Raw genomic sequence first — 72,089 nt, forward strand, 5'->3', positions numbered from 1 at the left:
GGGTTCTTTACATACACACAGTGCCCTTGAAATAGTAACTAGATGTTAAAGAACAGAGCTCTCAAACTATGATGAACATGATTGAAATCCATTGACGCTTCTCCTGAAGGAACCAGCAAGCAGATCAACTACAAAGTGCCCCTGTATGACATGGTGGACAGCAATGTCAGTACAGGAAATATGGGACAAATACATGGGAAATGGATCTGGACATGGGACATTTACGTGCTTGATGTGCTTTTTTTGTCTTTTTCAGTGCAAGTGAGCATTCCAAAGGAAAATACAGTCGTTATCAGATCATTTTCTTAGAGGTATAAGCTAATTCGGAGCCATGGACTACATCTATCACATAAAGAAGATTATTTATTCCTATTCCATTACTTTGCACTGATCTACAGTTAATTTTCATATCCAATTTGCTTGCACAGTCATTCAGTATCACAAGAGTCTTTGCAGACACCTTTCAGTTTGACTGTTTGAACCATAAAGGCAAACATTATTATCTTGTTATTCCCACTCTGACACACATTTTCAATAGTGCACATAGTCAGGCCATTCTACAAGTCCCCTTTACCTTTAGAAAAGGTGACTGTTTTAACATTCTGGAAGTTTCAAAGAAGAGAAAGAAAATTAGGACTGCCATATATTTACATCCTGAGTAGGAAGATGATGTTAATGAATAACTCACTGTTAGTGAACATGTGGCTTTCTTGAGTACAGTACATGTTCTAGCACTTTTAAAATCAGCCGTGAACATTACTGAGTTTAGAATAAAATTAGTGCTTGAGGGGAGAATAGTTTTTTTGTGGGTGAATTTGAAGTATATTGTTTCTGATTACTTTATGGCATGTACTTATAAAAGTTTTTTATCAGTATTTTGTACCATTTTATCATGTTTGTGACTTCCTTTTTTTATGGTACTAATATAATTGTAAATTGAGTAATTTTTCAGGTGGGAAGACAAATCTTAATGCAGTACACAAAAATATCATGTATCAAATATAGCAAGAAAATATAACACTGCAGTGAGTTAAAACACAGAGATTATGATGACTGTAATAACCTGCAGTGAATAAAAATCCAGAGATTTAATGTTAAACTGCTATCAGCCTGAACTTAAGGCCAGATTCTGATCGCCTGCTTTACGTACCTAAGCCTGATGCACTGACTCTACACCAGAGGTGTCCAGTTCAGCAAGCAGATTTTGGGCATCAAAAATGTTCCCTGATGTTCCCTGATGTTCCCTGTATAGCCAGAATAAAGCAATGGAGCAGGGCAGTCAGCTTTGGAAGATTTCAACTGCCTGAATGAGCTGCTAACTTTGCTATTGTCTGTCTACAGAACAATAGCAGAAAATTAATAGTAGAAAATAAAACATGCCAACAAAAAAAATGGGGCTTTTGCGAGTGAACTGCCTCCTGGGAATGATTCTTGGAGCATTTTGACTCCCAAGCTCTGCCTGGGAATCATTTGAGGAAGAGCTTGGAATTGGGCCCTGTTAGACCATGTCTGGGGAGCTATTCAGTGCTCCTGCACACCATCCAACTTGTTGGAGAAGCACCATCTTTTCATGGAAGTAAAAAGAAGTATATGAAGAAAAAAGGATTAAATGCTGTTTTGAAGCAAGTGTAGGGAAATATTCTATCAGCATCAAATACACTTTTTTTGTAATATATTGTATTATTCTACATAATATTTAGCTTTGAAATATTTCCCTTTCATTTGAAATGAATTAATAAAACACTCTAAATGTGGGATTTAAGTTAGCTTTAGTCTGAGAATCTAGAAAGATCACTTTTTAAATGATTTCTCAATTATGTCTGAAGAGAAGTTTTTTCTCAGGACTCTATTTGAAATAGAAATTGGTATAAGGTATTACAGAAAAGTTGAGAAATTGAGGGATTTTCAGATTGAGTATTGGGCTACTTCCTAAAAGAAAAAAAAAAAATTAAAAATCACTGAATCCCTGTAGGCTGAATATTCCCCAGCTAAATATTTCACAAATAAAAATTAATCAACAGTGTTCTCTCTACAGTTCTATTATGTGCTCTTCCTGAAGAACTGGGGAGGGTCAGAGAGACTGTATGTCTAACTTTGTTGAAATCAAATTTTAAGGTCAGGTATTTGAGAGGTTAATAACTATCAAAACTAGAAATTCGTTTCTATTAAAAATCTTTTGCTGTGATGAGCTTTAATGTAACAGTTACCCATATGACCAAATAAATTGTTATTCACACTTTCCTGTTATTTAGCTTTTCATTAATATATTGTTATGAATTTCAACATCTCCAGTACATGCAGGTGTATGATTCTATAATTAACAACATAGCAATTATGAAGTAAATATAAACTCTTTTTTAAATACATAAAAATAACATCTAATAGCTGGAAAATGTTTTTAAGTTTCTTTCAATTGCAGGTTAAAAGAACATGCCTCTGCATTTCCATGTATTCATTGTTGACAAAATGTCTCCATTAGTTCTTTTTTCACTTGAAAAAGCGTTGATTCAAACCTTTTGTTACAACATTCAAGATTAAGTGATCACATCTGTTGAGTAGCTTTTGAAGGATGTAGTATAGATTTCAGTAATTAGCTAGAAGCTCTTTTTTTCCCATTAACTTGTAGGCAGAGTACTGTTTCCAAAGTGAATAAGTAGACTTATCAGACCTAAAAGTTATAAATTATGTTATCAAAGTTCAAGCCACTTGATTATAGCACACATGTAACATTCTCAAATACTACCAATACAGTTTCCTTGCTGTCTAAAATAATCAAGCAGATAATGGATTTCACATTTTACAGTAATGGAAAACTGTCAGGAACATTTTGAGGCATTAATGGCTGTAGGCTTAATATGCCCTTTAACTGTTTTCATCTGAAGGAGAAACATGTAGCTTTTGCCCTGAGCAGTTCCATCTTTGGAATGAATGTTGCAAACAATAGCAGTTAATTTGGTGATGCGCTGATGTGGTTTATGTGAATGTCTATACAGAATGGATTTATTTGGGTGCTTCTGCAGAAGCTGTCTTTGAATTTATTCACAACAGAAAAAGGTTTCTCTTTTGCTACTCAGATCTTATTATGCTAGATTATTATTTTTATTATCTGCTATGATGCAAACTATCTTGTATATGACAGTCCTTTGCAAACAAGAAACAATTTCTGCATCTACTACAGGAAGAATTGCGGCAGCTCTTGCAGTTTGTACTGATCTGTGCAAATAATTTTCTTACTTGTTATCACCTCTGTGGCGTAAAGTAGGCTGCAGTCCAGATCTTTTGTTCCTGAAGGTCAGTACATAATGTGAAGTTTCTTAAATGTTAATAATGGTCATTGGTTTTGCTCTTCTTTTCTGTACCAGTTGGTAACATCATCTGTTATTGATGAACATTAAATGCTTATAAAACTATAAAGGGGTAATTTCTAAACAATGATTTGTGTGACTCAAAGATAGTGATGACAAACAAGGTATTTTACACACTTTATTGGTAATGAAAATATTCCTCAAAGGCGTGGATCCACTTAAAACTTGCTTAGCTCCATAAAGAAGGAAATAAAGCTCCTCACTTTCTTCCTGCTTGTTCAGTAGGTGGAATGTTTACCTGATGTCTATGACAAATTATTTGTCAATAGAATTGCCTTATTAAAGTTTAGGGTTTGACATGCTTCAAAGACCACAGACCCAGAGGGGTAACAAAATTTGGGAGGAAGGGTGTGCTACTGCAGGATGTCCAAGATAAGAAGAAACTAACAAAGCCAGCTCAGCACAGCTCAGTAATAATAGAATAGTAAACACTGAAGACCACCAGGTCACCCAAGATAAGAAGCCAGCTCAGCAATAGTAGACTAGTAAACACTGAATATATATTAGATAAGTGGAATATATCAAGATTAACAGTATATAAATAGTGGTCATCTTTTCTCCTTGGTGTGCTAACTTTGTGGCTTTGCCACGTAGCACCCATTTGCACAAATATAAAATAAACAAATACATCAGCTCTGTGTGTGATTGGCTTACTGCACGCCAGGTGATGAACCCTGATTTTTGGTACAACATATGCACTAAGTAAGAAGTTAAAATTATGTCACCAGAAGTAGCAACATCCTCCTAAATACTGCTTTATGAAATAGAAGACTTAAGAATAGAGAAGAACTTTAAGAAATAAAAGCATGTAGAATTTGTAAAAAGGTTAGACAAATAATACTTTAAAAACCCTGACCTTGAATTATAAAATACAGTAGTGTTACACTCAAAGCATGTATTAGAATGACTCATAAAAAAGTGTACTCTGCACCTTGCATTTTTCTGTTTGCATTGTTACATTAAGATCAAGGCACAGTTTTATAGTTTTGGTTTGTTTTTTTATATAAAGAAAAGGATACAAAAATACACTACTGAAAAGGCAAATATGAAAAATAAGATTAAATCTGGTATACTCAAATGTCCATTGTCAGGTGTCTTCTGGGCATAGACCAGAAATTAGTATAACATTGTCCACTCCAATTTCTCCAGTTTTTCCCTTCCCACGTTCTGATTCAAAAGTGACCTGTCACAAAAAAAGACATGTATTAGCAGGGAAAATATAGATTATCCAAACATTTAGCAACTCTTAATGTTAATTAATTATGAGTCTGTATCTGAGGAATATTTTTCGCAATACAGGACTTAATTACTTAAATCCTTGCCGTTTTTAGAGCTTCCATGTATTATTGGAACTATATTTAAAATCCTCTGTGCAGATTTACAATACCAAATGGATTACTTTAATAAGATTATTTATTTTCATTGTACAAAGAAAATGCAAATTGAGTGAAATCCTCTTATAATAATGTAGTTTTATCACAGTATGCAATGTTAATGCACTTCATTTATTGAAGACATTGCAACTGTTCATTTTCAATCTATTTGGATCCTCGGGTTTTTTGTGTATATACTATATATATTTACTCTCATGTGTATTCAGTGTAGTATGTATACAATATAGAGAGAGGAGGTTCATTTTTATTAATAGAATGCCTGGGGTTTTATTTTATAGCCTGTTTCTGATTTATGTGAGGGCTTTTCTATGTCATTCCAGCTATGCGAAGGACCTTGAAAGGGCTCGCATTTCCTTTATACTCACAGTAATCAATTATACAGTAGAAGCCTTTGCACAGCACTGAAAACATTCAGTCACATAAATGGAAAGCAGGCCCCAGAATTTCAAGGAGAAACTTTCTTAAGTCCTGAGTGAGACAGTTTTCAGGCATACACCAGTGCACAGTATTCCCTGTTGGTTCGTATGTCCTGCTTCTGAGGTGATTGCCCACCCTTAATTATACATGATGTCTCCTTTTGCTCTAATGGTTTAGCTTAGTGTGGTTTGAGAGCATCCTCTTCTATGAAAGAGAAATTTTCATTTTTCCAGGCATGTGTGTATGCTTCTGTTGCATGAGATGTTAAGGAGAGATTTTGGTAACTTGTATTAATTTACGATGTGATGCAGTTTTTTTACAAAATGACAGAATTACTGGCATCAGTGTTCTAATCAACTGTGGTAATTCAGTTCTGAAATTACAACCAGGTGATAACTTCTGTGCCTCCTAAAATGTGGGCTTCTGTTTCCCATTTCAGATAAGCCTTTCAGTTGCTGATGCCTGTAAAACAGTTGGTGGAACACTTGAGGATTAAGACATTAAACTGTTGTGTTGATTATGGCAATTGGCTTATAAATTCTGTTATACTTACACTGTTAGTTGTCTCAGCTCCCTGAAATATCTCTATTTTTCCAGTTCTCCACCTTTCATCTTTTCCTGTGTTCTGCTCCCAGACAGGAGCAGTTTTTTTGTTTGCCAGGAACACTCGAAGTTTCCCCACTTTCTCACCAGCAAGCCGGTAACTGAAAGTCAAGCAGTAGCTACTCTTTGGTTTCAGGTCAGTTAGAAGAAGTTTTAGACGCCCCATATCCTTCTTGTGCCCCACAAAAGCTGGAACTGCCATGTAGTACCCATCACCTTGTAACAAAAAAAAAAAAAAAAAAAAAAGAAAAAAAAAGCTGTTTTAATGGATTTGTGTTATTTATGAGCAAATTGAATACATCTCTGCTAAGAAGATAAGGGGAAGCTAGTTTGCTTGAGTAATTTAAACTCAGACTGGAGAAAAGCAGCAGGGAGTGTACTTTGCAAGGAACAAGCTTGTACAGTTGAAAGTCAGATCAGTTTACAGAGGAGATGAGTTCATATTTCACTGATAATTACAGTCATTCTTCCTCGCACTATCTTTCTAAGGCAACACCATCTGTTTTTCAAATGCAACAGCCTGAAACATGCTGCTGTGCCTCTGTGGTCAGATAATTTCAGTACTTGAGCTAGCTCAATACTCTCTCCACTGTCCTCTGTGAACTGATAGCTTATTCCCCAAGTCCTGTAGGACCAATGAAGTGACAGACACACACACAAAGTGACAAAGGAATAAGACATCTGAGCCCATAAATAAAGTCATAATCAGCAGATGTTAGTTCAGGGAGACAGAGTAAGGCCAGGATAAGGTCTTCCTGGAAGTGACAGTACAGAGAAGGGATTTTGGGAATCATGTGGAGCAGGATAGAAAGGATTAGTGAAGAAAGACTGGGATGGAAGGACTGTGAGGGAAGAGGGAGAGAATGTACATGTAGGAACTGGAGCAAGTGGCCTGCATGATCTGTAGGATCTGCTGGCCCCTACTGCAGCAACTTCTGCAACATTTCCTGGGTCACAGGGGAAGAGACATCCTTTCGAACAAATTCTTCCAGCCGCACCCATGGAGCAGTCACATATTGCACCCGTGGAGCTCTCTCAGGTTCAAGCAGGCCTCCTCTTGGTGCCTGGTCAGGTATTGGTTGTTCTTGAATAGCACCTTGCCCTTGGCTCACTCTGAGGAATGCTGTCACTAGTTTGTCTTGCAGAGTTTAAGACTTCTGAGCAGTTATCCCAGTGATCTAAGCCACGTGAGTGACTACATTGCCACATCCATCTAAATTACAGATGTGTGATTGAATGACTTACCAATCTTGGAGAGACACAACATGTAGCTGATAAGGTTTCCATTGCCTTGTACCTTGAAATTATGAACAGCTATGTTCTAATAATTTTTCTTATATTTTGATCAATTTGTATTGAAATATCTTGCTGGCTACCAGCTGCCACTGCATGTTTCAAAGAAACAATATCCACTCCCAGTATCCTCCGCCTCCTTTCATCTTTTATAAAAATAACACACTGATTGAAAAGCTAATTTTTGATTCTGATTCTGATTCCCCTCCCTCCTGCATTTTTTTGAGGGGGTGAGCCATCACATCAAAGCTTAGGTAGAGGACAGATATTTAAATACCTCTATCACGATCAGCAGGATTCCAGTCAAAGTCATCATCAGCATCTTGTTTCCAGTCACAGACTCCTCGACTGAAGCTGCAATCCACTGAAAAAAAATTGTCAAAGAGGTAAGAGAAACACTATATCATGGATACTGTTAAAATGATTTGCTCATTATTCACACCACTATTAATGTAGAGGTAATTCTAAAATTATCTATAATCTGAGTTCACATAGTCTTGACCTAGATTAAATTGCAAAAAAAGTGAAACATTAGAATTCATGTAGTAATCCTTTCTTTAGCTCACAGGAAAGTCTGTTGTGTCTTTTTATTGCCAATCTCCCATCTGCACATGAGTTTATATGCTATGACTGCTGTATACTGAGTGTCTGTTGATCCTCAAGTATAGCTGCAGGTGTTAGTTTTGAACTCCAGTGTCAGAAATGGTTTGGGATCTGGCAACTTTAGAGCTCTCCTCTCCATTTGTTACACTGATGTAGTTGTAATCAGCTGAGATCAGCTCCAGTTCTATCCACTGAGAGAAGCTGGCCTCCCATGAGCAGAATTCCTTATGTCAGCACTTGATACTCCTACTACATGGAGCTGGGAATAGCCCAAATCAGTTTATCTTTAGAGGGTTCTGAAGGATGAACCGAAAAAGATTGTCACCCATAGCACATCACAGCCTTTGTGACTCTGCAGATGAAAAGCATTACATACACAAAGAAACACTCTGCAATGCAAGCATGACAGATCAGATTAAGAGTAATATGTCAGCCATCTGAGTCTCCTCAGAAAGATACATCTTTCTTGTTCTATTAATGTATTTTATCATGAGACAAAGACATTGTACATGGCATTTAGAGAGCTCTGCTGTATAAACTGACTATTTCTGAGTATTTAAATAGGAAAAAATGTCAACCAGAACATCTCTTTGGTTTGTTTAAGATTTGGAAGTATTTGTGGATTGTTTTTGGGTGAAACCCTCCTTGCCCTAAAAATAACCTCAGCTACAGCCAATCCCAGCACTTCGGCCCCTACCCACTCACTGGTGCCTCCCCAGGAGTTTGCTACTGCCCTGTAAATGCATCAGCTCAATAAGATCTCTCAGTCCCTCCTTATGGATCCTGGGTTTTTTCCATGGTTCTCAAAAGCAGGTCCTTATCATCAGCTTCATGATTCTGTCCATCACAGGGGAAACGGTTTCCCGCCAGGAAAGAGAGGGAGAGTGCCCTTTGATCATACAGTCATTAGGGTTGGAAAAGACCTCCAAGGTCATCAAGTCCAACCTTCAAATGAGCATGACCATATCAACTGGACCATAGCACCAAATGCCACATGGAGTCATTTCTTGAACACTTCCAGGGAGGGTGACTCCACCAACTCCCTGGGCAGCCTGACAACCCTTTTGGTGAAGAAATTCTTTATTCCTTTATGCTCTACTTTGACCAGAACTACACTGCAGTGTCTGTTATGGCTCCCAACAGGCAGTGAAGTTTTCTGCTTCAAGTGCATGAAGCCATTTCCTAGGGCACAGCAGAAGCTTAAATTGTGTATATAAACAGACAGGTCTTAGACCTTCTATGCTCCCCTGACTGATTTTGTAATGATTTTTTAATGTGAAAAAGAACATATCTTACTGTGATATCCACGAGACTTACTGATGAATAGGGAACTATCACAAATTCATAGCCAGGCTGTGTAAGATTCAGGGTAAATATTTATTCAGTCTTGTGCAGGGGAAACTCCTACTGACTTCTGACAGAGGACCAGGAGTAAAACCAAGATATGGCAGACAGACATTGGCATATTATTGTGTGCCATGGAACATATTCTCATTTTTTACACAATTGAAATTCTTTTATTTTTTTATGACTATGAAATTATTCAAGTGAAATTCAATTACAAGTCAAGTTCCAGTGTGGGGGAACTTTCTATACATGGCTTATAAACAATTCTGTTTGGAAAAGGACACAAACCCAGCTTCTCACATGGGAACTGGCAGAAAGGTTTAGCCAGATACTGTCTCTAACATGTTCACCAAATCTTTGGTTTGTGTTAAAGGCTTTTAAACTCATTCTGACTTGGCTGATATAGGTTGTCATGAAAACATACAATACGCAAGAAACTAAATACTGCAGAAAAAAAATAATCTACCTTCTTGCTCTGGTCTTGACACTGGAACTTTCCTCTGTGCCAGGTGAGGACTAAAGGCAGCTGCTTCTTTCACCTTTGGAACTAGGGAAAACAACTTGTCAAGTTCTGAGTCATCATGGGAACAGAAAATGGAACTTTATTTCTTTATACCAGATGCCATCATTTATTTAAATAAGTCAGTGTATGTATTTTCCACTCTACTACCAAACTCCCTAACCCCAGTTAGAAACTAACTCTGAATTTTAAAACTTAAATACCTGATCAGCTGTTGGGAAGGAAGGCTGTGGTGACTGCCCTTCCTCTTCCTCACCCTCCCTGCTACAGCTGATAAGCACAGATTGATGTTTTGATAACCAGACCCTGTGGAAAGCCCTGAACAAGTTATTTTTTAAAAATTGGTAGATGTGTCTTGTGCCAAACTGGAAGAGTCAGTACAGCCAATGAATGTTTGGTGCATTCTCCAAGGCACTGGCCTGAAGGAGGTACTTACTCAAGAAGCATTATTTTTCAGCAACAGCATCAAAGACCAAGGGAAAACCTCTCCTGTCTGGTGAGGTACAAAGTTATAGAAGCTTACATACTCTTGTTTATGCTGAATAACACTCTGAAACACTGTAAATATTTTAAAGTTTGTGATTAAGCTTCTCTTGTACTATTTTAAGTGATTAATAGAGAAGTGCACTCACTAAAAATAACGGCAGTCTCAACTTCTTTTTGCATATCCTATGTAAGTAAATAATCCCACACGAGAGAAAAGGAAGATCTGCTTTCACTGGTAGAGGATTCTATCCTTTGCAAACACATAAGCAGATGATACCTATGATATATTCATGCACACTTCTGAAAAAAGGAGGAGGTTAAATGTGTCATTTCAGAGGAGGAATGAGGGAAGATCCTCTGGATTACTGCCTACAGAAGGTGTTAGTGGAAAGTCCAAAAGACTGAAGTTCACTTTTCACCCACACCCTGTGGGCCTCTGTGCTAAGAAAAGATCAAACTGCTTCAACAGTGCCAGATAATAGAAGCTATGGAAATTACTTTTCCCTCCTCAGCATTGTATCATATATGCAAATGCCAAGTATTTTAAAAGTCATTACTTTCACATGCATGCACATTTGTTCAGAGGGGAGTTGTTTTCCCATGAGTTCAGCTGAACTAGTGCTTTCCATCTAAATACTCCAACATACAGTTGTAAACACATACTCAATTTTGAGAATATACTTGGAACCCATTGCAATCCAGAGCCTCCTAGCACCATAAAGGCTATACCATCTACTTAATCTTTCTTCTCCTTCAAAACTGTCAAAAATTGCTTTGTGTACACCAGTGAAATCACACTCTAACAAAGAAGCCCTGGAGGTATTTCCAGAGGTGCTGAATTGAGCTGAGAAAGGAGACTCATGCAGTCTTATGAGCTTTCTGATGAATTGCCAGGAGCGTGTCCTCTCTTGTTGTCCTTGCAGCCTTCCCCTCACCCAGACCATTACTTAAATCACTTGGATAATATTCTTACTTAAGGCAAGGATTAATATAGCATTCTCCAATTAATATATGTCTACATATACACATTTAGGAATAGGCACATGGAGATTAGGTGTTAAGTTTACTGTCATGCCATAAACTTGGCCTCATACTTATTGAAAGAGACTCAGGCTGTGAAAATCCTTGCCAAAATGAAGAGAGCTATTAAAATATGATCAGTTCTGGAAAAAGTGATTTAACAGAAGACAACAGCTGCCAGTATGATTTATAGGTGAAGTTATTGAATTACACTTGAATTCACTTGAGGGATATACATCCAGGTGTAGCTATGTGCTATCAAGCGAAGAACTGTCATGCACAGAAAAAGAGTCCAGTTTTGTATCCAAATCTATTTTTGTTTTCAGTCAGGCATGACAGTCAAGTTTTCCACTTACTGAAAGATATCAGCTGCTTATTGTGAGAAACTGTAAGTTTCAGCTAAGAGAAAGGCTTCCAAGAAACCTTACTGCTTGGAAAGTGTCTACATTTTACATCAAACCATCATCACACATAGCCAGGATACAAAGTTTACTCCCTCATAAGTAGTAGGCAGGAGTCAGGATTACTCTTTTTAGCTCTTCTGCTGTCAAGTGGTCTTGTAGAAAGGTAGGCCTCATCCCATGTTCCCTAAGAACATACTCTCACCAATGAAAGTGCACATAGTCCCGCTTTAGGCACAGCAGAGTCCGTCCTTCTTTCTGCACTGCTGATGCCCTCCCATCTACTTACCTGCAACACTAGCTGCTGTGAAATCTCTACATATAAACCCCTTCGTATGTTGGTGCACACATTCTTAACCATTGATGTCATCATGATACTCTTACCAGGTAAGATGGGTTGATCTTCAGAGCAGGAATTAGTGGCAATACCCATGTAACACACTACCATGAAATTCTACAGGAATTGTGTCTGTGAATGTCTGTGACAAGCTGAGTATAAATAAATTGGAGATTTTCTGGTCCTGAAAACAGCCACCTCATTGCTGACACAGGTTCTTGCATCTGCAGGAAATTCAGCGTTGCTACCTGCAACATATATTTGAGTATTGCCCTTGTTCTTAGGAGGGAGAATCTCTTCGAACCATGTCAGGTGGAGTTTGTCAAGTGTATTATATATCAGGAAGTGCAGCAGAGAAGGAGACTTTCTGCTCAGTAGAAAGCCCCAGCCAGGTCTACCTGGCTGAAGGTACTTCCCTAAAAAATGGTAAGACTTGCATAAAAAACTCTGGAACTACTGAAACTGTTTGCAATCATGGAAACACTTCTTAGCAAATAACCTAAGAAAATGAGAGAGTAGGGCTGAAAAGAAGCATTGAGACATTATTCTAGTGTAAACATGACTGAAGAGAGTGCCACAAAGGGGATTTAGAAACAAATTTATACATGAAATTAGAATTCCATTTTAAAAACACCAGACTTACAGGGAGCACTGCACATACTGAAATAAATAAGGTTTGAAGGCCACCTCCCCTGTTTGAGGACCTTAATATAGTGAAGTAAAGAAAGAGACTGCCACTAGAAGATGTAGAAAAAGAGACAGTTAGATTCAAGCACATCCTTTTATACAGTGCACAGCAGTGCCCTCCTAGAAATGCAGGCAGATACCAGTTCACTCTCCCTCTCAAACAGAATTGTTAGCACTGATCTGCCAGTTGTGCCAACTTGGAGCACAAAAGTTCTTTGGTGTTGGCTTGCATCTGGCTTGCTTGTGTGAGCTCAGGGCTGTAGAGAAAAGTGCCACATAGATAGAACTTCAAGTCAGTCTGTAAGTCAAATAAGGGCCAGTGAAATCACAAGAGCAATAGGAAGTTTCAGGAGCACATCTGGAAAAGCAGTGCTTGGAGTAAACTACAACATTTAAAGGTTCAAAGTAAAGAAAAAAAAAAAAAACAACCAAAAAAACCCCAAACCAAAATTGAACCCCGTACCACAATGAGCAGAAGCTCAGTAGAACAGGTCTGTGGAGCACTTTTTTATGGACAACCCTCAGAAAACAGTACAAAAGCACTGTTAAGCATCTGGTAAGTGACTGATGCTAAAGCAGGTTTCTGAAAAGACTGATAGATTTTCCTTTCTGTGGACTTGGTTTCACCTCTCTGCTTTGCCAAGTGCTGTATATAAAGTTACTTATAGTGCATTTGAAAATGGTATTTTAATCTGAAAAAATATGGCTTTGTTTATAGCCTGGAAGTAATTTTCTATTTGCCTGCAGTAATGCATGTGCTATCCTTAAAGCTTTGATCCCTTTTTTTTTTTTACCCCATTATTGTGACTGTAATTTTTTATAAAGCATCTGTGGCATCACATTGAACTCTTACTGAGGCAGCTATACTGGGAGAGCAGATATATAGCAGAATATAAGCACCCATGTATTTAAGTGTGCTAGTTGTGGGCAATGTGGTATATTTTTATTTCTTGTTACTACTGTTTGATTTTTCTTTCGCCTGGAAAATGCTGGTGTCTGGTTTTGCCTAGGTAGTCTAGTTAGTCTAATGTAAAAATAACACACTGAATTTGGGAAAAGTAACTAACTCTTGGTAATTCTAACACATACGATCTAAAGTGCCTGAAACTGCAGCATGTGGGAACTCTCACAAAAATGGTACTTGCTGTGTTTCTAACACTGTTCTCTAATGTTCAAAGCTCATTAAAAACAAATAAACAAAACAAAACCAAAACAAAGAAAAAAACCAACCCTCTAAACAAAAAATTGAAAACAAACAAACCCCCACACACAAACAAACAAACAAAAACAAAAGAGAAAACCAGAGTGGGCACTGTAAAAAAATCAAGCAGACTGTAAGAAGTAGTAAATTTAAGACTCACTTCCTATATATACAGTGTATCACTATGTCAGACTCAAAGGAATATACCATATCTGTGCTACCACGTCCTGCTCTGAAAGAATTACATTTGCCAGATGTCCGACATCTATAGCTCTGGACTGAGCTGTGGTCTGAGCACTGTAGCTCACAGAGTGGTGTAATTATCAGAAAAGAATAAGATTAAGAACAGGCATCATGATTAACTGAGAGAGAGCTTTTGTTCAAAATTAAGAACCCCAAAATCATAGGGAAACAGTGCACTTTTAGTATTGCCAAATAAACCAGAACCCAAAACCTCTCGGTGTTACCAAAGTAAATGTCTCTGTAATAACATGGCAGGTTACATGATACTACAGGAGTTTCAAGCATGATATGAGTTTCATAAACTGATAAAGTAGGGAATATAGAATTTAGTTGCAGTTGGCAATACCATTCCAGATTACCAATGGTACCCGAAAAGCACTGAAATGTTAGAAGCTGTCAGAATTAAGGTTGTGCTTAATTAAGTGTACACTTAATCAAGTGTAGCTTGAGTGTAGCATCTCTACAATCATTGCTTGTACAACCAAGTACTTTGGTCCAACTCTCTGTGTCTTCTTCCGTGTGCAGAAAGGACATTTCTCACAGAGTAAGGAGCTTTCCAGTACTTTGGTTTACTCTAATTTTCTATATATCTGCAAATTTTGCAATCCATAGGACATATTTATTTAACTATTTACTATTAAGAATTAATAATAAAAATAATATGGATAAATTATTAGTCTATTGAAAATAAATATTCCTATTTATTAAACTGCACCTTTCACAACAAGACAGATCCTTCCTTCACACTGAACAAGGTAAAGATCCCATGGAATATAGTAATTTGAAGTCATTACAGACTGTATCATAAGATAAAAAGATAAGGAAAAATTTTCATGAATGTCCTTAATTTTTATATTTCTTAAATGCTGGGGGCTTCGCTGTGCTATCTTTAACTATTGTAGTTTGTTTTTTTAAGTAGTGATTAGCAATTTTGATGAAGGTTCAGTATTTTGATAGCTGGCCTACTTTAATAATTTCCATCTCTGTAAAATAATTTCTTTATTTCCCTACAGTATTTTTCTGTGACTCCCTATATACTTATTATGTAGTAAAACTACATGATAAAATAATAGGTCAATTTAAAAATAAAAATTAAGATCTCTGAAAAGTGCGACCTATCTATTTTTCCTAATTAACTATTCCTCCTGGAAGACAAAGAATACCTATATTAATAATACAAGAGGCAGATGCTGTGTGAATACTTGAGAGGATTATATGGAGGAACTTAATTTTCCTCCATATAGGTAGTAAAGGAATCTGCTGAATAGACACCAGCAAAGAAGGGAAAAAACATGATGTACAAATTTCCGAGCTGTAAATTTGAGCTAACGATGTAGTCCAAAGGATCATTCAATATCATTAAAAATTAAAGTGGTTTTGAAGCCAAATGTTCAAGCAATTAAGTGCCTAAGTCATGACTGAATTTTTATTAATAACAAGGATCAATTATAGCACATGGAAATTTAAAAGGAAAGGAAACACAGTTAATAAGCTATCTATCTTGAAATGAAAATGCAAATGCCACAATGCCTGAAGCCCTAGAATCCCAGTTGGCATCAAACAAGAAATTCATAAATAATACAGAGTTCACATACTTAATGAAACTACATCTTGGACATACTTGCAATCTCTATGTCACAGAGCACACTGACTTTCTGCCAGTATCCCCTGGCAAAATAAAATCTCTTTAGCATGGCTTTAAACTGAAAGAGGGTAGGTTTAGAGTAGATATTAGGAAGAAATTCTTAACTGTGAGGGTGGTGAGACACTAGAAAAGGTTGCCTAGAGAAGTTCTGGATGGGCCATTCCTGGAAGTGTTCAAGGCCAGGTTGGATGGGGTTTTGAACATGGTCTAACAGGTGGCCCTGCCTGTGGCAGGGGGATTGTAACTAGACCATTCTATGATTCTATGATTAATTTTCTACAAGTAAATTCTGCTAAAGTGTCTATGATGTTTTGTGATGGTTTTGTTAGTGTTTATATATTTTTATATTGAAGCCAGATTTTTTTAAAAACAAATAAACTTACAAAAGACATCTCCTCTCAGGCTTCGCTCATCATCGATTTGATTCTCAAAATCTGCCTTCTCCTCTTCATCAGACTCTTCTGCTTCATCTTCTGTAGTAGCTTCAATTTCTTTCTCTTCCTCACTGTAACTCCCACCAAGATCAGTACCACCTTCATAGTCCAATAACTGCAAGTGGGTCTTAGAAGGCGGTGTCACAGCTGCTTCTGGGATCGCATTCTTGATTTTTTCATGCTTTTTCACACTATTTTTATGTGCAAGAAGTTTCTTAATTGTGTCCTTAGCTGTTCCAGGGATTCTTGTAATTTCCTTCACTGACTTTTCAGGGATAACTAGAACCGAGAAGAAAATAGTAAATATCCATCTAAGGAACCATCCAGCAATGACAGCATTTTTAAATGGGACCATGGTGTCCTTTACAATGTCTAGAGACATACAGCTAAATTCTCTACTATGAGATATAAGTTCAGCTCTGCACAGAACCAAACACACATGCTCGTGTTCAGCTCTCTTTCTGAGTTACAGTGAAAAAAACCAAAGTGATCCTCTGTCATGAGTGCTTTGGACTCCTGTGTAACACAGGCCATGCCACCCCTTACATTAATTATTTTTACACTGAAGCTTAGGTAAACGAAAAAAAGAAAAATAAATCCTACTTCAACTTGTGAACTACTGAAAATTTTATGTGCAGCTGAGATTTCCTGCACAACTGTCAGCCTACTAGTAATGAGCAATTTTCTTAGCTATCTTTTGTGAACTTTTCTGGCCTACTTTTCCTTCCATGACAGGCTGAAATCCACTGAAATGGAGCATATTTTGAGAAGACATGCATCAAGCTGCTCCATCATATTTCATTTAGCTCTAAGGGCTATTTAGATGTAAGGGGTAAACCCCAAAATTCAGAGAGGCATCCAGGAATGCCAAATTATTATCATCCTGCAATTCCAAGATGGAGTAGAACATAAATGCAAAATTTCCTCAGATTTTTACTATTTTATGATTCCTCTTGGCCATGAAATACTCTAGGTTATCCTTTTGATAATCTGGTATTATCCTTTTAATTATTCTTTAATCCTGGTATTATCATTTTGGGTAATACTAACTATCTTTTTGAATAACCATTCTTATAGTATCTTGCAGCTTTGGATCCTGCTTAAAAACACAAGGGCTGCCAGAGGTGAAAACTAAAGAGTAGGATAAAGGTCAATCAAGATTCTTCAAATCTGCAAAACAAAAGAAAATTCTGAATTTGGAGTTTTACCTATTATGAAGTATAATGAAGTCAATATAGTCTATATTCAGGCACAAACTTCAAAACATTAATTGGTAAGAGGACATTTTTACATTCACATGGCAACTCTGATTTTCTAATCATGCTTTCCTTGTCAATGTATTGAGTTTCAGGACACAAGCCATTTATTTCTTTTAGAATTCAATTTTTTTCTCTCTACAATCATTAAACTACGTTTGGATGCTTGAATGAGGGAGGTTTTTCATAGGAATGCATTTGAAGTTGAATTTTTAGGCATGTGGGGAGGCAGGATTGATTTTCCACCAGTGGTGGGACCTCGTAGCAGAACAAAGGGCTCCTTTGAGACTGTATGTTGGGCAGCTGTTCTCCATGTTCTCTTAAGATAGGAAAATTATCAGTTTACATGAAACAAGATATTTTAGTTATGTATTATGAAAAACTTGCTTACTATCCTTGCTATAGGATAGTGAAACACAGGAGCAAGCCACTTAGGTTATTTGAACTGTATCACTAGAAGTTAAAAAATTGTTAGGCTACCATCTGTCATTAATATGCTGGATATGATCTGCCTCAGAGCAAAAGAACGGTCTAACTGATCTTTTTTAGTCCCTTCCAGATGTACTCTTCTCTCATCTGACAAAGACTGATGGCTCTTTGTGCTGATGGCCAAATCACAACTGAGAGTTAAAGCGAAGACTATTTTGGATCAGTTTGTTCAAGGTATGTGTACAGTACAAATTCAAATGAGAAATTATGGCAATACTGCAGGTGTTGCCTTTTATCAGCAACATCAGTTACTGCTCAGCATCAGTCGAGAACAGCACTGTGCCAAAACAAGACCTGGAAGGCTTTGTGTGACATGTATGCAAGTTTCAGAGAAGACATTAATCTGAGGAGTTCTAGTTTATAAGATGATCACATCCCATTATAAGGTTTCCATTAGACCTAATCAAGTCCTTATTCTGTCACAGTACCAGAGCTACTAAGGAGGAACATATTCTTGGGGTTTAAGGTCCAGGGCAATGGACTTTGGGGCTCAAGACAATGAGGCTTTTGAAACAACTCAGAATAAAACAACTGCTATGACATGACCAACTCAGTCCTCTAGCACAGCCTGAATTTGAGTGGGTGAGGAAGAAGAACTGGTGAGTAGGAAAGAATTAACATGTCATAAACTACTGACAGCCTTCTGTAGTTTGAGTCCTTTATGTGAAGTACCTAGGACAAAATGAGAGTTGAGCAGTTCCTGGGTGCTGTACAAAAGCTCTTCCATAGAGAAAAACTATTTCTACCAGTGGGCCTTATATACTGCTTTCTGTCTTTAATTCTTGATCAGCATTGATGTTGCAGTACCTACAGTCTTTTTGGATTGAAAACGGGGGGGGAAGTCAGCTGTTTTTATTTCCCTCTGCTTTTGCTGTCTAGTGATTTTATTAACAGAACAAGAATATGTTCCTATTTTGCTCCTTACTGTGTAATAATGAAAACTGCATAGTAGTATTTTGGGACAGATGTACAGGACTTGTAACCTTGAGTAGTACTTTTTTTCTGTGTGTTTCTTTTCATACAAGAGATATAACAGAAGAACAAACACCAGCTAATAAAACATAACTGTGGACTAGTAGGAAAAGGGGAAAGTTCCCTGAAATTATGTTCACTCCTGGAAAATGGAATCCTATCATTGTGAATTTGTCACGTTTTATTTATGGGAAATGCAAGTACATGCTATCTAGTATGTCAGGAACAGAATCAGACTCTCTTGGTGTGCTCATTGGAGCATTCAGGGATTTTTGGAAGTTGCAGTTGGAGTAAATGGATGCCAATAAAACTAAAAATAAAGATTTTTTTTCTTTTCCTTTGGGTAAAGCTTGCAGCCTTGCTTGTTACATACTTGCAAGTAAACTCTTTACTAATACTGCACTAAGTGTCCTCTAGAGGATGATGTCATGAAGAATGTAAGGTTTTCTGGGTCTAAACTCAGAATGTAGCAATAAAAATTAACAGGAAAGCTTAATTCCAAACAAATTTCCTCTTGACAATCAGTAACAAGAAACTTCATGCTGTTAATAAAGACTATGGGGATTTTCAAGGCAGGGCTGACTGCTCAGCAGACCTGAACATCTGCATTTAATTTCTGCTTTGAAGTCTTCCTTGTGAAATTATAAATTCTTACAGCTCAACATAATAACCTCTGTGGTGTCAGAAAACCAATCTCCCTGTATGTTCAAAATTAAGAAGTGCAGAAAATCAAATGATGGGAGTGACAAAAATAGGGAGATGAAAATGTCTAAATTCCCGTGTGCTTGCAGACTCCAGTTTGCTGCTGCACTATGAAAATCTGCTCATGGGGACAAAAGGGATGAGACAAGAAGCACATTTTAGGATATAGCACTACTCCCCTTCTTATCTGCAGTCAGCTTTAGAGTAACTGGAGATGTAGTTTTAAGGTATTTTATGTCTACACGTACATTGCAGGAGGAATAATCCAGTGTAAGGATACCCCACCTTAAAGTCAGTCTGTTCTTTTAAATCCACTGCCTGTGGACTTGCCTGAATGAGCAGTTCACCTTCCCTGGCAATCAGGGGTGCTACACCTGAGGCAGTGATTCTTCAGAGCCCTTTGCCCCAGGACATGGAGATAAATGCAGAGGTGTTGGTCACAAATATTTGTGCATGTGACTGCATAGAGAATTTTGGAAAGTGAAAATAAATGTAGTGCATTTCATCCCAGCTCTTCCTGTGTACCTTCCATCAGAAAGCATGCAGATAAATGCCTCCTGCTCCTACAGTTTGTGTTTATTTACCTAATATGAAAATATCTCAATTTTCAAAGGCATTTTCTTTCTTTGAATTAGAATTAAAGCAAGAGGTAGAAAAACAGAGGCAAGTGGTGGCTGAGGGATAAAAGTAAATCTTTTCTGTCACAAGATTATAAAACCATAGAAATGGATTGGTGTAGGATGTCTAATGACCAAGTTGCGAAAGTTGAGTTGAAAAAAATAGAGAGCAGATGCTGACCCCTTGACTCTGTGCTGCACTGTATAAAGGGAAGTACTCAGGGGATGATACAGAGGAGGGACAGACAGTGATCCATTTTCCTTCCACACACCCTGTGACCACAACCAGTGCTGGCCAGGGCTCTGAGTGTACAGAGGATGCAGAAGGAGACAGCTTCCTCTGCACTCAAGCAGGCTCCCTACTGCTTCCACCTTCACACCCAGCAATATATTTAAAAATCTGATGAGAGACAAGCCTAGGAGATTAGCTTACAAATCCTTTTGTAGCTCCCGTTGTGGCTTTGGAGAGGTGGTGAGAGATACAGACAACCCTTTACCATATTTAGGCAAAGCCTATAGATGTGAGTAAAGATTAGATCAGCACGACATAGTTTCAGAAATCTTTCTAAAAGTTCTCAACCTCTTTTAGACAGTCTTAAAAGAGTCTGAAAGCTTTCACAGATAGGTTAAAACACAGACTGGGGACTATTATTCTCTTTTAAGCACCATGGAACATCATCTACATATCCCTACCCTGTTTCATGTCTTTTTTTAGGGAGGGATACTTTGAGAAATTAGGGCAAGTTCATCACACTGGACTGTGCTTAATACTTGATTATACCAGCCAGTAATGCTTCCAGTAGGAAATGTGTGATGACAAAAGCCCGTGTTATTCATTAAAGGATAGCAGCAGTATTTGACTTCATACTGAATTGAACTGTAAGAATATCACCAGTGATATGACCACAATTACTTCTTAAGCTTTGAAACTTTATTGTGTCAAACTCAATGTTTCTCAGGACTGGCAAGTTAATAAGAAAGCAAAATCATATATAGGGTTTGAGAGTTACCCTATCAGCAAAAAATGAGTGAGTAATACAAGAGGCAGAGAGAGCTGGCATGAAATTGTATTGACATTTAGATATCCAGCAAAACATAATGAAGAGTAGTAACCCCTGCCTCCAGCCCAGCAATAACAAGAGTGTCATTGTTGAGCTTCTTAGAGTGATGCCTGAAGGTTGTAGACAAAGTTAGTAATCCTTTTTCCTGTTATTTTGTTGTACCATAAAAGTGAATCAAAAATAGGTTCATTTTTTCCGCAGGAATCTTAACTGCTTATGGAACCTTGTGAGACTCTATTCTTAAATAAAAGCTGAAATACACATAGTAGTATGTGGCAGGGGAAATGTGGTTTTTCAATGCACAATAGGAAATCAGGAAACACATGAACCTGAGAAGAGCAACAGATTGCAGCAAGAGAGAGGCCAGATGTGGAAATGGCTAGGACCTTTTTAGGGATCCTTCAAAACGTTACATCTCTATGGATTCTCAAATGAAATGTGGGCTAGAGACAGTTCAGAAGCAGCCTCTAGTGTTTCATGCATATTAGGAGTGTTAAATGGCAAAAGGGTGCCTGAACAATCACAAGTCATATCCATGCCAGCAGCAGTACTTGCTGTCTGATGTTTCAGCAGCTTTCTCCTAAGTTATTATATTGACATACAAATTGAATGAAAGAATTTACCCCACCTTGTGTGCAAAAGTGAATTATATATTATCTCACTTATTTGGTTATTTGGTGGCATGAGGAAATGTAGCCATAGGCATTTCATTATAAACAATGTACTTAGCTACCCTCTTTTCATTAAAATATTTTTCCTTTGTTATAAAAAGCAAATACTGCTGCCACGGTAGCCAGTGTGTTATATACTAGAGGCAATTGCTATAAAGTATTAATGCTTCTCTATGAAAACAGGATTGCAGCCCTGTGGGGATACTTATGTGGAGTACTGAGGACATATTTAAGAAGCCTTTTGTTTAACTGCAGCACAACCCAAGGCCCATCTGTTGAGAGCTGGGGTGGGACACAGGAGCTGTAGCCACTGTCACCAAAAGAAGTGTGAAGCCCCTTAAAAATCCTTAAGCCCCTAATGTCCCAGGATCATACCCTCATCCTATTAAATCCAATAACAAAACTTTCGGCTTCAGTAAAGCCAAAGGTTTTCTACAATTGTCATATGACATGGAGAACACTCAATATTTCAGTGTACTGGTTGATACACTGGTACATCCAATTGGTGTTTGTGTTACTGTTTGAAAAACATTTTCCCCAATAGCAAGATGCATGTCCTGTCCTCATCAGTTATACTGGTCAGACTTTTTTGAGGATTGCAGTAAAAATGAACTATTGAAACATTCAAGGCTAAAAGAATCTCCTCCTCTTCCTTTTAAATAAAAGGTGTATGTGGGGGAATGACCACCAGAGAAACCAGTCTCTCTTTAGCACCACTGATTTTCAGGTTTTACCTACCACTGACTAGTATTTTTCTCCTCCTCAATTGTTTCATATATCTTTCTAGCTAGACACTCACCTTTTGATCTTCTACCTATGGCTGTGATTTCTCTCATTACTATGTGTTATTCCTCTATTCTTTCTCATAGTAAATCTCTTTTCCATTTAGTGTATTTTACTAAGTTTATGAATGCATGTCTCCTTCCTCTGCTAAGCAAATAATGGGACTTCAGTAATTGGAAATATGACATTAGGAAGTAGTCAGAGAGAGGGCAAACATCTAAGAAACATCAGTGAGAAGATAGGAATCACCTGACTTCAGGACTGATTTTTTTTACAGGGATAGACATTAAAAAACTGCCTCTCCACAAGCAAAAGTATTTCCATTGTTCATATTTAAGCAATCATGCCTGTTGAATTGTTTCTGCTTGAGGAAAGAATGTTTTATACATAGACTTAGCCAAAAAGAGATTGGAAATTGTCAGCATCTTAATAAAAAGAAAACAAACAAATGAAAAAAAAAACCAGGTAATTTTGCTTGGAGATGTATTTGTTTGACATTTCATCAGTGGTACATTTTGTTTTAACAAAACCATATCATGATGTGTCATGTCAGCTTGCTGTGGTGTTCAGTCAGGTCTCAATCCCCCTTACTGCATCCTTCAATTGCAGTAAGATGCAGTGACATACCACAAGGGATGTGGTCTAGCAACGGAACTGGCTCGTAACATTGAATTTGGGCAGAGGAACCTTCTAAACAGCTCTGCTGTGGCAATCTATGTCCAAACCAAACCTTTTGGTACCAGTCAGGTTTTTGATTGTTTATTTTTGTTCATTAGAAATCAACATTTTTTACTGGAAATAGAAATTTAACAAAATGGTTTGATACTTGGGGCTGTCCTGTGCCGGGCTGGGAGCTGGACTTTGATGATCCTAGTGGGTCCCTTCCAACTCAGAAAATTCTGTGATTCTGTGAAATACTGACTTATCAATGTGTATTGAAAGTTTCAATGACTATCATAACGGGAGTAGGAACATGGATAAAAGAGGGTCTCATAGAACATCTGCAACCATGAAATATAATCGTAATACGTATCTGATCAAGGATTACTTGAAAAAAGCCCAGGAAGGTTTATTATGTTGAGTTCATCTGCTATAGAAAAAAACTTTTTAAAAGTTTGTGCAGGGCTCAGATGTCCTCCATAGGAAAACAGTTCTAATGGTGTTGCAGGAGAAACCTCTGCTGGGTTTAATAAAGGTATAAATAAAAAGGTTCATTTTAACTAGAAAGACAAGAACAGCCCTTCTTTCTTCCTTCTTGGAGGGTCATGTTCAGTTAGAACTGGGCAATGACATCTTTATAGGAAGTCTTCAATATTCAATAGAGAAACAAAGGCAAAATTTTAAGGGAAAATAGTTTAACACAGAAGTCACAGCTTTCCTCCCTTTTCTCATTTTTTGCTAAGTTAGCCTGAAACTCTTCTGGAAGAAACTGCACAGCCCTCCAAAGGGCTACCCTTGGGAGTTCATGGAAAATTCACAGTATGTTTTTAAAGCTGTTTCTTCACGACAAATCCTCTTCTCTGTTCTACTTATGATTCCTAGAGATATATGAGACTTGGAGACTCATAGGCAAAATGAATTTGAACAACTTATAAATGTACTAACTATGCTATGACTCCTACAATTAATATATTGGTTTTTTGAGAGGTCTTGCTTGGTTGGTATTGCAGCACTGTTCAGCACGACATTTCCAAGAAAATGCCTTAGAATGATCAATTGTTGGAGAAAAACAATACAGCAGTATTCCTGACATTCAGTGGTACTCACCAGCACAATCAAATCCAGTTCCTCGGTATCCCTGTTTACATTTGCACTTGAAGGACCCCTCAGTGTTGAGACACTCTGCATGGAGGTTACACCTGTGTGTATTTGTCACACATTCATTCACATCTAGGGAGAGATACAGATGCTTTAGTGAAAACCCAAGGTTCATGTCAGCTTGTTTGTGCCAGCCATCTGTTTCCAGGTGTTGTGAGCACTAACGTTAGACCAAGACAGTCCAGCAACCATCAGGGGCAGAAGAATTCACAGTAGGAAAGAATGCTGACTGTCAGCTCCACATGCACAACTACTGGTATATGCATCCATGGAAAATGTAGAGCATCTCAGTAAAGACAAAGTGAATGTAGTGATTTTCTGACTGAGAACAGGATTCAAGCTATAGGTTGAACACACTCTTCTATTAACAGAATGCAAAAGGCACCAAGAGAATGTGTGATATCAATTAGAAGCAGCTCACCAAAACTTTCTCAATCTTTCATTCACTGTAGAAGAAAAGCAGTGGAAAGTAAACCTGAGTATGCTAAAATATTGTAAGATCTTTAATCTACCTCTCACATTCCAGCATATGTATAATGCTGTATGAAAAAAGTATAATCAGGAAAATTCAGTAGAAAGTACTACGGTCAACTCACAGCAAAATGTACAAGCACCAGGAGTATTTGATTTTGTTCTCCTTTTTCCTTATTTTTCTCCATCACAAAGATGTTTCTGATTTTTCCCACATGAGAGAGTCAAGCTGGTGCACAAATGTTTGTGCCACCAGCATTTTATCCAGATTGCATCATTTTTAGCAGCTGACTGGTCCTCTCATAATGTAAGTCAGCAAACAGACAAGTAGCAGGAAGATTGACTCAAAAATCTGGTATTTCTGAAAGTGAGATTGAGGTTTGCAGATAAAATCCTGACTACTGAGACCTCTCTAGTTATTCCCCCACCACATATATTGTATGAAAAAAAATTTTTTCCAGTTTAAGACTCTCAGGGTTTGCAGATAACAAGAAATGCAAAGTTAGGTCTCCAAATCTGCCTCACGATCTCCCTTCCTCCCCTCAGTCATTATCAATCAAATATAAACAAAACACATGAATTCTCTTTTTTATGCACTTGTAGTAGTTCTAACCCTTCCAGGCCCTTGTGTTGTCAACAGCTTGAACAATGCTCCTGTGGCACCTGCTGCAGGAACTTATACTTTGCTGTTCTTCCATCATTCAACTAATGGATTGAAACAGGAGTAAAGGTGATTTGATGTTTGTTTTGGCACCTGAGCATGTCAAGATAACTTTTTGCCATATTTATTCTTGTTAGGGAGAAACTTTGGCATGCTACAGAGACCTGAAAAGTAACTGAAACCTACTATTTTCACACATTTTTTTCCATTGTCTGTACTGTCCATCCAAACAACTTGTTTTAAAGTCATGAAGGCACTTGATTCACATTCCTCAACAATGACACACAAAAAAAGGAAAAAAAAAATTTGTTCATCACAGTTTGAAAGCCAAGACAACAAAAAATGGCTCTTTAACTAAACCTGTACCAGAAGTGTCATTTATTTTAGTCAGCTGTTGCTAGCTTACTACAAACTCTTGCACATCTTGACTTGGTACAATGAGGCCATTTTTAATTGCAAGTGCCAGTGGTTACATTTTTCATAAGGCTACAGAGAAAACTCAGAGAAAAATTCAAAGTGTCATCAAGAATATCATTAGGGTGACAACTTTTATCCATTTCTGAGGCAGTATCCTCAGGCTAGGCCATCATGCTTCAGGCAATGACAGGGAAGATGCACACTGTGGGAAAAAAAAACAACGAAGAAGGAAAATTCATGGGCTAATTCTTACCTACACAGTCATAATGGCCACTGACATATTTCAGTTCATAGCCAAGCTGGCACTTGCAGTAGTAGCTTCCAAAGGTGTTGATGCATCTGCGGTTGTAAGAGCAGAGAGCTTTGCCAGTGGAGCATTCATCAATGTCTAGAGCAGAAGGGATGCTGGTCAGATCCATGAGAAGGTAAAATGGGAAAGCAAGAACTAGTTGGGATTTGCATGGGAATGGTTTGGTCTTGGCTATCACAAGTTGTTTAATAAATAACTCCTGTAACTTCATGCTTGGTGATGGATTTTTTTTTTTTTGCATGTGTTCTTCTGAATGAAGCAGCAAAATGTGAACAAACTTCATGGAAGATTTTGAGACCTGGCATGGTAAAATCTAGGGTAACTGGCAGTGTGGGTTCTCCTCACTGGGGACAGTGATTTGCCCTAAGGTCTTGGAGTAGGCTCAGGAGGAAGTACAAAAATTCCTTTATTTCCCAGAGAATGGAAATGTCAAAGAACAGTTTAAGACAAAGTTCCAGGAACAGGAAATCGAGAGCAGCAGCAGCTCTTCTACTGAACCTCTGCACCTCCCCTTGCTGGGCTAAGGCAAGACATAACAGGGAGAGGGTTTCCAGACTGTGAGTGGTCTGTCCAGGAAGGCAGATGACAGGGACAGTGAAGAAGGAAGCCTGGTATGGGAGGAGCCTAAGAACATGATATTCAAAAACCATTGTAATTTAATGCTACTAATTTAAATTTGTTTTGTTGCAACATCAAATTTAAAATACTACCAGTTATGGTATTTGGCATTTGTCATTCCCTATCACATTTTAGCACATAGTAGTAACTTTGAATGTAATTCATCATGCCACACTGCTGCCCTTTATGGCTTAGAACTGCTGTGATGCGCTGCTGGACACCATGGTCAATCTTTTTATAATTTCTACCATTTGTTTCCATGCTTAGGTGATCAAAGGGAAGCGAACAACAATTCAAAAATATTTAAATAAACCTGGACACCTTTCTGAAGACAAAACATTGTATTTAATGGCCTCATAGCAATAGGGAGAAACTGAATCTGTTGATGACTCTAAATCATGTCAAAACATTCAATTGTTTATTGGAGATGAGACTTATCAGAAGAATTACATGGCCGATAGTACAAGAACAGTTATTAAAAAAAAAGCATGAAAACTTTACATCACACTCTGATTAACAAGAAGAATTATTCAATCCAGCAAGGAGGATTAACTACTTCCTAACCTTTCTCTTATGGTTTCAGGAATCCTACAGAAAAGAGAGTGAGCTCTCTAAGCATACCAATACATGTCCTTCCATTTGGTCCCAGCTGAAGGCCACCTGATGGACAGAGACACTGCACCTCCCCTTTGACTTCTTCACATCCATATTGGCAATTCACCATGGCACATGTCCTGGAACCTGAAAACAGTATTTCAAATAACAAAAAGAGCAAAATTCTAGGCTGGGATCACACACTTAAGTTAGATCTGGATGAACACAGAAATTAATCAGAACAACAAAATTCAATTCATTATAAATAAAACTGTCTATACATTAACACATTAACAATTCTGGAGTCCATGTTATAGATCTTACACTCCTGTCTGCTTTGTTCTTTCCTTATCAGCTCTTATTCCTCTCTTTTTTGCTGATCCCAGTTCTGTGACTTTTTAATACTACCCTTTAGACTCAGAGAGAGAAATGGAAGGAATAAATATCCATTTCTCAAGGATCTCAAGGGCCTGCAGCTGCTGTCTGCCAGTAATACACACCATGGTTAGTAACGGAGTGGCACGAGCCTGAGATGTGATGTATGGCAGGGAAACCCTCCAGAAGCTCTGGCCCCTGGGCACCTTTTGTGGCAATTTCAGTCTCCCTGCCATAAGTGAGAGAGAGTAGTAGCTCTGGTTTTCAGACCTCCTCTACAGCTGCAGACCCTGCGCTCCTGCAAGTATTTGCCAAGGCTGGGTACTTTTACAGTTATTCTGATTGACTTGCAGATGGGCACCCTACCTGATGAACGGTTTTCTCCAAGATTTGGAGATCAAAGACTTTCAGAATTTATGGTTTTCTGTCATGTTCATGGGAAAGACTGTGCTGTACCTGATACAGCCAGGTCCTTTCGTTTAGAATACAGCTCTCAAGCAGGTTGTTCCACTGCTCAGACAAACTGGCTTCCTTGTCCAACTGATGGATCTGCTCCAGTCCAGTGAACACTATAAAGGACTGTCACCATGTTACCTGGGTTTTGTGAAATTCAAAGCCAAAACACCTGTATGGAACTGCTCAGGTGAAGAAAAAAAAAGTATTTTCTACAAACGAAACTCGATCATTGGAAAACAAGATGCTTCCTCAGGTCTGAAAATTAGGTTGGCTAAAACAGTGGAATGCTTTCCATTTCATGCTAGCTTAAAGAAGATAGGTAGAAATATCTATTTTCCCCAGAAATTTAGATAACCCTTAGCTCAAGGAACAAATGTTTGCAAGAAGCTGGCAGCAGCTGTGGGAGGTATATCAATACAGATAAAATAAGTCAATCGTGGAGCACTGAAAGGTAAAGCAAGGAATAACAGCATGTAAAAAGTAGTCTGTAATGGTGCTTTGCTTGGATAGATTAATTTATCCTTACTCAGCAGATGAACTGGCAGGACTATGCACCAAGATTGTGCTAGCTGTCCTTCATCTGAAGTAAAACTATCAAAGATTTTTATTCTAGAAGGATCAAAACTCCTCTGAATACCAAAATACAAGTATGACCTAGTTTACTTTATCCAGGAACTATCAAATAGAAAAGCCTCTTTCAGCTGTGGCAGTACCAGAGAACTGGGGTAAAAACCTTATACTAAATAAGTTAAATCTGTTCATCACAAGAAGATAATCTGCTGGAATTAAATGTGATTAGATGATTTTGGTGGGCCTGTTCCATCAGCTCTATTACTTACTTGCACATGTGCCATCTGGCATAAGCATGTACCCGTTGAGACAATAGCACTTGTAGCTGCCGTGTGTATTCACACATCTGTGCTCACAAGGACGTGGCTTCAGTCCACATTCGTTCAGATCTGCAGAAGTCATTGGAATTAAGTGAGTGCTGGGTTTCTATACATATATTCATACATATAGGTGGATAATATTGCCTAATGCATTGGATTCCCCAGAGTAAAATCGTTTGGATGGAAAATGAGCCAGCCTCTTGCAAAATGAGAGTTTAGCAGACCATCTGGCTGAAAGACTGCTAGTAAAACCAACATACATAGACTTCTACACTTGAAAAACTAATGCAAACTCTGGCCACATCTGGCAGCTTGTTAGGAAGAAGTGGAGTAGTGGAGAGAGAATTTAGTTACTCTCTTTTGGGGAGTTATTTGTCTGGATTTCTCTGATTCTAGCTGGAGATTTTAGCCCTCCATCTGACCTCTGTACTAGAAAGGCAAAAATGAGACTGAGAACAGCAAGTGAGTTTAAGTGAAACAAAGACTTTTACTTTTGTTTTTCTGAGCTACACATTGGCACCAAGGTTATCAGTAGCAGAAATTAATACAATAAATAAAGACAATAAAATTAAATACAATATATGATAATAATTGTGTGACTTTAAAAATAGAAGGACCAATCTCAAAAATCTCAAAATCCTGAGAATGAAGGCATCCCAAATCTTTCTCAAAATCCAAGATGTAAAGACTTTGCAGAAACTAACTCAATTTCAATTCCAATAGCTATTCTTCACAGGGAGAAAATGAGAATTCCAAAAAGTTTAATTTGTGCAGTATAGGGTCAAAAATCTCTGTTTGTGACTTCTGTGAACTGACATCTCTACCTCTTCTAGTGATGAGGAAACAGGCAGAATGCATTAACAGAATGCACCAGCATATGCAGCCCTTTCAACATGTGCTGTGTTTAACAGAACATAGGACCAATAATATATCTTCAGTAAAGATGCAGCTCTCCAGGCAAGCACTGAGTTTGTGTAGCTCCACTTCTAATGGGAGAAGCATCTGTTCTCATGCCTATGTACCCTGCAGACCACAGGGTCAACCATTCGAAGCATAAACTTTGTGGAGGTGCAGAAGTGTTTGTTACAGCTCAGTCCAGGGAAGAAAGAGGTTTTCTATTTCTAAAAGACATTCTATTATTTAAATGTAGCGTGTGTTTGGAAAAGGGCAACCTATCTTCTTGCAAATCACCCTGGATTTTTGTGCTACTGTGGCTCCACTAAATAATCAAGACCCTCTTAACAAAGCAACTAGGAAGCAAACTGGAGAACAAAAGTTATTCTACTTAGGCCATACATTTTCAAAAGTGCTTATCTGCACCTATCTCACACAATGCACTGACAGCATACACAGCTCTAAAAAAAACCTATGGAGATAAGGCTAATTTGGCTCAGACTTGGTGGCAGACTAATACAGTCCCCTTATCTCTGTTATTTTAGTTAGCTCATGTTGAGCTTGCTCAGCAGGGCATTCTGTGTAAGGACAGACCAAAGCTACATCTCCAGTAATTTAAAAGTGGGTATAAGCATTCCTAGCTGCTGGAACATGACCACCTAAATGGCTATACTGTTGAAACAGCTCTTGGAGACTCTGGGAGACTTCTGGCCTGTGCCAGCAACCACTTTACTGAAAAAATCCTGGCTGTGCTTCAGAAGGTAGAAGAGCCCAGGGTCTAAGAGGCGATTTGCACATGTGGGTCTGTGTGGTGCTTCCACCATGCCTCAGACTCTGAATCTACTGCAAGTGGCACAGAACTGATCTGATTGCCTACAGAGGGCATTTCAAATGCAGATGGAGTTACTGCACAGAAAACACCTAAAAACTGGGGTTTCTCTGTTGCTTTTTGGTAACGTTTAAGCTGCCAAAAATTTTTGAGGTTAAACTTCTTGGTTTAAAGGCAGAAATTGTAAGTAATACCTACATATCTGTTACATATAACCACAGCTGCTGTTTCCCTTTCCTCTTTAATGGTACTGAGGAATTAACTTCTTTCCCTGTGAGAAACACCAAAAGTGCAAGAGATGGAGTTTTCTAAAATACTTAACAATATAGCTTTATGATATATTGTTTGAAATACACTGTGTAATATATGGGTTGTTTTGACTATAAAAAAAAGTGTGTTTAGCACATCAATGCAAAATTTTCAGTCAAAGGCTGCAGGAGCTTGGTAAGGTAGCAAGCACCTGCAGTTCACTCATCTGTGCTGCAGAAGGATGGACCTGCTCCTTTCATTTGATCCAACACAGGGGTCTCATATATTGGAACAGGAAAAAAAAATTGAATTCTTACCTATGTGTTAACTGAAATATTTCCATGTTGAATTGCAAGTTTATGGAGGGAAAGTGGTGCATTTAAAGTTTCTGAAAATGCAATTCTAAAGACTCCCAATTCTGGTTCTCAGAAATACCATTCAGCATCTGCAAACAGCCCAGACAGCTTGATAAATTACATGTCTAGCATATAATTGCATGTCTTTCTGATTAGAAGGTTAGTTAAAAAAGAAACATGGATTGCTAGTTAAGAAAATAACATGGGTTCTGGAATTGACTGCCATCTCTTCTGATATTTTCCTATGTAATCTCTCCATGCCTTAATCCTCTGACTATAAACATGACAGTTTGCCCTTGTCATCAGCCCATAGGACATACTCAGTATGGGTTCAAACTCTGTTTGCTGAAGGAGACTTAGGGGTTGCCTGGGATGCTGGAGATGTAAGAGCCTTAAACTCTTAAGTTCTTCTACGTAAACATGAAAATATCCTGGTTTACTATCTTGGAAGATGACACAAACTGTAGTACAAGATAAGGAGACAGAAAATCAACAGTGCTTTCTGGAGCATATGCACTAACCTTGATTACAGGTTTTCCCTGTAAATCCAGGGAAACATTTGCATTTGTTTGGTCCCATGCACTCCCCATACTTGCAACCATGTCCACAGGTAGCTGGTGGAGTCAGGCAGAGAAAGGAGAGAGAAAAAGTTAGAAATATTCTATTTGAAAACTTTTGCCCTCCTTAGTTGACTAAAAACTTTTTGCATAAGTTCAGCATCCTCCATACCTCTCCCTCTAGTCTGAGCATGGTAGCTATTGATCAGCACTTGCTTACTGCTTGAGAATAGTGATACTAACATAAAGTAAAAGAGTTTGTTTTTTTCCAGGTTTATAAAGACCTGGAAAAGAAGGGATTACTTTTGGGTCTCTCTCTCATATTTTTTCTGCCGTGTTTACAACTCACATTTAGTAGTTTTGTACTCTTGCATTTTTCCTGTTTTTAAGAAGCCTATGTGAGAAGCAGCTGGCCAGCAGCTTGACTTGCTAGGCTTGGCATCTGGAGTAGGAAAGCGGCAACAAAACTCTCCTGCAGCCAAAGGAGACACATTATCCTACAGCAGTTTTACAGTCTTGGACCTTCTGAGTTACAGCTGAGGAACGTGTCTATTCCATAGTGAAACATCCAGAGCACATCTGTCATGAGGCAACTGTCCTTACCACACATCCCAATAAGTATAATTGCATCAGTTTTACAATAATTTGAGAGGGCTATGCTTAACCTGGATGGATTAAAAAGTAAAATTTTCTAACTCTCAGCCCTCTAGATCATCAATCAGAAATTAAACTGACTTTTATAAGGCTTATAAGGCTCTTAAAGTCAATATGATTGTCAACATGGGGGTTATGCAGGAAGAGCAAACAAGACATGCATTTAAATCAGGAATAGCTCTGTAAAAACAGTGAAAGAGTATGCACCAGGATGCACACCTCAATACCTTGTGTAACTAAGCTGATCTGCAAACTATAGGAAAGTCATAGTGTTAATTACTATATAGTAAAACGAATAATTAAAATTCATACTTCTGATTTCAAGTATCTTCCCTACATTTACAGAAGCATTCAGATGTACTGATCCACTAACTCCACAGACTGAGGTATTTTTCAACACTATTTCTATCCCTGAAGGCAACATGACACACTGCAAGACCAGCTTGCTCCCCTGGGATCCCATGCATCCTTGCTTGGCATGGTCTCCCATAGGATGGACAGATTCTGCAGCTGTAACTGAGGAGATCTAAGACTGGAAAAGACCAGCTTGCAGTGTTAGCACTGAGGCAGAGAACACCGCATCTGGATTTACAACACAGAATTACATTATAGGTGGCTTAATTTGCCAAAGAAGAGTCTTCAAAGTTTATGAAAACCTATTGTTTTAAAACAAGACAACCTACTCCACTGGCTGATCAGAGCTGTATTTGTCACCTGTCCCTCTAGCTATTCATTTGCATCAAAACTAAGGTGTTATTAAGCAATGAAGAAATATGAAAATAATCCCTTTTTCCTTTTTTAAAATGATGTTATATATATGAAACAGAGACATTTTATGATTTTCAGCAGTGAATAACCCTAAGCCTCTATACAAATTCACCAGATACAAAATGCCAAACCCTCTGGGACAACAGGTGCAACATCTGAAAAAGATTTCTAAAATATATATTTTATGATTTTGTTGTGTTTTGCACAAGTACAGTTGAAGAGAAAGATTCCACATTGCCTTCTCCTTGGGATCTGTAGACCTTTTACAAATTAGAAATGTCTTAAGAGCCATTGTCTCTTCATTAACCCAATGATCCTCAGACCAGAACACTGGCTGGCTACCCAAGCTCAAGTCAGGTGCACTTATTTCTTGAGTTTTATTTATGTTTTCAGAAAGTTAAAACCTCCTGGTTCTCAGAGGCTGTGTACTCTGAAGATAAAGGATACCAACTGACAGAAAACTATTTTAGGGGTCCTTGCGTAGCATTGGAAAACACTGTGGTTTTAGCACATTCTCAACAGCTGTAAGAGTATAGGCACTGACCAGGGCTGTGCAGGAGATTGGAACAGACGGTCCCTTCTGGATCTAAGAATCTCTGAATATGCAGTTGATGGCTTTTTATTACTTACCCAAAGCTCTGATTTTTTTTAGGAGATGGTCTTTCAAATATGTTTTATTCACTCTTTCACAGAGTTAAGAAATTTCACTCCTCAGAAGGTTTCTTTCTGTAACTTCTGGCAGACATATATGAAACCCCTTTATCAGTACCAAATACGCAGCCATGGAGAGGAAACAAGCATAAAGTTAATGTTACCTTCGCAGTGGCCCTTGTTCTTTTTCCAGCCATAACAGCAATCCAACCTGGAACCATAGCGACACACCCCAGGCTGGCTCACAGCCACCAGCTGTCCACGAGCTCTCAAGCTGCATAAGGAATGACAAATAGCAGCTTCATCAGGCAAACACACTTTAGTTCATTCCTCTGTGTACTCCATTGCACATTTCCCTTATGTTTTATCCCCTGTCAGGCATTTTCATTTCTCTAGTGTTCCTAGAGAGAGATGCAAAGTCACATTTGATCAGAGAAACAGGGGAGCTGGGAATGTTTCACCTGCAATAAATTAACTGTGCAACATAAACCCTTTCTAATAAGAAACATGGCAAAGGAGGAACATACAGCCAGGTCCCCTGCTAGTATGAGTCATTTTTAATATCAGTGAAGTCAATGGGGCTGCCTCAGTTTGTGCCACATGAACAACCTGGATCGAATATACAATGCCACACCTGACAGCGCTTTTGCTTTGGATGATGAAATATTGATTCTACAGAAATGCATGTTCTGAACATCAGGCAGCCCCAAAAAAGATAGCGACTTGCAGGTTCATAGTCACTACACACATGCAAATTGATTGCATAAGTGCAGACAGTCTTGAGTGTTCTGGTTGCACGGGACTGCCTGACCATAGTGTTGATTTCACCTGCTGATAAGCCAAGGGAGTTCAAAGTCACTGCAGATCAACAACTGCAAGAGTTGGAAAACCTGCCATGTTAGTTGCCAAAATCATACATCTGATGCAATTCCACAACTGTGTAAATCTTCTAGACCTACTCTGTGCTGCAACTAGTACTGTGGATTTAGTTGTCTTCTCCCTCTGTTTACTGTTACTTAAGTTCTCCAATACCACATGCCTGTCCCCTTCATGAAATTCCTTTTCCAAAATCCTGTGTCCTCACTGCTTTCTCCAATCCATAATTTAAAATGTGCATTCTTCAAAGAGTCCAAAGTGTTGGTTTTGACACAGAATACACCTTATTGGTGGCAGCTTTATAGTAAGTGATTTGAGGTACTGAGGGGGCAATACTTGTCATGTTCTCCTGACCAGTGATCATTTGAAGTGTAAGCCCTGCCTGAACTGAGTGATTGGACAGTAGCAGCTGCAGAGGATGAGCAAGCAATTCTTCAGAAGCCTAACTTAACCAGGTAGGTAGATAACAAAGTTAGTTTGAGTTAATATAGTCCTATTAATATTGTCTTTTACTAAAGTTTTATCTAGGAAGGAGCATTTATGAGTGGGTTTTTTTGTTTGGTTTTTTTGGGTTTTTTGTTTGTTTGTTTGTTTGTTTGTTTTTTAAGTGCTGCTGAATAGATTAATGCACTGTTTCCATAAGACCTCTACAGAACACTTTTGGTCAGCTCTTGTGCACACAATAGCTGCCTGCTGCTGGCAGGGTGTGGGGGGGAAACGTCTCCATTCCATTATTGTCAGCTTCCAGTTAACTAAAGGCAGGATGTGATCCCTTTCTTTAATGTTCCTCTAAAAATATTTCTGGATATTGTTGCTAGCAAAAACTATCACAAATCTAAAATTATGATCAACTGTTCAGAAGAACAAAAAGATGATATTTCAGAAATTAGCAAATTTGAAAAAGATTCCTTAAAACTCTGAGTGTATGCAATACAGAGGTATATTTGAACACTGTGCAAAATAAAGGCATGAGGTGTTTTCTCTGTGTTGGTTGTTTTGTTGGGTTTCTGGAGTTTTGTTGGTTTGTCTGTTTTCACAAAAGTTTATTTGAGAGGTGACTTCCTTCTAGGAAAAAAGTTCACCTATATTCATATTAAATAAAATGAAAAGTGTGTCACCTAATATCTTTTAATAACTGTGTCTTAGGTAACCCTTCAGCCATTTTCAGGCACTCAACATGACAACAGTCTTGCTTCACTGTGAATCCCTCCCAAAAGAATAAATGAAGTTTAGCTTGGGCTTGCAGAATTTTCTTCTTTATGGGTTCATGTGCCCACCAAACTCATTCAAAGAAGTGCTTAGAGCAGAGAAATTAAAAGTCCAGGTATGAAAGCTACACTTCTAAGAGACATAAATAACCATAATTAAATCAGTCTTTCAAAACTGAATTTTTACTATTTCCTGTTCCTTCTTAACCATTCAGAGGCAGATAGGATCCTCTTAAATTAGGATCCCTTGTCATCCAAAGCTTCCATCAATATGTTTGAAAATCTCTTCTTTCCACTTTCTTTCAATGGAAATGGCAGAGTGACAATCTTGGTAGAACTATGAGATGCCATTACCACCCAACACCAACTTGGACAGGACAGGCTATAGAGCAATCAGTCATAGGCAGGTTGTACATTTCCCATAGGTTTCTTGACTTAACGTGAAACAACAATTTTTATCAAATATATATTTTTATCAAACTCTTGGCTTTATTTAACTCCAGGCCATACTTTCTTCTAGAAAAAGATAACATCCTTATTTTGTGGTTTTACATCTTTCTAAATACTTGGAATGCAAGTACACATCAAAAATGACCAACAAACACAAGCATTTAAACAGAGCTCTGCTTCGAGAGCAAATGTGTTTTGTCGAAGATATACAAGCAAATCTGGAGTTCATAAACTTCCAGTTAATGGGGAGTTGACCACTCGACAGCCCCACATGTTCTGGAACAGCACACTGCCACTGGCTGATGACAAACGTTCCCATTCACAGATCTGATACTAAATAAATAAACCACACAACATCTTGAAGGCTTCACCCGCAGTTGCTGTGAATTTCCCCTTTACGAGCTACTCCCTTGATGCAGCACTTGGGCTTCTGGAGAACTGGGAGGGGGAACACTAGAATGGCTTGATTAGGAGTAAGTGGTTTTATTGATCCTCTCTCAAAATCTCATTCTGTTTCCAGAGCGTACCTATCTCTGCAGAACCTAAAACCTTATGATGGCGGGATGATTGTGAAGCGCCTGTTTATCCAGGCAGATCAAGAACCGGAGCAGCTCACACCTTTCTACAGGTGTTGCAGCTGCTCCCACGTTTGGACCGTCACTGACGCTGCCGTTTGTCCCGAAGCAGAAGAGCCCCAGCTCTGGTGTGAGCTCCGGTGAGCCCCTCGGGGAAGCGGCGCACACGCCGCGGGAACGTCCGAGCCGGGCGGGTGCTGTTCAGCACCACGGCCCCGGCGACCGGCCGGGAGAGCCCAGCGGACACGGGCGAGGGACGGACTCGCCAGCACCCGCACCCACGGGCGGGCACGGCATGGACGAGGAGCGGGACCCAGCCCCAGCCTGGTCGGACTCCCGACCTCTCCCGCCCCCTCCCCGCCCGCCGTCCCCGCTCACCTGCCCACGGCGGCCAGCCCGGCGGCGAGCAGGGCGGCGAGCAGGGCGTTCCCGGGCGCCGGCACCATCGCCCGGGCGCGGGCGGCCCCCGGCGGTGTCTGTCTGTCCCTCGTTGGCCGGGCGGCAGCGCCGGAGCGCGGGCGGGCGGCGGGACGGGGCCCTATAACCGGGCGGGGCGGGGCGGACTCGCCTCCGGCCGCGCTCCCCCCCCGCGTCCCGGGACGGGGCGGGCGGGGACCCCCGGCTCGCCGGGCGCGGAGCCACGGCGGTGTCCCTCTGGGAGAGCTCTGCCTCCGCGGGCACCCGCTGTCCCCCGTGGCACCGTTGCGATGGGCTTCTGTCACCGGGAAACGGCATTTGCACTGAAAGGTTTCCAGGCTTTGCTTTTCAGTCGCAGGACCATCCCTGACCAAACTTTGTTTAAGCTGCTAAAGAAAGTGCTTGGATATTAGGAAAAAGTTCTTAACTAAAAGAGTGGACAGGAATTGGAACAGTCTGCCCAGTGGAATCGCTATCCCTGGAAGTGTTTGAGAAACGTATAGATGTGGTGCCTGGGGACATGGTTACTGGTGGACTTGGCAGTGTCAGTTTAAAGGTTGGATTCAATGACCTTGGAGTCTTTTCCAACCTAAAAGATTCTGTGATTCTAAGTTGTTATTTAAGCTGTGTATGCTCACTGGTGACATTTTTTCTTGATAGCTAGTCCTTTGGCTTTGGTGCTTCTGCCACTGCACATAAACTGCTTCACCCCTGATATATTCTTCTAGAATAATGCTTGGACTTCGGGGGTGCTGGGTTTTGTATTAGGGTTCTTCTCAAGATTAACTAATAACTCTATCTTTTTGTAGTGATGTTTAAGCTGTAACTGATGTTTGCCAGCAAACTAAAAATGTTTCAGTGCAACAGTGGTAAGATATGTTCTGCCTGTGCTGTATCCCTTGGTAACTTCCTCATACTATAAAAGGACACAGTTGGCTAACGATCTGCCTCTCTGCTTGGTTCAGCAGGTGATAACAAGCATGGCTCATCAGATGAGTCTGGGATGGTTGACAGAGCCAGTGCTGCTGTCTCTCTGCAGTCCCCTGACTGCAGAGCATTTGTATGCTGGCATATTGAATTCAGCATTTTAAGCAGAAGCCTTTGGCCAGCTTTTCTTCTCTCATTTTTGCCGTAGGAATGGGAATGTCCAGAAAACCTGGGATGGCAACTGTTTTAGTTGCTCCAACTTAATCCTCTGTTGAGCAATATCAACACCTATATTCAAGAGAGGTATATAAAGCAATAGTGTCTATTTGGGTCAGTCTAAAATCTCTGCTAATAAGGTTTTCCAGGAGTTTCCACAATGCTTGTATCAAAACATTTTGAACAAGGTAACTTTCTAAGGATCCTAAACCAGATATTTTACTGAATTGCTCATCTACTCTTGGCTTTGAGCCTCTGCCAGGCTGTTGTCATCCACTGCTGATTTCTCTAGACTCCTGAAATTACAGATGTTCCCCCAAAGTAGGTTTAAATCCCCTTGTACAGTGGAGCAGAGGTACCAAAAGATGGTAAATTTAGTCCCACGATTCAAATGACATCAAATTAAAATTAATCTAATTAAAAGAAACAAACCTGTGCAATGCTGATTGTGTGTTGTGCAGGATGCTAGAGACACCTTTTTTTTCTGGATGCTGGATGAAAAAGCCATTGTTGGTTTTCACCTGTTCTGCTGTCTTTCTGAAATGCAGAAATGCAGCAGTACCTTGAGACTCTCTAACTCTCTTCATTAGACTTGTCTTCCTATATGTGAGGAGTAGTCTTGATTTTAGCTAAGTCTGTGCCATGTAGAAAGCATTCTAATTACTTAAAACTATACTCAAAGATTTGCAGTTTTATTATGCACATTTAGTCCAACAAATAGATATGAATGAATAATTTGATGCTGGGCTTGCCATTAAAATACTGATCAGTGTTCAAGACAAGTTTTATTGGTCAAAAGACAATTAGTTTCTGAATTTTGGTGCATGTAGTCTGTTTCGAGCTATAATTATTTCCTCAAAAATCTTTATTTTTTATGAAGAGTGACTTGTGGATAGATAATAAAATTATTGCCTGAAACTCTGTCCTTAATTTAGAACAATAATTAGAGAAACAAGAGCAATGGATTTAAAGGAGCATGTTTGTACGTGCTAGGATATTCATATTTACACTCTTTAGAACCTCTAGCCTGCAAGATACCTGAGATCATGGAGTTTTGCTGTATGATTCTCAAGGTGAGAAATTTTCAAGTCTCAGGTCATGATTCATCCCTGAAAAGAGTGAGACAGGACACGTATAATCACACCACGTTAATTTGGTTTTGCTTTAACCACCCAGAAAGTTACATGTATCTTTTTCCACAGAAGATGTCAAGACTTCACCTATAACCTCACTTGGTTATAATAAGAATTAAAATTGTGGGAAATCAGCCTGAGCCACAGCGTGTAAATCATGATGTCCATTGGAGTTTAAACATGCTGCTTTGCCACCAGGACATGAAGATTTATTAGAACTCTAGAGGAATTTCAGTCTCACACCTGACACCCTTTCCTCTTCATTCACATTCCTTGGCCATCTAAATAATATTTTTTTCTTTTTTATCAATACTGCAGTTTTGCACCAGTAAATCTGCATTGATTTGATAGTAGCAAATTTTAATAGAATAACCTCTTATTCACAACTCTTCGGAGGAGAGGAAAAATTCCGTGGCAGGGCTCAAGGGAATACACTGGCTTTCTGGGCTGGTCCCAGAGGTCAGCATGATCTCCCCCATGGTCTATCAGCCCTGGTGGTCCCTGCTAAGTAGTATTTCACATTACCAGCTGGAATGGGACTAGCCCTGGATCTCCCCCATTCCCTGTGATTTATTAGGGAAATGTTTATTGAGACTGCAGTCATGGTTGTCTCCTAAATGAAAGCTAATGGGCAGTTTTTGGACCAATCTTTCATATCAAGCTGATGTAAGAGTGGCCTATGGCTTCTAGAGTCATATATAACATGTCTTACAGGAATCTCCCTCAGCTTTTAAGATAACTTGTTCTGTCCTTCATTCAATCCTGGCAATTAAGACCTTAGGTCTCCTCACGCAGTTCAGTCGCCTCATGGTGTATTTTGCAAAGTGCTGGGAAATACACCAAATTCATACTTGCTTAGGTTTTTCCTACTTTTCCCACTTGCTGCTTCCTCTCTGACAGTTACTGTGGAACTGGTCTATAGACTCATGGACCCTGGAGCTTCCATGCAGGGGAGGAGATTCAGTCTCTAAGCACAATGGAGGTACACAAAGTACAGGCCCTGACACAACTCTCATGGTACCATGATTTAATATGTTTTTTTCCTCTGAGGCAGTAGCTCTCGTACTCAAAGGGGTGGAAGGGTGGAGGGAAGATGGCTTGTGAGGTTATGGAAGAGCTGAACTAGGTTTGCCCCTTTCTTTCCCACACTTTGAGTATGCTTTCCCCAGAGAAAGGAAAGGGTTGCATTTTTAAATTAAACCTTGAGCTCTGAAAAGTGCTGCATGTCCCATGTGAAGAACCCAACACCAAGTATCTAATAAATAATGCCCCCCATATGAGCCCTTGTTTCCCACCTGGCCAATTTTAATTGATACTGTGCAATCCATGTGTGTGTCAGGGATTGCCATTTCCAGCAGTTTTATGAATGAATGTAATAGGAGATCACTGTATGGGTTTCACTGAGGAATTTTATAAGTATAACTTCCTGGGTTTTGATGTGATTTTCCTTAGTTTCAGGTTTCCTGCCAAGAAGACCTTTTTTTTCTTCATATTATTTCTCTACATACTAACACACAAATCTTTCACTGCTTGACTACATTAGCCTGTAACAAAAATAGTTCAGTCACTGTTGATCCTCTTATATATAACACTTTCCATATGGTAGTCCAATAACATGGTGCCTCTTAGTAGTTTTTTAGTTTTTTTCTGTCAGAAAAAACGCTGTTACACAGTGATTTTAAAGTTGTTCAGCAATACTATGTTTAAGAAAATGTAAATTTCATGTAATCTATACCTTTATTTTGACATATTAATAAGTGTTAAATGTTATTTGACTGTCCTGTCATTCAGTGCTTTGGAGCTTTAAGCTTTAACAGTTTGTCCTTTCTTTTTTGAATCATCAAAATGTAACAGGTCAGCACACGGAAAGAGAATGAAAAAAATCAGGATTAAGCCAGGTAGGGCTGGACTGAATTTATCATGGGTCCACAGTTGCTACTTTTCAGCTTTTGCTGTTTCTGCTACCTTTAGAGATTTCTGTTTTACTTGGATTCTCAAGATATATCCTCATTTGTTCTCCTCGAGCATCTCAGTACTGGCATGCTCAGTAACAATGCAGAAACCTTAGCTTAGTGGGGAAGCACAGACTGTAACCCATTTAATAGGTGTGACTTCATAGAACTAATTGAGGAAGGAGACTAGCAATCTGAAATTCATAGGTCTGACATTTGATCTAATTTTTAAAAACTCTGAACTCTTTTGATTAAATTAAACAATTCTAGGGATTTTAATGAAAATCCATAGTGATACAACTTCATTATTACTTTCACTGTTACCATTTAACATTTCAGTTGCAGTACTGCTTAAAACCCACAGTCACCTGTAAGGTGTTTTACAAATTCTATTATAGGAAGTACTCTTTATCTTATTCATAGTAATTAAAAAGTTTAAATTATAAGACATAGTTAAGATCAGAAATAAATCTTCTTATTCTCTTATTAAGAGAATTAAACTTTCTCTTTAGATAAGAGGTATGGAAAACTCTTTTAAAAATAAATTGACATCTTTTCATAATCACCTGACATTTTAGGGAAATTGTCAGTGCTCATGAACACCTGGGATTACAGGAGTGAGAACTGGGCAAATGGGTTTTGCACTTACAGGAAGAAGCCAAGAGTCTAAAGACTCTTGTCTGCCTTCATTTTTCTAGGTCTTACCAATGTCTGTAAGTCTCTGAAGGGAGGGTGTCAAGACGATGGAGTCAGGCTCTTTTCAGTGGTGCTGAGCAATAGGACAAGAGGCAACCGGCAGGAACTAATGCACAGGAAGTTCCACCTGAACATGAGGAAGAACTTCTTTACTGCACAGGTGATTGAGCACCAGAAGAGATGGCCCAGAGAGGTTGTGGAGTCTCCCTCACCAGAGATGCTAAAGAACTACCTGGATGCAATTCTGTGCCATATGCTCTAGGATGACCCTTCTTGATGGGCCTGGAGGTTGGACCAGATGACCCACTGTGGTCCCTTCCAACCTGACCTGTTCTGTGATTCTGTGATTCCGTGATTTTGTGATTGACTGTATCTAGCTTGAGAGAAGTTATGTTTTTGCAAGCCAGGATGCAGAACTGCTTTGTAGAATTCATCAAGCCTCCTCTGCACACTAAAGTACTCAGTTCCTAGAGCAGATATTTTCAGATGTTGTGGAAGTTATTTGTAGATTGAATGATTCTGTGACTGAATGAGGTTTTATATCTGTCAAAACAGTGAAATCCCTTTAGTCCACTGGGGTAATTAAGTTCTGTATAAAGATCATCTGCTATGTGCATGGCCACCTAAATAGCTTTGGATAGAAAGCTCTCTATAGCAGGGTAAGGCCAGTTTGAGAGTGACCAGAGAGTGGTTCCCCCATTCAAAGGTATAATGTTGTTTTTGGTCTCATATTCTCAGCTGACAGACTGTTGAAGTCACGTAATGCGTTCAGATTCTCTCTGTGTCTTAGTATTTGGAGTAGGTGTTGGTTTAAGATTCTAACTTTTCTTATGCTGCAAATATGAATTATTTAATCTCTAATTAGGAATCTCAAAAGATTGATGAAGTCAAAACAGAAATCCTTTAGCTTTTTTTTTTTTAGTTCACTGAAGTTCCATTTGTATTGCCAAGTAGTTTCAGATCAAATAATTTTATAGGGTTTTCATGAAATAGAATAAACAGACGAATAAAAGCAAACCACTCATTTCTTCTCATGAATCATTCTATCAGCTTTAACAGACCATTTTGAAACACTAGAAAGTCATGAATGGGGTTTCTGAATTGGAATTCGTGAATAGAATCATGATTATAAAATCAATAGTGCTTATTCTTTGTTTTGGCTGTTTGAGTCTCTGAAATCATTCATTTAGTATTGCTTCAGGCTATTTTGGGAAACAAAATTAGGTTTAAAGTTGAAATTCTTGCAGTTATTTAACTATGATCTGAGGCTTTAGGAAAACTATCAAATATCCAGAGATTTATGAGGCATGGTAATATTGCTTCTCTGAGACTATGTACGTCAGGAAAAGTTGTCAAACTAGATTGTTAAAGGCAGAGCACCAGGATTAACAAAACTCTGTTACTAAGAAAATTTAGTTGTAACCTCAACCTACTTTTCTATCTGAATTTATGAAATACCCCCCAAAAGTGGTCTTTGATATTTGATAACATGTTTCGAATTGTTACTATGGTTAACTCAATGCTGTGGTCCATGGGGCAACACTTGCTGTCTTCTGTGCAGCAGAGAGCAAAAATCCATTGACAGTATCACCATGGATCCCAGATACCCCTAAGAAGGGTTCAGTATATCTAACCAATTTATGGTTTCTGTGAGAGAATCCTTATTTCTGGCCAAAATTATTGCAAGCATAAAAGCTTAGTGCTTAGGAAATGCTTTGTATTTTATTACATCTAAATATTTAAAAATCATACCTTCAGGATGGTGGGTGACCTAACATACCATGAACAAGGGCCTGTTAAAATTACACCATCAGGCTGTAGTTCACTTTTCTAAACATGTAAGTAGGAAGTTTCACATGTTAGGTTTATATTCCACAGTCTGGAGTTCCAAGTGATGTTATAAATTTGTTCGGCAGTAGTAACTGAACTGAAGGATATATATGCCTATTTGATGGTTGGTTCAGGAAAACATGAAGAAGAACTCAGCAAAAGCTGACAAAGTTGTTTTTGGCAGCTAAGACATAGGTCATTAAATGAAAGGAAGACAATATGGAACTGATAAAAAATCTGAGGGGATCCTAGATAAAAATATGCATGGAAATGTCTAGTCAAGGTTTTCTTTGCTGTAGTTTGGTTTTCCGTCATGGATGATCATTACTGGTTCAGTTGTGTCAGGTATGCTTTTGAAGTGCATCTTGAGGTTTCAGCTAAAACCCACAAAATCCATTTCACAAGGTCTGCATGAAACTAAGCATCCTAAACAGTCATGAAATTTACTTCCAAAGTCCAATTCTAATTTGAACTAAAATGCAGATACAGAAACACCATCTGTGTCTGCATTATGGACAGTACTGGTATTACAATAAATAAATACTTGCTTTTCAGAAAAAAAATCTTTCCAAAGGGCCTCTTTCAAATCCTCAAGTTTTTTATCTGGCTGTCTACACATGTTTTTATTTGACTCCTTTCATAAGCTCTTTCCTCTTCCCTAGACATTAATTTTCAATGCTTAAAAATGTGGCTATATCACTTTTCTGAAAATAATCCCCTCCTGAATTCTGCTCCTAAAAGAACCATTTAGTCACAAACACTTTGTGTAGAAAGCGTTTTCCACTTCTAGATATGAAGTGATATATGAATGTTTTAAGTCTGTTTTCACTCTCTATCACAAAACAGATAATACACAGGATGAGAAACCGTGTCCTGGGGGCATCAGGCACAGCATCACCAGCTAGTCGAGGGAGGAGATTGTTCCACTCTGCTCTGCACTGGGGTAGCCTCACCTTGAATATTGTGTGCAGGTTTGGGCACCACAATGTAAGAAAGGTATTAAACTATTGGGGAGTGTCCAAAGGAGGGTAACAAAGATGGTGAAGGGCCTTGAGGGGAAGCCGTGTGAGGAGCAGCTGAGGTCACTTGGTCTGTTCAGCCTGGAGAAGAGGAGAATGAGAGGACACCTCATTGCAGTCACAACTTCCTTGTGAGGGGAAGAGGAGAGGCACTGATCTCTTCTCTGTGGTGAGAGTGACACCAGTGACAGGACCTGAGGGAATGGCCTGAGTTGTGTCAGGGGAGGTTTAGGCTGGATATTAGGAAAAGGTACTTCACCCAGGGGGTGGTTGGGCACTTGAACAGACTCCCCAGGGAAGTGGTCACAGCACAAGCCTGACAGAGCTCAGGAAGCATTTGGATGATACTCTCAGGCACATGGTGTGACTCTTGGGGATGTTCCTGTGCAGGGCTAAGGGTTAGACTCAATGATCTTCGTGGGACCCTTCCAACTCAGCATATTCTGTGATTCTGTGAAATTTATTAACATTTTGTATGCTTTCTCCTGATTTGGCTCAGAAGTATTTACAAAAAAAAAAAGGTGTGGGGGCCAATCAGGACAAAATAAATAATATCACCTAAGTTTCTGGGCTCCTAGGAACTCCTGCAAAAATGCCTCTCAGTCTGTGAAAACACAATGGCTTTTTAGTACAACATACTTTGTAATCCTTCTTGTGGCATCTTCTGATGCTTAAAAAGCTGGCTATAAAGTAACCACACATTTGTGCATCCTCTATAAATTATAAGATAGAAAAACACAAAAAGCATGCAAACCTTTTCTGATTAAAATCATACTTGGAAAGGAAGAGCCTCACAGAGCTTTTATTACTTTAATGCTCTCTTCACTGCCCAGCAGCCATGCAGGAATCATTCAGGATTCTGGAGTCCCATCAAATATGATACTGAAATGTCAAATGAAAAATTTGGAGGACATGTTCTTACTCTTCAGCTGAACTGTCTGAATTTCCTCAATATTTGGTTGGTGTCCTTTACCTCTTTTTCTTGTAAATATTATGACTCTTGCCCTTGTACAAATCTTAACAGAATCCAGAGAATATCCGACAAAAAATAGAAGTAATGCAGAATTAAGTCAAATGAAAAAATTACTAAATATGCAATATTTTATGAAACTTAGTTTATTCTTTCAGTAAGGACACATAAACATTCAGTTTCATATTTACAAGCACTTTACTGGTGCTTTTAAAACTGTTTTCATTGGCTTTGGTCCCAGTCTGAGATCCAGGTAGAAGACTACTTATCTGTGTTTCTTGCATAATCAGAGCTGTCCTCTTGAAGTTGAACTTCTCTCTTACTCTCAGGGATATAAATCTTTGCAGGTTTCTGGAGTTGTGAACTATTAATTTCCTTAGGTAATGTAGACATCTTTCACCACTCACTACTTTTGTACCTGTCACTCTGTCTTCCAGAGTGGCACTTAATCTCACACCTCCATTTGAGAGAATGCTCCTGAGAGACCTCTTTGGAGCCCTCCAACACTCACAGGATGAGGGGGAACTGTTTAAAACTAAAAGAGGAGAGATTTGGACTGGATGCTAAGAGGAAATTCTTTACTGTGAAGGTGGTGAGGAACTGGAACAGATTGCCCAGCAAAGTTGTGGATGGCCCATTCCTGGAAGTGTTCTATGCCAGACTGGATGGGGCTTTAAACAACCTGGTCTAGTGGAAAGTGTCCCTGCCCATGGCAGGAGGGTTTGAACTAGATGATCTTTAAGGTCCCTTCCAACTCAAACCATTCTATGATTCTATGATTTGCATTTCTGAGTAGATATCCATCTCTTTGGTTTTAACCCCTTTGTCTTGAAACTTTTTCCTCCAACAGGGATTCCTCTCCTTTAAATTTTGCATGTGAGCCACATATTTCTTAAGCTTATATGTGGAGATGTATTATTATGGATATTTTTACCATAAACATCTGTTTAACATCTATCTGTTACTAATAGGCATAGTGTAAGCTAAGTGTATGCCTTAGGTCCCTCCTGGAAAATATTTTTGCTGCCTTTTTTTTCCCCTTCCCAATTGTGTACATATTCTAAATAAATTTGTACTCTGAAGCCATAGTGTTTATGCCCAACTGCTTTTCTCCCTCATCCATCCCTCCTCTTCTTTTATTAAAGGTGACTATGCAGAAACATCTGCTTTCTATTACTCTCTGTGTCAAACAGAAAACAATAACAGTGCTCATTAAGAAGTTTCCATGTTTAACCTTTGCATGACAACTTTCAGATAAAGAGGACCTCCCAGCTTTTTTCTTGAAGAGCTTTGTTATTTTCTCACCATAAACTCTCCAGAAGGCTTTCAGCAGCTCTGCCATCATGCTCGATTTCTTGCCTGGAAGATCAACCTCCTGAAATATCCCATTCTTACACTCTTCAGTCTTCAATCCCATTGCTGTGGTGTGCTTACCACAGTAACTGGAAAATGACTGCTTTTAAAATAATAGCTGTTGTTTCAAAATTTATGCAATTTCTGAACCTCCTTGATCACACCACTAACCACAGTTTGTTCCCCTGAATGCACAGCATGGTTCTAAATTAGCCCAACCAGCTAATGAAAGCTCAAAAGCAATCAGTGTTTCAGCCTGCTTGGTAGGTGCTATTTCATTTCTTCTACAGTTACTTGTGGTCTGAGTTCAGGAATGATGACCCTCAGATACATGGTGACTCTTGGGGATTGTCCTGTGCAGGGCTAAGGGTTGGACTCGATGATCCTTGTGAGTCCCTTCCAATTCAACATATCCCGTGATTCTGTGATGCTGTGATTCTGTGACTGATGGTAGGATCGAGTAGACAGCTGTATACCTGCTAGTTTGTTTGAAATGTTGTATCTCACTGGTATCTGCTATGCTTAAACATGTAAGAGTGCTCATTTTTTCTGTTCCTACTGGGGACCGAATTCTCCACTTCTCTAGATGGGAGTGTTTCCATTTTGAAATCTAAAGTACTTCCCCATTGCACAGCATTTAATATTAACTTTCTGTATTTAGTGCAGATGGATTTATATGCTCCTGGCCTTTTTTTTTTTTTTTCTTCCCATTGCTGATTTGTCTAAGCAGGCAAGTGGAGGTGGATAAGTATAGACGCAGGTTGAATGGATGCCAGGTATGGAAACGATCTGTATGATGTAATTTGCAGAGCTCTACAGTGCTATTAACAAAACCAGACTCATATCAGCAGTTGCAGCCATTACCTTGGTGTGATTTTACCTGACACAGTGTGTTTTGTGTATCATCATTCTTGACCATGCGTAGTAACTTCAGATGGTTTATGAGAATGAGTAATGGCTAATCCTGACTTGCTAAATTAAAATTCAGTTTAGGTTGGGTGGAATTACAGACTCTTTGTCACTATTCTGTAATTGCATTTGTGCTGTGTAATCAGACTTCCTGCATAAAGAGTCACCATGAAGGATTGGTCACTGGGATATTTCTTAGTGAACAGATGCCTACAAACATCTTAGATCCATGTGGGTAAAATACTAGCATAGGACCAGTCTTATTGTAACAAATGTTTTCTAATGCCCCTTCTGCAGGCCTATAATTCAAAATTGTCACAGATGAAGTGCACAGATTTCAGAAGCTTTCAAGATGAAACTGAGGTCTGGAAATGTTTATTGATTTCAGCTTTCTCTGTACTTCTTACAGTATCAATTCTCCTTTCCCACTATGGGTCTGTGAGTATGTGAAGAGGAAATCTGAAGTATATTTAAACAACATTTCCAAACAATTCTGCCCTTAATGACTGTGATTCCCAATGTTTCTGCATCTTAACCCCACCTGAGTCGTATAATCACCATTTCCTGGAAAAAAATCCCGAAAGTAGGAGTTCTTTGTCCTTTGTATCTTGACACAAGTGTTCTGTAGGAGATGGAAAAGGTAAACTTCTTCTTTCCAAAAAGTTGAATCAATCACCTGGCTTGTTCAATAATTAGGATTTTATTTTCTTTATCATTAATTACAATCAGCACAATGAAGAAGTCACGTATCTTCTTGCTGGAAGCAGAAGAAATCGATATGCCATGGCTTGAAATTGCACTAGTAGCTAATGAATCCTTCTGTGTCTTTATGATTCTAAGTCTGGCAGAAAGCTGTCTAATATTTTGCAGTAGTCTTCCATTTCCAATACCATTATCAGTAAAAGAGACATGTTTATTAAGCTTAGATATAAATCATATGATATGCAGTTTGTTAAAAAGGAGAGACTGGCCTGTGGGAGGCATCCAGTGCATTAGTGGAGTAATGGTGAGCTCTGGTGAAAGTGGAAGTTGTGCAGACCCTGTGGGCTATGCAAGCAGCAGAATGCATTGAGAAGGAAGATTAAAATTTAGAGATGGATTGTGATCCAAAACTTCTGGCTGCCCAGGCTAGACTTGACATCCTGCTGAGAAAAAAAGAAGGAATAAGTAAGAGTTAAAAACATTTTGTTTCAGCCTTCAAAGAGGGCTGTCTTTGTCACTGACCTTCATGTAAGACAAGGGCTTTTCTGTTCTTGAAATTAATGTTTTTTACAGTATAAATCTTAGCAGTTAATAATGTACAGAGAGGCAACTTTGTGTTTGCATCTCTTGGAATTGGAAAACAATGTACAGTGCCTTGTCACTCTCCATCAATCTGTTTAAGAGAGCAAAGTTACATCTCCTGCCTTGAACAAGACGGGTCTCTGGAGAAAATCTCTTCTTTAGAAACAACTGCATTGCTTTGTGTCACTGACTGTTCACTGTTATCTGGAGGCAGATTATAATACTGAATGAGTGCCAGTGTCTGTCTGTGTTTTAATGTGCATAATTGTGCTGGTTTTCTTTATATAATTGATCATTTTTTTCACACATGTGCTGCTAATTGATAAAACAGCCCCATGTGAGAAAGAATGGCAGGAAATACAAAGTGGAGAAACCCCAGCCATCTCACTGCAAAATCTGTGCTCTTTTGTGCTGCACACAATGTGTTGCATTCTTTTTTCTATTTCATAACTGTGCGTGTTTTATTTGCTTAGAATGCAGCTCTTGATTTAGAAGTGAGTAGGTCAGTTCCTGTGTATTGGGGGCATTCCTCAGAAACTTCAGCCTTTGAGCCCTGGTCTGTGACAGGAATTAAATGGCTGAGCGTGGATTTTGTGACTCAGGTCCATACAGGAATGTTATATTATATTTCTTGAACAACTAATTTACTGAAGAAGTGTCTCATCCGAAAAATTTTTTTTTCATATTTTCTCAAGTATTCTTCTTTTTTGTACTTTCTCCTTGAGGATTACATTGACCTGTACTTCCAGCTGAGGAGAATTTCTGCAGGGATTGAGAATATGAAATCTTCCTTGTCTTTTCTAACAAGCCTCGTGTTCAGCAAAACACAAAATGAAATCACTGATGACCTTCTGTAGTATAAGCTCAGTTTGGAAGTTTGATATTTAGGGCATGTGTGCTGCTAGTCTATCCACCGTTCTAGGTGTAAATGTGATGTAGGCAATCCAGGTGGGGACGAGTTGTCAGAGAGGTATGAAGACATCCTAAAGCTATAATTTCCTGTGGTAATTACAGCATCTGAAGGTTTCTTCAGATAGGCCAGCAGCAGAAATCCCACCGTGACCATTCCTCAGCTGTAACTGTTTGCTGCTTGTGCTAGTCTGGAATTTGACATGTGAAAACGTGGCAGCACCAACAAGCCAAAATGAATCAACTGATAAAAAAAGAATAAACATACACAAGTTTGGAATGTTGATGCATAGTTTATGCATAGGCTGGATTCCTCTCTTGGGGTGGTACTGCTGATAATGGTGTTTAGATACTCAGGGTCAGGATGGCAGCATAAACCAGCAGATATATTCTGTACTACCTTCTCATTTGTTTTTTTTAGAAATGGTATTAATTCTGACTTACAGATGAAAGATAAACAAAAAGTAGTCCATTGTCTTCAGTAGGCAGCTTAACCCAAAAATTATGGTAATGATGACACCAAACTCTGTCTCTCTGCATCACACTGTTTAATGACATTCCTTGCTGAAATATGAAGAGATCGCATTGCATTGCATGCCTTAGTGTTACTGTTCCTTTTCTATATTTTCTCTGATCTAACAAAACCTAACTTGGAGATTTTATGGTATGATTGTGAAAAACTTGCATTCTTTTCCTGCTGGGACAGTGGCTTTGTTATTAGTGACTTGAGAAGAAGAGGAAATAAGTTTTGGTAACTTAGGGAAATTCTTCTCTAGACATCAAAACATTTGCTTATATTTTTTAATTTATTTCTCTCAAAAGATAGCACAGCATATAGAACAGTGAGTAAAGCCTTAAACAACACTGGTATAAAACCCAATGCATATAAATGACTTGTAGCAAAGAAATTGCATTTTATTGTATGTGGCACTCCACAACTCAGAAGGGCATTGTCCTTTGCTATGTGTTTCAGAATCACAAAATAGGTCACCCTGAAGATTATCTCCTTCTCCATTGCTATTAAAGCTTTGGGTTATTATTTATCTTGTCTCATTCTTTTATGAGAGACATGGCAATAAAACTCATTAATCTGTCCTCCCACAACACTCTGCTGATAAGCTGGGTAAATCATAAATGATTCCTTTCAATTACAGTAAATTTGTTTCAGGGAAAGGAGGAAAAAACAAATTAAAATGGGAACCTAGGGAACAACTGAATATCACTTTTGCATATCTTCAGAGATAATTTTTATTACTTGTACTAATAACAATCCCAAAATTGCATTCTGGGAGAAACCTACCTCTTCCCACACCATCCATTCTCAGACCTTGGATATAGGTTGTGTGTGTGTTTGTATCAGTAGTTAAGTTGGACAGATTGATTGACTGATCAATTGGTCAATCGATCCATTGAGTCATAAAATAAGTTGGGGTGGCAAGGACCTCTGGAAGTCCTCTATTGCATTCATGTGCTCAAAGCAGCTCTACTTAAATTAGATTATTGAGGACTTCGTTTTGTCAAGTCCTGAACACCTGAAAGGGTGGATATCTCACAGCCTCTCTGGACAGCTGTTGCAATATTTCACCACCCTCATTAAAAGAGAAAAAATGTACTCCTTATATCTAATTGGAATTTCCCATGTTTCAGATTGTGTCCATTGTTTCTTGTCTTATTTCAATGTACCACTGAGAAGAAGCCTGGCTTCATCTTCTTTATATCATTCAGTCAGGTAGTTGTAAGTCATGAATAAAGTTTCCCTTTAACCTTCTATTTAAGGTAGAACAGACACATTTCTCTGAGCCTTTTTATATATGTCATGTGCTCCAGACCCCTGACCTGCCTGGTGGCCCTCGACTGAATTTGCTCCAGTATGTCAGTGTTTTTCTTGAACTGGAGAATTTAGAAGTGGACACACTGCTCCAGGTCTGGTTTCACAGGTGCTGAATAGATAGAAATAATCACCTTCTCTGATATGCTGGCCACACTCTTGGCTAATGCAATCAAGGGTTCAGTTAGCCTTCTTTGGTGCACACTACTGTCTCTTGCCAGCTTGTTTCTCACCAGGACACAGCTCCTTCTGAAACCTGTATTGCCACGTGGTGGTATTCCATTCCAGACGCAAAAACTTGCATTTGCTTTCATTCAGCTTCATGAGGGCCTTCTCAACTCATTTCTCCACCCTGTTCAGGACTTTTTGAATAGCAGCCCTGCCTCTAGCACACTGACCACTGTCAGCTCTACGCATGCTGAGGATGCACCATGTCCTTCCACCGATGTTAAGCAGGATGGACTCCAGTACATAAATGTGACGGATGCAACTGGTCACTGCCTGCCAGCTGGACTTTGCACTACTCATCACAACTCCTTGACAGACCAATATGTCCAGTTTTCTGCCTGCCTTACTGGCCACTAATTTGTTGATAAGGGGACAGTGGCAAAGGCTGTGCTTTGACTAGCCACCAGTTACTCACCTTTTCACAGAAAACAATCAGGTTGCTTCAGTGTGATTTCTCTCTGCTGTTTTATCACCTGTCCCAAAAGAAACCTCTGTGCACTCAAGCTACTCCTTTGCATATATTTACATATAACTATGGACATAAATAGATAAATTAACACACATAAACAAGCTTGCATTTGACATGCCGTATCACTAGTCTTTAGTGAAAGAGGGCACCTAGGCACAGTTCATTCCTAGGCCATAAGAAATCTAGGGTGTTCAAACCTAGTAAAAATTTTTCCTTTCCAAATTTTGTTGGTCAAATGCTTTTCTTGAAGGATGGAGAAATCCAAAAGGTGGCAGGATTTTAGAACTAGATTTTAGTTATCTAAATCAGGTAAACACTGAAGGCAGGTCATATTATCTTTTCAACTTGCTTGCATTCATACTGTAGGACTTCAGAACACCCCAAATCCTGACCAAAAACAATTCAGGCTTCTAACTTTAGGAGCACTTTTGGAGAGTAATTCAATGTCTATTTTTCTGTCAACAGCTTTGGATTGAACATTTTCCATCTCCACCTGCTCATTTTTCAGAGCCACTCCATTGTGTTGTTGTTTTGCAAGTATCTGAATGTTTTTTTCCTGTAAGATACTGATATGGAGAGTCAGGTCTCAGAGAGAGATTAACGAGTTGTCTGCTCAAAGATATTTATATGCAAAGTTTTGCTTTGTTTATTTTGAATTGGGATTCCATCTGCATCATTACTAAATGATGCAAAGAAAACTGGCAGATGTGTAAGGAAAACTGGGTACATTTACACTTGCATTGCTTCCATAATACCAAAACAAGAGAAAAAAACCTCACAGTATAGAAAAATATAAAGCCTTAATTAACTATCACTATAGCTTTTTTAAAAAAATTAATTAATTTTTAAATATGGTAGGTTTTTTTTTGTTCCTGTGGCCCACTTAATGAGGTAAAAAAGGGTGTACGTGCATATATTGATGTAAATAAATTAGCTTCACTTTTATGCTTCTAATAGACTTTAAACAGATTAATAGGCACAGCTTTCTTGTTAACTTCACTTTGGAGAGGCACTGGGGGTAGCTAAGATGCAACAGAGACTGAGAAAATGTGGAAAACTATTTTCCATTTGTTGCTAAAGGGGGAATTTTTATTATCTGATTTCTTCAATGTCACTCTCAAAAGTGCGTTTTGGAGGTTTTCTTAAAGGTGCCAGCTGTAACAAAATACTCTTGAAATTTGAGATACTAAGCTAAATACTTTTTTTTTAATCCTCTGTTCAAATTAACAGTAAAAGTAATAAACAGTGTTGTTTCTTCAGCTTTGAAAATTACCATTAAATCTGTCAGGATGATTATTGCAACTACAAAGCAATCCCTTGCAAAATGAGTTTGTACAGCAAAGCAAATGTTGTCTTTGTAAAATTGGAGGTGTTTTATAACATCAAAGTTATAACATTACAATTGTCAAATTGAGATAATCTTTCCATTAAACTTGGATTATACATGTTGAATATATGCTCCACATTTTGGTAGTATGTATGTAAATCTGCTCTTACACTATTGCTTTTCTCTATGTGGATTATTTCTAGAAAGACTTGAAGGGCTAGGAAAAAAGAAACAAAGGGTGGAAACAGATTTTATAGCTTGACAGGCTATCTTCCAGATTTGTGGAGAGATCTTAAAAATAGCTTTTTCTTCATGTTAGAATTGCCTGTCACAGCAGAACTGAGTCTATGTTGTCATGTTATGAACAGAAATCCAAATCCAAAATTCTGACTAGGTAGCTTATTAAAAAGGGACATTGAATCTGGTCTGAATTCAGAGTGAAGGGATGTTCAAGACCATATCTAGTTTAGTAAAAGGAGATAGACTATTTTGCTAAAGCTCTTGGATGGAAATTTGGAAATGTTGTGGGTTTAGAATCTACTTGTAGCATTTGTTTCTGTTATCATAGTGGATAAACCACATGAGCAACTTACCACTTATGTAGTCACGAAAGTCCAAGATTTGATAACAGCATGGTTGCATAAATGTTATTCTATTATGTCTAAATTCTATACAGACTGATGTTTACATTATTTTATTCTTCTCACAGAGCTAAAATAATGTCATCTCTACCTTTTTTGAATTGAAATTAACTTGTCTTCTCTAAGATCTCTACTTCTGGTGTCTCTAGAACAATTCAATCTTCAGAGGATAGCTTCCAACAGAAAAAAAAACAAACCTGAAAACACTAGTTATAATTGAAAACCCAAGCACAGTAGAATTTAATGGCCAGAATAACTGTAATTCTTAGCATCCAAATTATTTTATAGTAATAAAATACTATGGTTAGTAAATGGTGAATCATGACAAAAATTAAAAAACTGAGATTCCTTTTCCTTTTTGAACAATGAGAGCAGAGTAGATCTATTTTTCTTTTAAAGATGTGTCAATAAAACAATGTGTTCTAGTATGATTGTTCTAAAATCTGCAAGTTGTTAAGTCTTCTTGTTCCCTGCTAAGAACCAAACACATACTCTTTACACCTTTCCTTTGGGATAGATGGTGACCGTGTGTACACACCACAGTGGAAATATGCTGCAGATGATGAGCTAACCCAGCGCAATGTCCCGTGCTCTGCTTGGCTGGATGGTGGATACTTGGCCACAGTGCCTGTGTGTTAGCAGCTAAGTGACATGTTTCTGGCTGAGTCGGACCTAAGTCCCAGTAGTTGTTCCCTGTAGACAGAATTGCTTTGCACACACCGAGCTTTCTGAGGAGAATCCCCCATGAAACAGTATGAAGTGATATACATAAAATTGGATACATGGCTGTGTCAATTCTTGCTTGTCCCTGCTCTGTTGGGCCACACTAAGTCTGTCATAGTCAGGGCTTGCCAGAGCCCTTAATGAGTCTCGTGAACGCAGTCTTTAATCAGAGGGGGATGCTGCTTCCCTCAGGATAGCCATGTTTCATGGTAATTCTGAACACATGGGCACATGTTTAATACCACAAATGTCTGTGTTTCTGTTTCTCAGTAGTAAAACACAGGTCTCAAGGTATCATTTACCCTTTCTAAAGCACCAGAACAGGAAGGAGTGTGTTCATAGTATTACTGAGTTGGGGATATAAAAACTAATGGAAACCAGTTCAAATACATTCAAGCTTTTGTACAATGCCCATTTCTTGAGATATTACATTATGTTGTTGGTCAAGAGTGTCTGTGTACTTGTATTTTCTGTGCACTAGCTTCAACAAATTGGGGGTTAATTTGTCACAAACTTTTAAAGATAAATGAAAAGTTATAATTTAAATGTATTAATTCCATACAGGTTTGGAATGTAAGTAGGGAATTTTGACAACTAGTTAATGGTGTTCTGGTTCTAGTCCACCCATTAATAGCAACTAAGGAAACCAGAGAACAGAAAAGGATCAGATTCTATCTGGGATGTATTAAGGTTTTTCTTCTCAATGGGAATTAAATGTGTGCATTTAAGGGAGGAACTTGGCCTTGCAGTAGGGTTTTTCAGACCTGCGTATGTGATTAACCTCCTTAGATGAAAACATAAACTACATTGTGCCTGCTGTGAGACTACCCTTCTTGGGAAAAAACCCCCACAAGAAATGCTTCTTACTCCTATTCTCATCTGTGCAATCATCTGTTCTCCAACTTAGTGAAAAGGGATTTGAGACACTTTGTCTCTTCTGTCTCTATTGTTTTCTGCCTCTGTAGTGGTTAAATTTCTTCCGTATTATTCTGAAACTTAAACCCATATTTCTTTTAGCTATTGAAAGTTCCTGAATATTTGCCTTGTTTAGGTATCCCACAAAAGATTAATGGGAATTGCATACTCAAAAGGCTGTTAAAAGGAACTTGAGAGATGATTCTTTCTTCTTTAGAAGTTTTAGTTTAAATATATCATATTCAATTAAATATATCAATTCCACTGATTGAAAGAACTTGTAGGCAGGTAGCCCATTACTTTCTTCTGTTGGAATGTAAAATATTTTACCAAACTCTTTTATGAAGCTTTCCGAAGGCATTATATTCCTTTGCTAACCTGTTGTCTGTCTCTCTGTCAATCTTACCATCCGAGGAGATGAGGCTACTGAGGTAATTAAACTGCTGAACTGATTTGAGCTTTGATTGGCCAATGGTGATATGGGGATGATGGAAGACTTCCTGAAGTGCTGGTTGATAGAGAACTTCTGCCTTCTTTAGGCTGACTTCCAGCCCAAAGAGTTCAGCAGTGTCTCCAAAGCAGGATGTTAAACGCTGCAGAGCTGCTTCTGTGTGGGCGACAAGGATGGCGTCATCAGCATAGAGCAGCTCCCGGACAAGATGGTTTAAGGTCTTGGTGTGGGCCTTCAGTCGCCTTAGGTTGAAAAGGCTTCCATCAGTATGATATCAAATGTAGATACCGTCCTGATCATCGAGGTCTGCAGTGGCCCTTTGGAGCATCATGCTGAAAAAGACTGTGAATAGGGTTGGTGTGAGAATGCAGCCTTGTTTCACACCATTAGTTATTAGAAAGGGCTCAGAAAGTGCATTGCCATAACTGACTTGGCTGTGCTGATCCTCGTGGAGTGAGATGATCATTTTAAGGAACTTGGGGGAACAACCTAAATGTTCCAAAATCTGCCACAGACCTTTTCTGCTCACAGTATCGAAAGCCTTGGTGAGGTCAACAAAGGTTACATAGAGAGCTTTGTTCTGTTCCCTTCACTTCTCTTGCAGTTGTCTGAGAACAAATACCATGTCTGTGGTACTCCTGTTGGCTCTGAAACCACATTGGCTTTCGAGTAGAATTAGTCTGTTCAGGAGTATTCTTGCCAGGATTTTGCCAGCAACGGAGAGCAGAGTAATACCACGGTAGTTTGAGCAGTCTGATTTAATTCCTTTCTTCTTATACAAAGTGATGATGACTGCATTTTATTTGGGAGCATGATAAAGAATAGAAAGAACATTTGAGCTGAGTACTGTCAGAAAAAGGTGCTTCAAACCATCAGCAAAGCTTGGGAAACCAGAACTTTTGAAATTATTTGCAAATACTTTTACAGAATTGCATGGTAGCAACATCTGCCTCTTGGCAATCTCAGTTTCTAGCTATATGACCTTGAATATGCTTTTTGCTAGTTTTCTTGCCTAAGAGTGATTTGAGCCTGCGGGAAATTGTCAGCTGAATTTACCAATAATAAATAATTCAAACTACAACATTTAAAATATAGGCTTTTACTGAGTGTGCAGAATTATATCCAAAGAAACATGTTATCATATTTCACATCAAATGCTTTGAGATGTCAGTAGTGCTGAACATTTTTAACAAAGAATGTTTTACATTGTAGAAAAAATAGTCTGGCAATCATCATAAAAAGTAACTGTAAAGCACAGAGAATATATTTCCAGCACTATACTTGGCAGCATGCTTCAACTGTGAACCATATCAATCTGTGAAACACATCTTTGATCCAGCCTCAGCATTTTTAGCAAAGAAAATGTTCATGAAATATTTTTGCCCGGCTTATAAAACAGCTAGTAATATTTTAGAATTACTGGTATGAAAAATAAGTGTTAGCTTTGAGGCTTCCTCACTGGTGTGAAACATATATAAACATCTGTAAATCTCTTCTGAAGTGAAGTGCTTCCATCCTTCCCATTTGCCTTTCCCACTAGCTTGCTTAGCTAGTGGATACATGAGTATTCTCAAGAATATGCATTTTGGGGCCTGTTTCCAGTCTAAGTGCAGCAGTCTGATTTCAGATGGGTCACTCAAGTGACCTGATAAGACTGCATAATTTTTATGTTTTACAGTTGTAGGCACTCGGCCAACTGTTGGAGATAACTGCACGTTACAACATATATCCTCTCATTGTGTAACCGTATAAGAAAACAGACATATTGTGAAATAACTGGGGTGAGTTAGATTTTATTATTAGTCTTTTTTATTATGGTGGTGCTCACCAAGACAGGGACTGAATTCTGCACAGACATGCAAAACTGAATACATTCGTTGTATATTGGACCAGCTGACTGTCATCAGACCTGTAGAGATTAATTTTATACTTTTTAAAGGATTATTCCTAACCCAAAGATCCTTAAAGTCAGAGGAATGACTCCTACGTAAATTTTGTTGATTTTGATTGAAGTTTATAATGAAACTGGAGCTTCGCTGTTCATGCTCTGAGTCAAGAGCTGCACATGTGAACAATGTGAATGTCTTCTGCAGTGAATGTCTTCTCCCAGCCACCTCTGCTCTGCTCTTCTTTGGCTTTCAGTGCTGCAGAAAGCAGCTCATGGTTCATGGGACCTGAAGACACAGATGTGGCAATTTGGGAACTACCAAATACTGACCTCTGTGACACTCAAACTACCTGCTGCTTAGTTATTCTTATAAGCTTGCACTCTTCTTGGCAGTCTGCTTATTCAGAGTCATGTTCACAGGCATGGACACCAATAACCTGTGAGATACTAATGACATTATCACTAGCATCTAGCTGGCATAAAGCTGGGAAGAAAATACAAATCTAAAATTGGTCCTGGCAATTTTGCCTGTAAATAGAAAGAGCACTGATAGTTTAACTAGAAAAATGTAATATGATTTAATTTTCCCAGAGAAATTTGTGAATGTCCCATCTTTCCTTTATACAGTTGCTTAACCACATCTGGTTTCTGGAGGGGGTGAAAATCGGCTGGGAAATATTTTGCATGTGGGAATATATGGCATATATTTCAACTCTGTATGCACATACTCATGTATGTATGTACATCTCTTGCAGGTGTAAGGTTAGTAATTGTCAGTTACTCACAGACAAATTCATATCTTTTATAACTATTCATACCATCTTGCAATTTAAAGCCTGGAAAGAACACATTTTGGAACAGCAAACATCCTTTCAGCTCCAGGTGCAGAGGAGTGTGTCCAGGAATGCTCAAGGCTAAGTGCTTTTGAAATTGCAGTTTTGTTACCTTAGAAAAAAAATACTGACCATTGTTTAAGGGAGATGACTAGAAGTTGTCTTCAGTTCTTACTCTGCTGAAAGACGTTGTAACTCTGAACAGGGCACTGGGAAACTGCGCAGAATATGAGAGAGGGAAAGTCATACAGTGAACTTATACCTAGTACTAGATGTGGGTAATATTTTAAATTTTTCACAATTTAAAAAATGTTATGACTGACACTGCTCAAGGCTGTTTCCTCAGCTGGTCTGTAGTTCCAGAGTCAGCCAAAAATGCCGTAGGTGTGTTGAAGAATCAGACTGAGAGGAATTACATATTCACAACACGCAGGTGATGTTTGAGGACCTACACTGATTTATTCTTGCTGAGTAGCCTGTCAATTTCTTTGCAATTATCTTGCATATCATCTTACCCTAGAAGTAGTGCTGTGGAATAAATGAAGTAAGAATCACTGAGGTTTTATCCTTTTTTCTGTCACCCTTTAAAGAGGTCAGTAGTGATACTTATTTTTTATTTTTTTAATCTTGTTTTCCTAAAACAGAAACTACACTCACAGTGATTTTATCTGAGAGTATTTTTTACTATTCTTCTCTTACATTCATTACAGTGCCATGTAAAATAATGAAAATGGCCATTGGGAATGTCAGAACATTTCAGTAAATTGCTATAAGTTCTGTCCTTGAGTATCATTCTGAATTTTGCTTTGCAGTCACTGTGACTATGTAGGTCTCAAGGGATCCTCTTTTACACAATTTCTGTATTCTATTGCTCTAAGGGCTAAAAATTTTAAACAACATAGTATAAGTATAAAGAGAGGGAGCAGGAATCATGGAAGCTATGGTTCAAATATTTAGAAATTATGTATGTTAAAACTGGAATTATATCTGTTGAAACCAGAAATATTTGGTGGTCTTTGTAAGTATTGCCTATCATTTATTTGGGTGGGGTATGAAGCTTGGATAAGATTAACCGCAGTTTTTACTATTGTCTCCTTGACTGAGGTTCTTACCACCTCAGTTATAGTCTGGATATAGAAAGAGTAGCAGTGGGTTTTAAGGGTGTGAAGACATCTGCATAGGAAAGAAAAAGCAGGTGAGAGTCAAGGCATCAGACAGCTACCAGATGTGGATCTTACACTAATCAATTAACTCTGAATTCTTTTAGAAAATTATTTGGAGTTTTCTGTTTCTGCAGTTGTCCCATGTGTCCAGTCCAATGGGTGCCCAGAGGGAGCACAAATCTACAGTAAAGGGGAAAAAGGTAGCATGGAAATGGCTAAAAGCAAACAGTGACCATTCATGAAAATTGCAATTAGGAGAACAGTTTCTTGCTTACAGCTCTAGCTGAAATAATATTTTATAAGAGAGAAAAAAAAATTTGTGCTTTTTAGAGTATTGCTGAAAGCCACAGTATCTCCATCATAGTTCTGAAATATCTTGGGTTTGGAATTTCTACCCCCAAACCTACCCTTAGAGAATTTAGATGCTTACATTTACAATATATATGTCTGGAAAGGGGCTGTACTTCATCAGATCTAATTAGTATAGTGCAGTAGATTGTATTTATAAATATCATTCCTTTGGAAAGCTTTTTGTCTCAGGAGGATTGCATATAGTACCATTAACAACCTTCTCCCTTCTGAATTTTTTGAGAAAAAAAAGAACATAGTTTAGGTCTTCTAGCTTACATATGGTAAATTCCTAATGATGATGGACTCTTTTTTGCTGTAGGAGATGGCACTGACAACACTGCTAATCAAAAGTAGAATATCGTAGAAAGTAGCACCAACCTAAATTCACCTTTGAAAAGAGCACCAGTCAGTAAGCAATATTAAATAAATGAAGGCTTGCATGTGGCCTGCTCTGTTAGTTGTAACATCATCTGAAATATTGCACATTCATCAGATATTTTTTCATGACCTTGGCAAAAAAAAATAATAAATGGAAATGAGGAGTTAGTGTGCCTATATCCAGTAATGATTTCATGTACTTACATGCAATGCTGATATGCTGACAGCTTGAATCCTATAGCAGCCACAGCAGGTCAGAGCAAACCCTGTAACCTATTTTCTGAGCTTCATTGCTCATTTTTCAGACTGCTGGTAGCTCTTACTACATGGAAAGGAAATTGCTGTTTTGCTGATAATCTATTTTTGATATGATTCATCTTTGGTACTTACTTCAGATTCCTTTTTGCAGCCCATCATTTCTCTGCTCTTAGTATGTCCTCAGGAACACTTAAATTAAGGAGTTTATATGAGTCTGTCTTCTACATCATCAGATGCTACCTTTTCGCCCATTAATAACTTTTGAAGCTCTTGATTTCTAGCCAAATATCTGACAGTAAAATCAGTATGATGCTTCTATTCCATTTCTAGAAATAAGTTAATTAAACTCCCTTAGGGCCCTGAAGAAAAGCCTCTTATCTTTTGTCAGTTTAATTTCTGTTCTATCCATTTGTGTTAGTGTTTTGTGAAAGAATACTTCTATTCTATTGCTTGTTTAGTTTACCTTTTTCTTAATTTTTGGTTGCTCTTCACAGATGTCAATATATCTTATGTAATCCGTGAGGAATTAGAACACAAGAATTAAAAAACTCTTCATATTTCTCAAAATATCTTCATATCTTCAAATTTCTCTTCATATTTCCCTCTTTCTTAAATTCATGACATTTGTTATGTAGAGGGCATATATAGGCAACTATGACCTATTGCAGTGTTTATTTACATGAAATTGAAATTAACGTGAAACAGAGAGCACAAAGCCTCCTCTCATTTACTCCTTTGACATTTTTTTAATCTGTTTTTACAGGAAAATATGTTGAAAAGAAAAATCTGCAAGAGAAAAGGGAAATAAATGAAAGAACTGGGTTGTGAAAAAAGGGAAAATTAAAGTACATGCATAGGATGTTAAACAGCTCATTTACAAACAGCTCTTTTGTGCACACATGATGTTATTATGTTTTCTCTAAAATACCGAAACGTTAACATGATGTAAAATTTCCATACACTCAAAATCATATACAAAAATTTAATTTTGAACTCCTCTGTTCAAATGGTAATTGTGGATCTGCTCACATGATGATGGTTTTATTCATTTATCCATAGGAGGCAATTTGAGATCCCAGCTAGGCAGCCTGAGAGAGTAAAATATTAGATTTTCAGGGCTACAGCTGCTTATAACATGTTCTTATCATTAATGTGAACCTCTAACATTCATGAAGACATTGTGAATGAAGAGCAACATTATGGAACTGGTAAGAAGCAAAAGAAGGATAAAACTTGACATGGAGGGTTCGTTTCTCCTTTGTCGCTATTTTGTCACAGGTCACACAGAGTCCCTGGGTGCTGCTGTTCTGTGGCTCGGTAATTCTTGTCAAAGGATAAACCAGAACAACTATTCTACTGAGCTTGTGTCAAAGGCAATTGTGAGAGGAAAACTGTGCAAGAATCAGTGAGAATGGGAAGCAGGAGAGAAGGAAGCTCATGAGTGTTAGCACATGTCATCCTCTACAAGGATGTGCAATTCAGCTCTCAGAAAGGTCATTTTTCTTTATTCTATTTATACAGCTGCTTCCAGTTTAAATGAAATGGTTATTTGCTGAAAATTGATACTGATACATTAAGCATAATGATGATTTAAAAGATTTATGAAAGGCAACTTAATGAAGTTGAGCTGTTCAGTCTCTTCATTCTTGGTCACCCTGTACTTAACAGTAAATTGCTTATCTCTAACTATGCCTTGTCTAGGAAATGTGTGCATTATTGCATTGAGAGTCGTGGTAGTTTGACAGATACACACCTCATTCTAGCCGCAGTTATTTATCAAGCATATTATGATTACGAATAAAGGAATATATAGCTTAGCTCCAGTATTACCACTTACTCCAGTAACTTCCTTTGTTATATAGATAAAAAAAGCTATAATATCAAGATATGCATAATGGACCCTTTTGGTATGGCAGTGGATGCGTTTCCTGGGTCAGGAGTAGTAACAGGACACAGACATGTATGAAAGTGAAAGAAATAGCACGAGTGGAAATGTCTTTAGACAATCCATCCTAGTGATAGTGGTTTGTTTGTCAGTCTTCAAATGGGTTCATGCATAGTAATGCAAAAATCAGGAGTCCTCAAAAGTGGTGTTTAAGAATACCACCTGTCTAAATCTGATAAGACAAAACTTGAAACAAATTCATCTAAGAAAAAGATAAACTTATGGACCTTGAAGTAACTGAAAACACAGTGACTAAAGAAGAAAACAGTAAGGAACAGAAGCACAGAATAAACTTGCTATGTTAGATTTTATCATACAAAAAATTGCAGTCCTTGCACTGCAGTGGGCTGAAGCAATTCCCAGCTTTCCTTCTACTTTGCTATTAAAACACTTCTTTTATATCTCAACTCTCTGTGGCCCCATTTTCTATGATTAAACAAAGCCATTAACCCATTGATATCTCTGCCAAAATGTGACTTTCCTCCAGTGAGTAGCTCTGTATGTGGCTTTTCAAAAGTGAGAGCTCTCTGGAGTACTCAAAGTGCATTCAATTGCCCACAATTGCTTTGAATGGGTGCAGTTAAGTGGATAAGTAAATTTCCAGATGGCAGTTAAACAAATGAGATCAGAAAACACATCTCCTCCACCAAAGAGTAGTGTAAACAGGACTGTGAAGGACCCCAGGAGGTCCTTATTGAGTTCTGAATATTCCTGAAATAGAGTGCTAGCAGCTGTGGTGCTAAGTACAACAGAGCTGCCTCTGTTGACCAACACCTTGAAATACAGAATAGCCAATCTCATAGAGGAGGTCTGCTTTTCTCTGGTTTGGTTGTTTTTTTTGTTTTTTTCCTGTGCTTCCATGACAACATAGCCTCAGCTACAGCTTTTCTCTCTCTCTGACATAAAGCAAAATGCATTCATGCTTCTTGGCTCATTAAGAGCCTGCTCTGTGCATACCTTCAGCATCCCATTGCATTAGCTCCCTGGAAGCAACATCCTGTCTCTCTCCATGTAAAAGAATGGCACTCTGAGTGTAAGACACTGCGTATGTCCTGTGTCTCTGATCTTTCTCATTGCCTACTCCTTCCTCTCGTCTTTTTTGCTAAGAGCAGACAGTTTTGTGAGGTTCAATCTTCTTCCTTCACTCCTGAATTCCCCATATTCCCCCTGCCAGGGGTCCTGTGCTCAGTCTCTCTTCCCCTCAAGATCCCTGCTCAAGGGAAGGAGCAGCACACACGATTTGCCCTTTGCCTCTGCCCTACGTATGTGTCAATCAGATCACTCTGCTGAGGGGCTGAGCAGAGGTCTTATGTTGTGACAAACTGCTAGTGCGAGCAGTTATTTGCTTTGTAGCAACTCTAAGAAGTGAAAAACACCTTCCTTTCATTTTCCCCCCGCATAATCATACTCCTGGCTATAATAATAGAAGACTATTATTGCCTGACATTCTGGAATCCATCAATGCCTCATGGAAAATTATCCCAAAAATAACAGATGGAGAGAAAAAAACCCATCTAAATCCTGTTGACTTCAGCCTAAAATGTTCAAGTCTGGTGTTGCACTCCTCCCAGAATTGTGGAAGAGAAAGAATTCAGCTTCAGTGAAGATTTTGGGAGATTTAATGTGAGTGCATGATGACCTCTCATGTGACTTGGCTGGTGCCCTCAGCCCTCCTCTTGTGAGATGGCCACAGGACAGAGTGTCTGATTAGTGTCGGTCATCAGGACGCTTGAGGCTTTCATGTTCATTCCATGACCTTTCCAAAAGAAGTAAATTTCACTCAAATTAAAAAAGAAACAAGACCAAAAAGCAGGAATATGAGGAAGTCTGGAGGAATGATTGAGTAGTTTATGTTTCTTTTCTGCTCCTGATTTCACCAAAAGCTGCATGAGTCAGTTCAAGTACCCATGAGACATTTTTAATTCATTACTAGCATAGCAAAATCTTTTCCTCTTACTTTATGTGCTTTTGTCCTACTGACTACCTGAATATGTTTTGGAATAGGAATTATAGGTTATATTCTTACAGAGAATGTCTTTAACATTAAATCTTTCCCCTAACATAATATTCTGTGATTCTATTTTTGATGCATTGCATAACATATTTATACAATTAAGTTTCTTATTAAATTTTTGTACAAAATTAAACTTTTTTACAAAGTTCTCTAATGAAGATAGCACATGAAAAGCCAAAAAGCATTCCTCCTGAATAGCGTATTTCCTCCTGGAAAGCATACCACTATCTTAATTAATTTCTGTCTTCCTTTTTTGTTTAAGAATCTGTCTTTTGGGATGTCTATAGCATTTTTGAATGTCAAGAGGGGCCTGGTACCCTTCTGGTTGAATTCTTTCTTTGAGAAGCAATATCAGCATTCCTCATGTTTCCTTGTAAATGTCCAGCATTGCAAGTTCTGAAGGTGCTGATGAGAATTTGTTGTTTTAAATACTGCAAAATAACAGTGTGGGGATACCATAGGAATGGGATCTGGAGTACCAGTATGATTAATTTGTTTTAAACCAGGCTGTTACAGATTTTCTGCAAATCACAACTGGTTCCAGATTGGAAAGTGTTTGCTCAAATACTACTATACTTGTTCTTTTCTCCTTTTGATGGCATCTGCTGTGGCCATCTTGAAAAATTTTTTACATTTGAAATATGCTAATGTTCATAACATGCTCTGTGAATTCTCAGACTATTTTTTGGCACCAGGGAGGAGAATTTTGGGGAAGACTAGGTCTTTTAATATAAGGATTAAGTTTTCAGGACTCTAAAAGATGACAATTGTAAAGAGTAATTCATATTTAGCATGATTTTTTATCTAGTTTCCAGAGGCAATATGATTTAAGCACACTATAGCAGAGTTTTTGATAATTAAAATCACAAAATTAAAGCAGAATTATTTTTTTTTGTGGCAATCAAAAAACATTCATCATAGATTAGTGAAATATAGATTCAGTTTTTTAATATAATGACTGGAAATTGCAGTTTTCACTTTCTGACACTGAAACTTTTTGCCTGTGGTTTGAACATTACATCAACTTAACTGAAATACAGTTTCATTGTGTGGGTTGAACTCATGGAAAAAAAGCAATTTGTATTGTTTTTATTCTCTTGTGCGCAAATATAAGGAATTTTTCCTTATATATTCAATGTTATTTCACTTCACATATCACATAATTGTTTTTGAAGATAATATTAATATTTTTCATGGCTTCTAGGGCTGTTTTTCAGACACTTTACAGAAGTCAAAGATATGATCTTTGCACTGAAGAGTCTGAGGGAATGTGAGGGTTTGTGTTAACAGATAAGCTACACTTTATTTAAATCATTCTTGACAACATCAAACATCCAGGTGCAACAAAATCTGATATCGCAAATTGAAATTGATGTATGAATAAGTTTATCATATATTCAAGTTTTCCTAGTTTGCTTTTTTTCTTCACATAGAAACTTTTTGAAGCTGTATTTGAAGTCTGCACGTGTACTGTGAGTCCTTCTATAAGGCCTGTAAACACAAAGAAAAAATTAAATGTTGAGTCTCAAAATGGAGATTCACAAATAATAACTTTGTTCTAGGGAGAGTGGTCTCCGAGTTCTATTTACAGTCAAGGGTGACAGTCAGGTTACTTTTAGGCAGTTGCTTAACTCTTTAAAGTGTCCAAATGCCCTGCAAGAACCTCTCCCCAGCCATGGAGCACTGCTTTGCAGTCTTTCACCAGCTTCCTCAGTGGAAGTTCAGACCTCATTATAAGCTGTAGCTTCCTAGCATTATTAGCATCACTCTTCTCAGGAATGTTTCCAGACCTATTTCCAGCATTACACAGAGTATCTGTGCTCTGCAGACCATACATACAACACCTCTGCCATAACTGGAAATAAGGGGAACTAACCTGCTGGAGCTATACTGAGTCTTTCTGAATTTTCCAGAGCTATTCCCCTTCCCCACAAACACAAGAGATGTCATGGAACACAACAGCATGTGCATTTCTGTACGTGGTGCCAATGCTGCTTAGTGCTGAGAATCGGGACAACTTTCTCTGTCTTACATTGGCTGTAACTTTCTCTTTTGATTCTTTACATACTTTTTCAGTGTCCTGGTAAGGAAGGAGCCTTTGATTTGCTCGTCTGTGATAGTTTGTATTTTAGAGGGCTTCAAGGAATTAGATCAGGGAATCTTCTTGCAGTTGTTTATGACACTGAACTCTGAAATTCTGGGCCACAACCAGCCAGCTGTTACATGAAAAATAAATTCTAAAAAGGCAATAGGACGAATGCTGTCCCCTTGTAACTGGGGAAAGGCTATGGGGCAGAGTGATAATTCAGCAGTTGTGCTGATCACTGCCATAGTAGAAGACTGTGAGGACAGTTTTTGATTCTGCATAAGATGGTATTGCCAAGGCTAGTCTATTCAGCTGAAATAATCCTTAATTGCCTAAAAATAATTTTGTAGCTGTTTGATTGTAATCATCAACAAATGCCAAATGAAATATGTAGTAGTGGTATTTCACTGTAACACGGTGTTCTGAGAAAGTGTGTAGCATGACATTTGTACGTCGACACAGTGTCTTTTCTTAGACTACTTGGTGTATTTGGAAAAGTCAGAGGAACTTCCAGGCACAAGATCCTTTGTAAAGATCTCAGTGTAATCAATAACTCTTGTTCAGGGAGTACCTCTTTGTGGAGCTATAGGAAAAGAAATTTATGGCACAATCTTTATCCTTCACCTTAAAGTTTTGTAGAGGGCTGGTGAATCCAACAAATACTTTGTCTTCCACTCACTTGCTCATTTTCAGAGGTTTGTCAAGCATAAGCAACTGAATAACAAGAACTAAAGTGGTGAAGTCTGGTGTAACAAAAAAAACCCCTTTGCTTTCTTAGAACACAAGAAAATGACTGACTGATCTAGTTTGACTCTATCCTGCCTAGGATGCAGAGGCAGGTGCTCATCAACAAGAAACATCTAATAAACACATGCCAAAATGAATATTTCCTCTGATCCAGATTTCCTACTATTTTATAAAGGGGTAATGAAAAAGCAAAAAATAACTGTAACTGGAAAAAAAATGGTATTTCACGGTTCCTAATTTTTCACCTTGCTTGTTTTCTGATTTACAATAATAATACCTGAGTTGAAGTATAGTTGATTGCCTTAAACAGCAAAAATGATTTCTTAAGGTCTGATACAGTACTTCCAATGTGTTATCATAATTTTTGGAAATAGTTATATTTTTAAACTCCAGCATTTTCCAAAGTTCTACTTATTGATTTTGAAATGTCAAAGAATTTCGCCTGTAGTGATTAAGCAGAGATATGTGGTGACAGATACTGGTCTTCATCACTGTTAGCTTAAATACATGGAAGTAGAATGTTAAAGTGTATTGCCTTTGGTTATGGCAACACTAACAGTAAGGATTTTCAGATCTGAAGTAAAGACAACTCTGTGGATGAAATAGAAGCAAAGAAATATATTCTGTGACCAGCCAAGCAATTTAAAATGCACAACAGAATACATACTCTGTTCCTCGTTCAGCATCTTAAAATCAAGGAAGGGAAAAATGTTCTTGCTATTACACTAGGTTTAATAGACCTGTATATTTGCTACACGTCTAAGAACTTGGAATGCAGGCAAGAAATGTGTATTTATGGAGATGCACATATTCTCCATAATTAGTCTACTACATGATTCTCTGAAGAACCAGCTGTTCAACCTCAGATATGAGCCTCTGTATAGAGTGTAGTTATATAGAAGAATTGTTAGGCTATAAAAGGATTAACAGCTGTATATGCAATGGTGGCTGAGCTTGTGTTGGTACACGGCTTCTCCTCCTCTTTACATAAATGTCTAAATATATCTTAAAGTTCTGGGGCATGTGCTTTCCTCAGGTGAAAGGTAACATGGATGATTCAAATGAAAGTTTGAGGCAGCTCAAAAATATTTTATTATATACACAGTGATGGATTACCAACTGAGTGGAACATAAAAGCTCTTGCCATGTCAAGAAATTACAGAATAAATGTTACTCAAAGCTATACTTCAATACAAGCCAGATATTGAACAGAAAGAACAAATTTCTTAAGGAGACTACAAAATGCTAGTAAGATATTAACTGAAATGTACAAAACTTTTTCAAAACAAGTATTTTGCTATTAGTTAAGGAGAATAGACAAAGAGTACTGAATGCTATCTGAATGTCACTAACTACAACCACCCATCTTCATTTGCTTTTGTATTTTGTGACCCATCAGATAAAACAACGCAGCCTCCAACTTGGACTACAGGGTCAGTTTGAGGCAGGCAGGTATTTTGGGTGACATTAAAATACAGTAAGTTCCACTTGCCTTGTGGTATGTTTAAAAGCAATGAGACCAAGGTTTTAGTAACATGTATTTGTGAATATTGCCTTTTTTTTTTTTTTTTTTTTTTCAGAAACAAGGTACATTTGGTATGTGGCAAGCAAGCTACATTAAAATATTAAAATAATTTTTTTTATTTCAGTGCAGCCAGATATTCCTTGTACAACTGAAACCTTAGTTCAGACAAAGGTCTAAAGTTCTATTTAGTACTATGGCACCACCACCAAATACGTGTATGAGTTCATTTGTTTTGAAAAACAAGCCATTTGAGTGGGCTTTGGCACAAGGACTCAGCCACTCACCCTTAAATGCTGCCATGGAGATATTTTGCCTGCTAACTTCATGTTCCTGGAGTAAAGTCTTCAGAAAAAATCTTGCTTGTCAAGTAGACATGCTCTTCTCTTGATCTTGCTCAAGCTGTAGAGTTTGTTTGCATAGAGAAGTCAGTGCACAGTGAATGAAACTGTGAACTTAATAACTGCCCAGAGACCTTATGCTATTTCTCTGCTTGGACACCTTTGGCTATTCTCTGGGCTTTTATGCTTGAGCTATCAGTTGGAAGTCCCCTTTGAAGAAATTTAGAGGCTGAACATAGACTCAGAATTTAATAAAGTATTTAACTTGCTTTAATCTTCAGAGAAGGGTGAGGGAAATTCCAAGCGACTGAAAGGACACAGAATAAGTAAAGCCTTTGGAACTGAAATCTGTTAAAGTTTTAGCTAATTTTATATGCCTCAATGTGTGCACTTTCATGTTCCCTGGCAGGCAGGGACTGGTAAGCAATCAAGCAAGTCTGAAATATGTCCCTGCAAGTCAATGAGTTTGTAGTGTATCACGAAGCATTTCTCACTGTTTGTATAACATACTGAAGAGCTATACATTAATGAGAGATGGACTGTCCCCACACAACTGTAGGTTGCAACTTCTTGTTCTGATGTCTGCTGCTCTTTCACTAAGTGAATTTGAATCCAAATGGATCTAAAGATGGGAAGCACCTGGAAAATTTAGTATGGTTTCAGAATGTAGAGCTGCAGCTTGGAAATTTTTAAGGTGCTTTGTGTGTTTTTTGTTTGTGCTTTTACTGATGTGACTCATATTTTCCTGACTTCCTGCTTTTGCACAGAGACTTCAGATTGTCTGTGACATACCTGAAGAAAATTCATCTTCTGCTTTATTAAACTCATCTAAATCAGGTTTGAGGACTGGGAACTACAAGGTTATCACTATGGTTGTGTGACAAGATTTTGAATTTGAATTGATTTTGAATTTAAAAAAAAATCTTCCTTTATCCTACTGTCATTTTTAATACTACAACTCAGTTTCTCTACCTGATAAAATTGTTATGACTGTACTTGTTCTACAGTAGCTACCCTGAAGATTAATCTGATGCCTGAAAAAAAAGAAATTATTAATGAAACTGAAACAGAAATAGTGTACAAATTTGAATTTTAAGACTATAGAGAACCTGAATATAAGATTGATCACTTTTTTAAAAGTG

At 38.3% G+C, this 72,089-nt stretch overlaps 1 protein-coding gene across 2 annotated transcripts; it reads right to left on the reverse strand.

Annotated features, from left to right (window-relative positions):
- Positions 1-4,062: 4,062 nt before the first annotated feature.
- Positions 4,063-37,681, reverse strand: EGFL6 (EGF like domain multiple 6). 2 transcript variants are annotated; one of them, XM_027638729.1, is made up of 12 exons: positions 37,603-37,681; positions 34,280-34,389; positions 32,007-32,099; positions 29,107-29,226; positions 27,464-27,583; positions 26,168-26,302; positions 24,315-24,437; positions 15,946-16,275; positions 9,489-9,569; positions 7,350-7,436; positions 5,730-5,995; positions 4,063-4,548 (listed from the first exon to the last, which is right to left on the reverse strand). In XM_027638729.1, exons 1-12 carry the CDS (start codon positions 37,668-37,670, stop codon positions 4,453-4,455), a joined length of 1,629 nt encoding a protein of 542 aa, XP_027494530.1. In that variant the 5' UTR covers positions 37,671-37,681; the 3' UTR covers positions 4,063-4,452. The 2 variants fall into 2 exon arrangements, with proteins under 2 accessions (XP_027494530.1, XP_027494539.1); XM_027638738.1 differs by lacking the exons at positions 9,489-9,569; positions 34,280-34,389; positions 37,603-37,681 and having other exon boundaries at positions 4,223-4,548; positions 32,007-32,093.
- Between the last annotated feature and the right edge of the window lie 34,408 nt (positions 37,682-72,089).

This window comes from Corapipo altera, unplaced genomic scaffold (genome assembly GCF_003945725.1).
Source record: "Corapipo altera isolate COAL_440 unplaced genomic scaffold, ASM394572v1 0, whole genome shotgun sequence".
Lineage (NCBI taxonomy): Eukaryota > Metazoa > Chordata > Aves > Passeriformes > Pipridae > Corapipo > Corapipo altera.

Coding starts and splice junctions, on each gene's coding strand:
- EGFL6 (XM_027638729.1), bottom strand. CDS start 37,670: ATGGTGCCGGCGCCCGGGAACGCCCTGCTCGCCGCCCTGCTCGCCGCC. Junction 26,303..27,463: donor AAATGGAAGGACATGTATTG/GTATGCTTAGAG, acceptor CTTCTGCTCTAG/ACATTGATGAATGCTCCACT. Junction 24,438..26,167: donor TGGCCATTATGACTGTGTAG/GTAAGAATTAGC, acceptor ATCTCTCCCTAG/ATGTGAATGAATGTGTGACA.